Source organism: Lytechinus pictus, chromosome 13, assembly GCF_037042905.1.
Source record: "Lytechinus pictus isolate F3 Inbred chromosome 13, Lp3.0, whole genome shotgun sequence".
Taxonomy (NCBI): Eukaryota; Metazoa; Echinodermata; class Echinoidea; order Temnopleuroida; family Toxopneustidae; genus Lytechinus; species Lytechinus pictus.
The window spans coordinates 3,479,214-3,551,302 of record NC_087257.1 but is presented as its reverse complement, the minus strand read 5'-3'; the positions used below and the strand labels follow the sequence as shown (position 1 = coordinate 3,551,302).

At 35.2% G+C, this 72,089-nt stretch overlaps 2 protein-coding genes across 2 annotated transcripts; one reads left to right on the top strand and one right to left on the bottom strand.

The window, feature by feature from the left end:
- Positions 1 to 19,259: 19,259 nt before the first annotated feature.
- LOC129274407 (adenylate cyclase type 5-like) lies at positions 19,260 to 50,382 on the bottom strand. The gene is made up of 14 exons (XM_064108888.1): positions 50,300 to 50,382; positions 49,696 to 49,854; positions 35,564 to 35,705; positions 33,824 to 34,017; positions 31,799 to 31,955; positions 30,911 to 31,008; positions 30,286 to 30,370; positions 28,313 to 28,429; positions 26,107 to 26,271; positions 25,190 to 25,365; positions 24,572 to 24,704; positions 23,199 to 23,462; positions 21,774 to 21,978; positions 19,260 to 21,184 (listed from the first exon to the last, which is right to left on the bottom strand). The coding sequence occupies exons 1-14, from the start codon at positions 50,380 to 50,382 to the stop codon at positions 20,931 to 20,933; spliced, it is 2,232 nt and encodes a 743-aa protein (XP_063964958.1). The 3' UTR covers positions 19,260 to 20,930.
- Positions 50,383 to 62,390: 12,008 nt separating this feature from the next.
- LOC135156427 (uncharacterized) lies at positions 62,391 to 64,367 on the top strand. The gene is made up of 3 exons (XM_064108887.1): positions 62,391 to 62,415; positions 63,207 to 63,664; positions 64,131 to 64,367. Exons 1-3 carry the CDS (start codon positions 62,391 to 62,393, stop codon positions 64,365 to 64,367), a joined length of 720 nt encoding a protein of 239 aa, XP_063964957.1.
- The last annotated feature ends 7,722 nt before the right edge of the window (positions 64,368 to 72,089 follow it).

Here is a 72,089-nt window from a genome sequence, read left to right as displayed (position 1 = left end):
TTCTTCACTGCTTATAAAACGATGATCGATATGTGTTAAATTTTAAACAAATTAAACAGTTGTACCAATTAAGAGCTTCACAACAGCGATATTATCGCTAGATATCTCACAACTCGCGTGGATAATGCATAGACTTACTACTGTGCCATTTTACATATTCGCATAACCCGATAGGTTAGTGGCAAATTCATAGTCATTTGAATTGCTTTTAAGCTGGGAAAAGCCAAGTTTTGTCACGAAATTCAACTATCATCCATTTGTTGCTTGTAATATGAAGCTTTACATTCCTCAAAGGAAAAAAGCATGATAAAAATGCTTCATTAAATGATTATGGATCTGGAAGGAACTTCATGTTGAAATAAATTTTAATTGCCAAGATGAAAATCTCATTGTCTGAGGTTTACCAGACAACAATATATAATACACGCAAAATTGTTCCAACTAGTAGTTCATCCGTGCAAGGCGCCTAAATGAATAGCTCATTACTATATTCTTATATTAAAAGAGGTAGCTAGTACATTTTCACCAGACTTTGTAAATAGGCTACATGCCCAAGCCTGAACATTCTTTTGCTGATAGACCTTCCCATTCATTCATGTTGTCCTTGACAACCTACATTGAAGATTTGTCAGACCATGGACCTATATACATGTACATGTATTCTTGTTATCTATTCATTGAACAAAGAAGATTTTAATTAAAAAGATTGAACAAGGAAGATTTAAACAGATCGGATTTCTAACTTGACAAAGCACCTAATTATCCTTTCCAACGCAAGCCGTTGATACTAAAGAGTATTCCAAATTCCCGAAGTGTACAACAAGTTGGATTAAGTAACCTTTAAACCTTTCAAAAGTTTAGAATGTATGCAGACATGCATTCCGACAATTTTGGTATTGGTAAAAACACTGGACAGAGATCCATTGTTTAATCAAAGTTGAAATTTCTTCCACCCTGTACTCATCTTGTACAAGACTATCAACCATGAACCATCAACGTTGTGCCATGCAAAATTATACAATATGCTACCAAGAAGACTTAACTATATTTAAAGTAACTTTATATAATACATGGATTCCCAAGAGAACTTTTCATGAATGTTAACAATCAGTCATCTGATATAAAATATTGTATAAGCCATTATGATCCCTAGAGGATGCTGCTTTGATTTGTACATTTGTATCGCTGAAATTGAGTTTTTTCATTACTAACTCCTCGATCACGAGGGAAATACACCCAAAAAAAATGAAATTGTGTTGATAAATAGTTTGAAAAAAAAAAAATGAATAACAATAAAACTGGGATTTCTGGAAGCGAGCTCTCGAGGTCTGTTTTACAGGGGAAAGTTAAAAACACCCGACTTGGCACATCTAGGACCTAACCTGGTTGGTTCTTTTACTATTTACATCATTCAATCAGACGACTATGTTATGTCATGTATAAAAAATTGGAGATCGAAGTGTCATCATTTTGGACTTGTATCTCAAATTAATTTCTGACAATTATCAACATTAAGATTCATTACTTATTGTGCCAGTCAATTATGCTTATACTCAAACCGGATACTCCACAACCTATATGATTGATCTCAATCACTGCTAATATCGTTAGCATGTTTATAGGTGTCGCGATCATGTTTTGTAAGGTATCTGACCTGCTAACTACCAACATAAATGTTTAGGAATCAATTTCTTGCACGGCACCTATGCCCTAGAACAATAATTTTTTTAAACACGTTTGTTTTTCACAAACAAATGAATACCAATATCATTAACTATTCAAATTGATACGTATGTTTGATTAGAAGAATAAACTCCAATTTTGCAAGCTGTGCTGTAAACTACACCCTCGACCACCACTATGCTGATAATCAAGTATTATTGAATTAAGGCAATTTACTGCCTACAAATCCTTGTTGAACTCCTTGTCTCAATTACAATATTTGACAGCAATATAACTCTTATCAATTGTAATGATAAAATTCATTAGTCGAACAAAATTTGAAAACATGAAATTTCATTTAATCTAAACCATGGTTATCAAGTTTATAAATCTTTCAGGAAGCTTTTCTTTTCAAGTATTCTTACATCTAAATTCATTACAGCCTTTTATGGACTTCCAATTCGGGAGAATATCCTTTTACTTGGCACACCAAATTACAAGGAAGTTTGATTCAATTTCATTGTACCAAATTGTTGAATGTTAATCTTTTTGGGGCAATCATAAATTATATCTTCTTATTTTGACGTCAATAATTCTGCTCTTCTCTGCTGACAGCAATTACGTCCAGCGTGCTCAAACGCTGAATGAACCATCCAAATTTCACTTTCAAGAGTTGTCATGAAAGTTATTTTGTACGATGAGAAAATTATTTGAACATCACTACTTTGTTCTCTTCAATTATGAATTCTTCTTTGTTGATTGCTTTTTCTAAACTACTCTTCTCAGGTTAAAGGTGCACAAACATGACAAAGATTACTGTCTAGTATTCACCCATTGGAACCCCCCTAAAAATATTTAGTAACCTTGTCTCAGATCAAAAACTGAATTAGTTTTTACATTTTATACCATCTGACCATGATGCCTCAGTAATTGTTCCGCGTTTCATCAATAATTAACTACCTCCTTCACCACTAAACTTTTGATTTGATCATAGAGAAATATCTTGACTTTTGATATCTGAAGCAAGATATTATTTTCATCCTTATATAGTACGATGAATCTTCCAACATGAGTTATTCTTATCTTAAACGTCGATTATTATATATGGCTCTTCCAGTGAGGCCATTTTCGCCTCTACTGCTGATGTAGAAAACCTTAAAATGATATAAAAATTATTTGAAAATATTTCACATTTATATCAATGGATTATAGAAGTATGATATGTACTTGATTGATCGGAGATAATTTGCAAGATGAATCGATGAGGAATATTTCACTGATCGCCTTCATTGAGAAACAATTTATTAATAATTATATAAATATAATCATTGGCTGATTCAGTGTTCCTTAATTACATTTTCATAATGTCAATTCATTCTGAAGTGTTATAAATATTTCTAGTTTGGCAAGTGGCAACATCGTATGACCACGTTGAGGTAATATGATCTTTATGAGATCATTAGGGGAGATAACTTTCAAATTGTTTGAAATTGACTTCTGATATGTGGCTTTGAACATGCTATCCTCTGAAGACTTATACGAATGTTACGTAATAGAATTCGTAAATTATACAAATAGTATGAAGTATAATTAGAATTCTATTAGTAATAATGAAGTATAAGTCGAGGAGGATCCCACCCTGCATGACTGCATCAAAACAATTTTATTCCCTCCCGATTATTTAGAAGTCAATTTTGAAATGCAGAACTTATTTTGTGGGAATATAGCGCCATCTATCTAGAAATAATCTATTCCGAGGCACATTGTTAGTATTATTATCCCCGACTTAAGCACGAGCTGCCTCTTAGCGCTCAGTGCAATCAAGGAGTTGATCCTGTCGGTACCCATTCTCCTCACCTGGGTTGAGTGCAGCACATGGTGGGTATATTTATTGCAGAAGGAAAACATATCATGCCTGAAATTTGAACCCATGTCCGTCTGATTGAAAGACGAGAGTCGTAACCACTAGACCACGGCGCCCCATTCAAACACATACAACAAATTTGTACAAACCAAATGATTATTTGGTGTGTACATTTTGAAAAATTACTTGAGTGGATTGGAAAGCAATCCTGTTTTTAGTTCTTTACAAGATCTTTGTGTTTTTGTATGATCTTAGCCGTCTTTGAAAAGATGGTTCCTATTCATTGGTGTGGAATTTTGATTGCTTTGAATCCCATTGTGTGAATTTCACTGCCTAACACCTGGGAAATGCTATCCTCCTCGACTTATACTTCATTATTACTAATAGAATTCTAATTATACTTCATACTATTTGTATAATTTACGAATTATGTGTCCAACCAATTTGGGGCTGTATTTTACCCAATGAGGGAAGCATATTGTCCAGTATGGTTAAAAAAAATAAGCAGCAATTACTTTAAATTTTTCATCACACTGGATAAATAAAAATGCTCAAAACAAATGCCCAATGTTGGTTGGACACATCATTACCTCCATGGAGCACTTTTACCCAGTAATGTTTAGAGTGTCGTACATGTCGTGTTTGCATAATGCTTTGCGGTTCCATGAATTTGCAAAATAAAAGTGAAATGGACTGAATTAATTCGTCAAATCTAAGTTGTCAATAACTGTATTTTATAAAAGCAAACAAAATATTAAGTAGCTCTTGTAAGGCTGCTTTACAGAAATTTTGTAGACTTTGCTTTTAATAACAACAACAAAAACAACAAAAATAATAATAGTAATAATAAACTAGATTTTAATTCGTCATGCGGACGAATTAGGTGGTCTGTCGTATAGATAGATAAACAGGAAAAAAATATTTAAACAGATATTAGATTGAAAAATAGATAGACAAACAGATTTACATAATCAAACAGATACATACAAGAAAGATAATTATATTAGATGGATGGAGTGATGGATGGAGAGATAAATTATAGGTGGTTATATTAATAAAACATAGACATATATAGATAGATATAGAGAGACAGACATATAGATAGAGAGACAGACATATAGATAGATAGAGAGACAGACTTATAGATAGAGAGATAGATTGATAGATATATAGATATATAGATAGATAGAGAGATGATTGGTGGTTATATTAATAAAACATATATAAACATATAGATAGAAAGAGAGACAGACAGATAGATAGATAGACAGATAGATAGACAGACATATATATAGATAGAGAGACAGACATATCATGAAGCTATTACGAGCTATCTCGTAATAGCTTCATGCTGCGTGGTCCTATCGCGTTATGTAAGCGGGCTCTAACTTTCGCCTGGCGGCTCGCCAATTGATGTTAGATATCGTTCCTTCGCCCGAAGGAAGCGATAACAAAGGATTAAGAGAGAAATTGGAAGATGGTTCTCCTTCTCGTGATAGCTTCATGGATAGATAGACAGACATATAGATAGACAAACATATAGATAGACAGAGAGACAGAAATATAGATAGATAGAGAGACAGACATATAGATAGATATATAGATAGATAGATAGATAGATAGATAGATAGACATATAGATAGATAGATAGAGAGACAGACAGACAGATAGATAGATATATAGATAGATAGATAGATAGATAGAGACAGGCAGATGGATGGATAGATAGACATATCTAAACAGATAGATACATATATATTAGACAGAGAGAGAGAGAGAGAGATAAACAGACAGATAGATATACAATGTAGGTAGATAGACAGACAGACATATGGATAGATAGAGAGAGAGGGACGTATTCAAACAGAAAGATATATATTAGACAGAGAGATAGATATGTCATGTAGGTAGATAGACAGACAGATAAATAGATATGATATAAAAAAGTAATTATAATCTGTTTTATTTTGCAATATTTTAGCTATTATTTGTTAGAATTCTTATAATTGATCGTGGGCAAGATAGCTAAAAAAAAAAAAAAAAAAAAAAAAATCATGTTCACCCGCGGACTCGAACCCCTGCCTGCATGATGGAATGAGAAGTAAGTCTGACGCCTAACCGATTGAGCTAGAATATTTCCCATAGACTTAACACGTAAGCAAAACACCAGAATCTCAAATCCAATCTTGCAAGTGAATTACGGGCATGATCCCGACATCTGATCGGAAAATGAAGGAAACGCAACCGAAAGCTTAGAATCTCAGCTACAACATACTAAAAGCTCAGGGATAACTAGCAACAAAAATTGGAGATATGGCTTACGAAATAGAAGAATGTAGAATCTAGTTTTGAGAAAAAGTCATGTCCCATAGAGATTACACGCAAAATGAGTAAAAATGACATGCCATTATTATTTGCAATTTTTGAGGATGATTTGTCTATCAAAATGAAAAATAAAGGCAATAACTCAGAAAGAGTAAGAACTAAGCTACAACATATCAAAAATTGGGTGAAAATTGACCAATATTCACGGAGTTAGAGCAAGATTTGCATAATTATAATGACGTCATAATAGGCAAAATGGATTTTTTGAATTCCGACGCCATTTTGATGACGTCATAATATACTTGAGGGTCAAATGAGACATGAAATTATATCTCTAGTTCATACTCTATCAAAATATGAAAAAAAAATTGGGGGTCCCCATGCGTTCTGAAGAGCTACAGCGGATTTTCTATAGGCATGTTTTTGCCCATATATGGCCTATAGTGAGAGCTCGCGCGCACACGTGCTGCAAACTTTAACGGGTGTTAATTTCCTTATTAATGGTCGTAGAAGGTTGATCAAGGTATCAAATTGCTCAAAATTATATGATCAATGCAATGAAATAAAAAAAACGGTGTTTCTGAGTTGCATTGAGGCGTTACGCGCGGAAACGCGCGCGCATACGTTTGCGCGCGCAATTTTTTGAAATGCTTAAAATGACCTAAAACGTACTCTGTTTTGGTCAAAAAGTGATTTTTAGCATTTTAAAATTTTGACGCGCGCGTACGCGCGCGTCGTGACCTTCAGGTGACCTTTGATGACATGACCTGATGACCCTTGATCTGAAGTTTATGTCATGTAAATTTGATTGATTTTTGATAATTGATAATGGAGATATGATTGATAATGTGATTTTACAAAATGGCGTCTAGATGACGTCATGATGACGTCATGACATTAAGATTCTTGCAGAATTGAGGTCTTATTGATGTTGATATGTGGTGATATTTTGATGATTATTGAATATGAACTTTCTGAGATTTGCTGTCCACAAGAAATGGAGGAAATAAAAATAAGAAACTAGATTTTAATTCGTCATGCGGACGAATTAGGTGGTCTGTCGTATAGATAGATAAACAGGAAAAAAATATTTAAACAGATATTAGATTTAAAAATAGATAGACAAACAGATTTACATAATCAAACAGATACATACAAGAAAGATAATTATATTAGATGGATGGAGTGATGGATGGAGAGATAAATTATAGGTGGTTATATTAATAAAACATAGACATATATAGATAGATATAGAGAGACAGACATATAGATAGAGAGACAGACATATAGATAGATAGAGAGACAGACTTATAGATAGAGAGATAGATTGATAGATATATAGATATATAGATAGATAGAGAGATGATTGGTGGTTATATTAATAAAACATATATAAACATATAGATAGAAAGAGAGACAGACAGATAGATAGATAGACAGATAGATAGACAGACATATATATAGATAGAGAGACAGACATATCATGAAGCTATTACGAGCTATCTCGTAATAGCTTCATGCTGCGTGGTCCTATCGCGTTATGTAAGCGGGCTCTAACTTTCGCCTGGCGGCTCGCCAATTGATGTTAGATATCGTTCCTTCGCCCGAAGGAAGCGATAACAAAGGATTAAGAGAGAAATTGGAAGATGGTTCTCCTTCTCGTGATAGCTTCATGGATAGATAGACAGACATATAGATAGACAAACATATAGATAGACAGAGAGACAGAAATATAGATAGATAGAGAGACAGACATATAGATAGATATATAGATAGATAGATAGATAGATAGATAGATAGACATATAGATAGATACAGAGACAGACATATAGATTGATAGAGATCGAGACAGAGATAGATAGAGAGACAGACATATAGATGAATAGAGAGACAGACATATAGATAGATAGATAGATAGATAGACAGATAGATAGATAGATAGAGAGACAGACAGACAGATAGATAGATAGATATATAGATAGATAGATAGATAGATAGAGACAGGCAGATGGATGGATAGATAGATAGACATATCTAAACAGATAGATACATATATATTAGACAGAGAGAGAGTGAGAGAGATAAACAGACAGATAGATATACAATGTAGGTAGATAGACAGACAGACATATGGATAGATAGAGAGAGAGGGACGTATTCAAACAGAAAGATATATATTAGACAGAGAGATAGATATGTCATGTAGGTAGATAGACAGACAGATAAATAGATATGATATAAAAAAGTAATTATAATCTGTTTTATTTTGCAATATTTTAGCTATTATTTGTTAGAATTCTTATAATTGATCGTGGGCAAGATAGCTAAAAAAAAAAAAAAAAAAAAAAAAAATCATGTTCACCCGCGGACTCGAACCCCTGCCTGCATGATGGAATGAGAAGTAAGTCTGACGCCTAACCGATTGAGCTAGAATATTTCCCATAGACTTAACACGTAAGCAAAACACCAGAATCTCAAATCCAATCTTGCAAGTGAATTACGGGCATGATCCCGACATCTGATCGGAAAATGAAGGAAACGCAACCGAAAGCTTAGAATCTCAGCTACAACATACTAAAAGCTCAGGGATAACTAGCAACAAAAATTGGAGATATGGCTTACGAAATAGAAGAATGTAGAATCTAGTTTTGAGAAAAAGTCATGTCCCATAGAAATTACACGCAAAATGAGTAAAAATGACATGCCATTATTATTTGCAATTTTTGAGGATGATCTGTTTATCAAAATGAAAAATAAAGGCAATAACTCAGAAAGAGTAAGAACTAAGCTACAACATATCAAAAATTGGGTGAAAATAGACCGATATTCACGGAGTTAGAGCAAGATTTGCATAATTATAATGACGTCATAATAGGCAAAATGGATTTTTTGACTTCCGACGCCATTTTGATGACGTCATAATATAATTGAGGGTCAAATGAGACATGAAATTATATCTCTAGTTCATACTCTATCAAAATATGAAAAAAAAATTGGGGGTCCCCACGCGTTCTGAAGAGCTACAGCGGATTTTCTATAGGCATGTTTTTGCCCATATATGGCCTATAGTGAGAGCTCGCGCGCACACGTGCTGCAAACTTTAACGGGTGTTAATTTCCTTATTAATGGTCGTAGAAGGTTGATCAAGGTATCAAATTGCTCAAAATTATATGATCCATGCAATGAAATAAAAAAACCGGTGTTTCTGAGTTGCATTCAAGGCGTTACGCGCGGAAACGCGCGCGCATACGTTTGCGCGCGCAATTTTTTGAAATGCTTAAAATGACCTAAAACGTACTCTGTTTTGGTCAAAAAGTGATTTTTAGCATTTTAAAATTTTGACGCGCGCGTACGCGCGCGTCGTGACCTTCAGGTGACCTTTGATGACATGAACTGATGACCCTTGATCTGAAGTTTATGTCATGTGAATTTGATTTATTTTTGATAATTGATAATGGAGATATGATTGATAATGTGATTTTACAAAATGGCGTCTAGATGACGTCATGATGACGTCATGACATTAAGATTCTTGCAGAATTGAGGTCTTATTGATGTTGATATGTGGTGATATTTTGATGATTATTGAATATGAACTTTCTGAGATTTGCTGTCCACAAGAAATGGAGGAAATAAAAATAAGAAATAAAAATAATAAAGAAAGAAAATTCGGACAAACATAAGAGGTGATCTGTCATAGACAGACCACCTAATAAAGAAAGAAAATTCGGACAAACATAAGAGGTGATCTGTCATAGACAGACCACCTAATAACGGAATTAAGTTCTTGAATAACGTGTATCACATTATGATAGTGCGATAATAATAATAAGAATATTGATAAAAATGATAATAATAATAATACCAATGATAATAATAGTAATACTAAATAACGGCAGTTCTTGAATAGCGTGTATCATATTGTGATAATGCGCTTCCAATGGAATTCATTAGTATACCTTGCTTCAGTCCCGCAGCCTTTTACAGCGCGGTGGTATTTCAAGGAATAAATCCCTGCCAGTTACCAAATTATCTCCCTTTGGTTGAGTGCAGCACAGTGTGGACTAAATTCTTGCTGAAGGCTGGGATTCGAACTCACAACCGTCTGTTTCAAAGTCAGAAGATTAATCGCTCCATTGCTTTAAGTATAAAACAAACAAACAAACAAATCACACTCACCATGCCATCTGACTGTGTTTACGTACTATGACAGAATGAGAATCAAACTCTTTTCACCTATATTTAAAGAGGCTAAAATTACGACACCTATATAGTCCAGGATAGAATGGGCATAACCTTGTTTTTTCATATATACAATATTTTTTTATGGTTTCTTGTCAATTCGAGGGTGCTGATTACGAATATGAATGATGCCACTCGTGTAACCTTGAGCATTTTCTGCAAATTGGCAAAATCCAATATGGCGCCAAAATATGCATATTACCACTGAAAATCATAAAATTGCCAGCAAATTTGCTATAAAATGTATGTAATTGTGTTGCAGGAGTGAAATACTCTCTGAAAAAAACATTTTTTGACAAAATATTTACATCTTGATATTCAAAATGGCCGCCACAGACCTCTGTATACCATATTATGTACAATATGCAAAAGGAAAATTAATTTTTCAAAAAAATGATCACAAACTGCAAGTAACTGTGATCTATGGACGAAGTAATACATGAATCATCAATGCTAACATGATATATCATTTATTATGTCATGTATGGGAAAATTGTTGTATTTGATATTCAAAATAGCTGCCACTGGCCCAAATAGTACTTTCTATGGCAAAGGGGCCAACAAAAATCGCAAAAGTGAGCAGTAAAATGCATATTATTAAGAGAAACGAGTTGAATACTGAATAAAAACACAATTGCTAAGGAAATATATTATCTAATATGTCATGTATGTGATAAATGCTGTATTTTGATTTTCAAAATGGCCGCCAAAGGCCCTAACAGTATTATGTACAATGAGAAAGAGGACAAAGAAATCACAAGAGTAAGCACTAAAATACATTTATTTGTGATGAATAAATGGGATACTGTCTAAAAAAACACATTTTTTTACGAAATATATCATTCAGGTTTAAAGTTTGTGTTTTACTGTATTTTGACTTTCAAAATGGCCGCCAAAGGCCCTAACAGTATTGTGTAGAGAAAGAGGACAAAGAAATCACAAGAGTAAGCACTAAAATACATTTATTTGTGATGAATAAATGGGATACTGTCTAAAAAAACACAATTTTTTACGAAATATATCATTCAGGTTTAAAGTTTGTGTTTTACTGCATTTTGACTTTCAAAATGGCCGCCATAGACATTGATTGTATTATGTACAATGCGAACTAGAAAATAAATTTTCAGAAGAGTGAGCACCATAAATGCACGTAATTGTGATCTATGAGTAAAATATTGTCCGAAAGCATAATTTCTAACAAGATATATCAGTTCTTCTGCCAGGTAGGTGATAAATACTGTATTTTGAAAGTCAAAATGGCCTTTACAGGCCCCAACAGTATTATGTACAATGTATGGGGACAAATTAACAGATTTTGGCTTTGCTTGACTAAATGGTGTTGTATGAGTGAAATATTGTCTAAAAAGATTATTACTAACATAATATATCATATCATCTAAAATTTAGCTGATAAATGTTTTATTTCAACATTCAAATGGCCGCCAAATGCCCTTTTGTGAAAATTATCTGTCCTCATTCAAATTGTACATAATACAATAAGGGCCCATGGCGGCCATTTTCCATTTCAGAATGCAGCATTTATCACCTTAAATGCACCAGATATGATATACCTCGTTAGGAACCATGGTTTTAGGCAATATTTCACTCTTATATCACAATTATAATGTGCAATACTTATTGTCTAGCAAAGCCAAATTCTGTCAAAATTATATGTCCCAAAGTACAATGTACATAATACTTTTGGGACCTATGGCAGCCATTTTGAATTTCAAAGTACGACATTTATTACCTCCATGACCAATATGTGATTTATTCATTAGAAATCATGTTTAAGACAATATTTTTACTCATACATCACAGTTACATGCATTTTATGATTCTCACTCTTGTAAAAAGTAGATTCCCTATACGCATGTAACATAATTTAGTTAGGGCTTGTATCAGCTATTTTGAATGTAAAAATACAACATTTATCACATAAATTGCATTTATATTTCGTTCAAAATTATGTTTTTAGCCAGTATTCCACTCACTTATCTTAATACTAGTAATATGCATTTTGTACTCACTCTTGTGATTTTCTTTTGTCCCCATTAACATTGTACATAATAGGCGTACTGTCAGGGCATTTGGTGGCTTTTTGAATATTAAAATGCTTCATTTATTACATACATGACATAAAAAATGATACATTTCGTTAGCAATCATGTATTCATCCATTATTTCACTAAAAATCACAATTACTTGCATTTAGTGCTCATTTTTGTGAAATTTAGTTTTCCCCATTCATATTGCACATAATATAGAATACAGGGGTCTATGGCGGCCATTTTGAATATCTAGAAAATATTTTTTGTCAAAAATCGTTTTTTCAGAGAGTATTTCACTCCTGCAACACAAATACATACATTTTATAACCAATGTGCGGGCAATTTTATGATTTTCATGGGTAATTAGCATAATTTGGCGGCCATATTGGATTTTGCCAATTTGCGGAAAATGCTCAAGGTTACACGAGTGGCATCGTTCAGATTCGTAATCAGCACCCTCGAATTGACAAGAATCCATCAAAAATATTGTCTATATGAAAAAACAAGGTTTGGTCAAATGTCTATGGGGCCTATCCTAGACTAATAGCAGTTAATGCAAGAGTGTGAATTGAAATTCGTATTGTCTCTTGCTAAGAATATCGCATTTATTATTATTTATAAGGAAAAAAAAACCACTTAGGATTATAAAGCCATCCGCTTTGTCCTTTTTTGTTCCATTTAAAAATTCACAAATAGCCTTTGAAGTTTGATATGTCTTTAAAACGCGGTCGTAATCTTCACTTGTCAATTTCGCCATGAATAATCAATTTCTCAATAAAGGTGACGCCAAATAAAGAGAGATATTGTAACTTCATCCTTTTTGTCTACTTCTTTCCCTCTTTCTTCTTACGGTTTTTGAATAGACTGCGACCTTGTATACTTCACTCCTTTGGTGTGTGCTGATCACGATCGCTTTCTCGTATGAGGCGCCGTTTGTACCAAAATTATATAGAACAATTATTTGTTATATAATCATTATTTAACAAATAATAACAATTATATATATATAATTTATATATAAATAATTACTATTTTATAATTTAACAATGTTCATTATTTATATATTATTACAAGCCACGCTTCATTATTTATAAATAATAGCAATTCGACACTCCATTATTTATAAATAATGATTATTTGTTTTCCATTATTTATAAATGATGATTATTTGTTTTTCATTATTTATAAATAATGATTATTTGTTTTTCATTATTTATAAATAATGAAGCGTGGCTTGTAATTATATATAAATAATGAAAATTGTTAAATTATAAAACAGTAATTATTTATAAATAAAATATAAATTATATATATATGATTGTTATTATTTGTTAAATAATGATTATATAACAAATAATTGTTCTATATAAATTTGGTACAAACGGCGCCTCATATTCTCGTTCTAAATAATACGCATGTTCATGTTCATGGCCGTATACAGAGGGGAAAGTTGTCCCCAGAATTTTGTTTCCGATTTTTTTTACAAAATTCAATAAAATTGTACACGAAATCCTCCAAATTTTACTTTACAAAATGCAAAAGCGCCCTAATTACAGACTCGCTCACTTCGCTCGTGACACACATTTCACACACACCCATAAACGATTGCTATATAGATACACACTCCGCTGTACTTCGATACAAACCCTAGGTGAAAATATACACTCACAATCTCTCCTTTGCTTATCCCTCTTCTCTCGACCCTCTCTCCGCATCTCATTTCTTTTTTCTTGCACTTTTCTCCATCACCATCATAATCTCTCCTTAAATCATACACATACTAAGTTTGGTGTGGAATGTTAGGTATTCCCCATTCTACCTTTATATATTCTTCTCTCATTTTTTCCCTATTGTTCTATCTCCCCTTAAAATTGTAAACTTGTATTAATACCAAGGGTGCTGGATTAACCAAGATTTGTTTAGAATAAATAAAGGTTGATCAGAGTTGAATCTAAAAAGCAGATTTTCAATAATGCTAAGCTATGAAATTATTCCATGCACATCACATAAAAACACTTACTTGTAATATCTTTACCCAATATTTTTTTTCTAAAGTGACAAGTTATTCCATTGTATATTAAATGGATTAACTACAGCATTGGGAATTCAGTCTGTGCATATGCTTGTTGCTATGTTGGGCATATCACATAAAATCTATCAGGATCCAAGTTAAGAATGTAAATGTAAATTTAATGTGACTTATATTAAGCTTATTTTAAACTTATTAAGCTTATATTAAACTTATTATAATAAGTAATTAAAAAAGCTCATGCAAATAAAGATCAATTGCATTAAAAAAACATTTCACAATTAAGAGATCACACAAATTCAAGATATGATCTGGATTGCATGATTGCTAACTTTATTTCCTCTCTTTCAAATGGCATTTGAGAATCATCATAATCACATAGCACACATCATCTTTAATATATATATATATACATACTCATTTGATTTGTTACATATATACAAGTCTAGTATAAAGACAAAACTTTTGATAGTTTACAACCAAAATGACACACACCATCACACACCCATCCACACACACATAGGCCATTAGTCTGAACTCGGGTCTAATTCAAACTCTGGTCTAAGATTGTGGTCTAACTATGGAAAGCCAACTGTGACAAAAATCACAAACAGTAGGGGTTCATAGTATCACCTCACTTGACTATCAAATCATTCTGAACTGCCCTGGAAGGGTAAATAAGAAACATACCATGTAAACAAAATTGTGACATTTTTGGCTTCCCACATTTTGGGGGGATTAGACGCTGGTCTAAGTTAAACCCAAGTTCAGCACACGGGCCATAGGTTCTATATTGCACTACAATTCATTCACAAGATGACTGGGAAAAGTTTCTATTGTTGTATAGGTAAACAGTAAAGATGCTGTTTAAAATTTTATGTACTGTTTTTTAATATGAGCCTCACATCAGTTGTTTAAACAGTTTAAACAGCCATGCTTCATTTATTGAGAATTAATATCAAAAATTAAACTTTGTTGTGTAAGACTTTAAACAGCATTTTACCGTGTACATAATAAAGTACCGTATATCTGGGGAGCATTTCATGACAGGACTTGTCAGACGTTTTATCCGAAAAGTACTGTTTTCTCCGACAGTTACTACGGTAACAGTGCCTGTCGGCCAATCATAATCAAGGAAAGTTATCAGAGCTGACAACTTGTCGGACGAAAATGTTGATGAAATGCTCCCCAGGGTCCTATAACACAAACTTACTGATTAATCATAAAGCTAATTATTACACTTGATATCACTGACCACAATATTCAACCAAGCTTAAAACCAACTGTACAATCAATCACTAAGGATTGTGGTATGGGGTCCTTGTAAGCATTTCAATTTCAAGGATACTACATGTACGTTGCAAGAAACACTACAAATCTATTAAAAAATAGCAAAAGATTCAATTCCATTGCACATAAATTTGTCATCATGTCCTTAAGAATATTCATCATAAATGAATACAAGAATCAAAGTGAACCATACATAAATTTTGCATTGTTGTTTAATGACGCATTGTCATAGAATCCCAACCATTAAGATTCTCATGATCTTACTTTGCGCTGATGACCGAATGTCTATTTAGTTATCAACATAAAACTTGTTCAAACTGGGCTTCCTACGATGAAAACATATCAAATTTTATCCCCAATCCTACTAAATGAGATAATTAGTAAATGAATCATTTTGTTTGGTAAGACTCTGAATAAAGATATTCTGCTTATTCTTTGGATTTTTCTTGTTTGAAGACCAATATCTCAAACATCATGAAATCATTACCCAAGCTAGGGTAACACCAAAACCGAAATCTCCCGAGGAACTTCAGACCGATTCTGCCAGAATACTGCCTGATTCGGATAGTTTCGGTGGATTTGAATGTTCCCGAATCCTTCCTGACTTTTCTCGCATTCGTGGAGGGAGAGCAGAATAGTCCCGAAACCACCCAAGTACGTGTATTCGGATGAATTCACAGCTGATTCGGTTCCGGTGTAACCCTATAGCTCAAGGTGTCAAAAGACAATATTCTCCCAATAACTTGGTGAAAAGGTTGTCCATATTTTCCACCACCTTCACTAGAGTAAAAGGATTACTTTCACTCATTGAATTATTGATGTTAACAAGGACACAAAATATTGTCCACCCACCACGATCTTATATCTTCAAGACAGTGGATTTCCATGGAAACATCACATCGGCTGTAAGGGTACAGCTGCGAACCAGTACTGACCGCACAGAAACGTTGTAAGCGCTAACAATATGCTAACAGAGGCCCTGTTACAATCGGTAATGTAGTAGTGATGCCTATAATGTTACAACAATCCATTACTTACACATTAAAAGAAATGTTTTGACTTCACAATCCAAAAGACGTGACTGGGCTTACTGTTAGCGCTGTGTTAGGTGAACAACGTTTCTGTGCGGCCGGCACTGAACAAGAATATTTCAGTATTTCATAAGATGAAAATCAGCATTTCATAACATGAAAATCAGTATTTCATAAGATGAAAATCAGTATTTTGGTGAAGAAATCAGTATTTTCAATGAAATAACTATAGGACAACACATACAACTGAAACATTAGAAATCAGTATTCTGCATGAAACCATCAGTATTTTTTCTCATTTTCAGTACTAAGTATTGAATATCAGTACTAGTTGGCAGCTCTCTAAGATTAACCCAAAAGGACTGGGGGGGGGGGGCATCATGGCCCCCCTCGACACTTTGTGTGATATTTACGGAGTGCAAAAAGACAGCACCGCAAAATTTAATGACTTTTTTCTTTGAAGTCTTGCGCAACTTCTAGACCAAATTTGCGACGTACGGGTATAGCATCACAACACCATGTGACTTTTTATGAGACAATGTCATAACGAAAATGGCTCAATTCTAGACTTTGTGTACAATGTCTATGGGAGATGAAATTCATGAAAGGGTGAATATTTTTCATTGTTAAATGGTCTGAAATACTTTCCATTGCAAAAAAATGAAGAAGAAAAACAGAAAATACATAAGTAATTCTAAAAACAAAGAAATAAATAAGGACAATTTTGACTTTTGCAATTTTTCTGTATGGAATCCTTTAAATAAGATTACAAAGATGACTTCAAGGGGTAAAATGAAAATTTGAAGTGAAATTGGGTGTTAAATATGCAAATGTTAAAAAAAAAAAAAAGTTGCATATTTCATTCATGATAAATAATAATTATTTTCATTCTTTTTATACTGGCTTGTGGTTTATGTGGTCAAGAATCTGCGGGCCAAATTTCAGCGCAATTGCACGAACGGTGGCCAGGATCAGCAGGGAGGGGGGGAGGTCATGACAGCCCCCTCTCAGTCCTCAATACATCTCAATGGGGGGGGGGGGGGAACGGTCTTACATTCTTCAGGGAGGGGCTTCCCCTGCCCCCTAGACGTATCCCAGTGATTCCCATTGTAGAAAACGGAAAACAAATGAAAAATAGAATTATAATGAAACACTTCCATACTATCATGAATATTCACATACCTGTAAATGTATATGACAAATAATCAAAAATATATACATGGCATCTCTTTCTATATAAATATCCTGAACATCTGAAATGATAGTACTCTGTGATAATATGAATCCTACATGGATAAAAAAAAGAATCATGTGTATTTTCTTTATTTACAAGTTAAATCACTAAAGTCTATCGAAGGAGCAAATGTTGCATTGTTTAATGCTGTTTATTTACATACTTTTTAAGCACTGCCTGTTATATACATATAAATATGTACAACATTTACAATATGTACATGCATATACATGCACCTATATGTGAAAGCGAAGCTTCATTGTATTTCTCATCCTACTAACAGAGTACAATTTTCTGAAAACCCTATAAACAGAACATTAACCCCGAAATAACTATAGAGACATAAAAGATGCTACATAATTCATCTCCAAGATAACGACCATTCATGCTCTTGTTTTGCCTTCCTCCTCCCTCCCTCCCCCTCTCTCTCTCTCTCTCTCTATATATATATATATATCTGCCCCTTTTTCTCTCTCTCTCATGAGTTCACATCAAATTTTCTGTTTACAAAAGTCATAAACATTCATTGTTATACTGTAATTTTCCTCCGGAATTTTGGTTCCAATCCCATAAAAACTTAGAAGTGTGACATTTCCATTCGCAATGTCACAGAGTAAAAAAACCTGTTTTTTATACTACTCTGTTAACTATATGAACCTTACAGAAGTTGTTTAACATTTTTAACGACCATGCTTCATTCATTGAGAACTAAAAACTAAACTCTGTTGTTAAAAGTTTTTTAACGCTTGTTTGAACTGTGTTTACAACTACTGCAAGGTTCATATACTGAACAGCATTGTATAAAATTTCTTAACGACGTTTTTTTTATATCCATGTAATAGACCACTTTTGAACAGAGACAGATGCTGAGTGACTGAGTAGAGAGGTAAACTATTCCAAATTTTGGAAGTGGTTAATATAATATACTTAATCCCTTGTCAACAGCATAATAATCTTGCACTCTATTATCTAGTACCAAGCACATTCTTGCATAATGATATATTTGCTACAAAAATAGATACATACATGTATACTCTATCTCAGAAGCACATACGCTGAGTGAAGACATTCATTAGAAATCATTGCAAATATATTTTTTCTTTGCACATCATTTGGAATTCAATTTACTGTTTTGAGTAATCGCTTTCATCATTGGGCTAGATTCGGTTATCAACACACCAGAACCCACACAAGTGGTGAATCAAAATTGTCCATTATGTAGTCTCATCAATAATTTGTAACAAATTCTAATTCCTTATATCTTCTAATTAATCTCTTATAATTGATCACACAATCTCAGCATACATATAACTCCATCCTTATACAAACAACATTTTGTGAACAAGCAAATAGCAAGTCTGGTGCTTCGTCACACTTTCCTCATTATATGTTTAAAAAGACAACTTTAAAAGTCCAATGGCAAGATTTTCTTTCAATTAAAAAATAAACTTGGTTTTGTTTCTTGTGATAAAAGTACAATTAACCGATCTTCAACTCATGAACACAAGTATATGTAACAAGTATGTCTTCTGAATTTATCTAGATTTATTTAGAAGAAAGGTAATTTATTCATAAGCAATGCTAAGAATGATAATGTGGATAACCAAGGAATGAAAATAAATAGAAATAAAATAATACAACTGTGATCATTTAGAAACCCTGATAGTTTACAAAAAGCAACAAAAAAAAAATCCATGTTACTATCCATTCAATATACCAAATGATAATTAGTTATGAATATAACTATAAATATAAATAAGATGATACGTATGTGATTATGAAGTAACCCTGATATTGAAGGGAACAAGGAAACTTCTTGTTCTTTAATAATTTAACAAGCCAAATAATAATAAGGAATTAAAAAGAATAAAATACCATAACTATGATTATCAGGCCATCCTGATATTATGAAAAGCAGAAATGAAAATCCTGTTGTTTTTAAATAAATAAATATAAAAAGTTTTAAAAGCACACAAGAGGTTTTATATGGAACATATAGCTTGACTAAAGCAACACGTATTCAAGGTATTACCCAGCAATGCTGTTTCACTTGCAGGAGTGAGTTAACACAAAACTTTATAACATATGTTTTACTAGCAAGAGTTGGTACGAATGTACATCTCCTCCTTCCCTTTGACCTTAGCAATGTCCCCAAAGTTGAGAATTGGATTGCCTGGTTGCAAATCAACAAGTATCTCATCATTCCCCCTTTGCTTTTGACCCAAACAATTACTCTCTTTGTGAGTCTGTTTTCCCATTTGGCTAGTTGATCAAAGACTTATGTAAACATTTCCAGTTTCCTGATGACCTTAACGATGCCCCTTGAACTTGAGACTGTACCAATTCTTTGAATCCCCCAGTTGAGAGATTGATGAGAACCTCATCATTTACCCTTTTCCTTTGATCCCAACAATGATACCCCTCTTTGCGAGTCTGTTTTCCCATTTTATAACTTCCCTTGGCTGGCAGAACATGGTAAGCATCTTCAGTTTCCTAATAAACTTAACATAGCCCCTCTAATTTCTATCAGTATATCATCATTTTCCCCTGATGTTTCCCTTCTTGCTGGTTTTGTACCCAATTCTATGCTAGCCTACCAAGATATATGTCAACATCTCTCTTTTGCCTTTAACTTGATCATTCAGTTCTCATCGAGTCTGTACCAAATTCTTTGGGTCCCCCAATTGACCAATCAACAAGCACGGCAGCATCTTCTTTTCCTGTTGACCTTAATGATATCCCTCTTTATGCACTTTGTCAAATGGCAGAGCCTAGTGGAATCCCACACGCATATTTTCATCGGGGACAGAATAATGGGGAAAATTCAGAAAAGCTACCATGCAAAGAGACATAGCATCTTTACACCACGACTCTGGCTAAAAGACATGGCACAAACTTTTTACAAGTGGTCCCACTGCACTTACGGATGCAGAGAGGATGTAAAACGGAAAAGATTCTTGCCATCCATTGGAAAATGCTATGTATCCGTTGTGTACACTTTGCCTACGTGTTTTGTACACTCTATATCCATCGAGCATCCGTCCACTGTGATTTCATTGTTCGCCCATTTTGTCCATTGTCTGGAGGGGATAAAAACGGATGGAGCCACCCTGAAATTCTGCTTGTCCGCTGTATCCGTTATGAATACGTTTTGTGTCCAACGGCCGGTGGGACCAGGCCTTTAGTGAGTCCAAGCCAAATTCTATGAATCCCCCGGTTGGCCGATCAAGAAGTATGTCAGCATCTCGCCTTTGCCTTTGACCTTAACGATGCCCCTCTCTGTAAGCCTGTATCCCATTGGAAGAAGGATGTTCCTCATATCTTGAGTGACCTGAATCTTCTCAGGTATTCCAGTGCTGTCCATGCGGCTGGCCACGTTGACAGTGTTGCCCCATATGTCGTACTGGGGTTTGCGGGCACCGATGACGCCCGATACGACTGGACCCACATTCAGACCTGAAAATAATAATAAGAACATACAAAATTCAAACACATATCGCCCTTGATAAGTGCTTCATACTATTTCATTGGCTCTGGAATACGCTGATCAGGTGCTCAAGCATTCAAGGAATCTGTTCCTACTACTACTGGTTAATCATTTACAACACCTGGGTGGAAAGTGACAGATGTATAAAATTGCCTTCCCAAGACATATTTCAACAACATATAGAGCATGAAATTGTATTCTTGTTTTGTCCTCTGAGATCTGGGGCCCGTAACACAAGTTCCTGCTCTATGTTTTGAATAAAATATTTATAATAATAAATAACAATAATTATTGAAATATTAATTCTGATTGGTCTTTGTCATTTATCAATAAACTACAAAACGGAGTGTGACAGAGCCCGGATTTGAATTGATGTATCGTTGAATTGAATAAAAATGACAGTTTATCTTACCAGGCCTGAAAAGAGGCCAGATATACTAAAGCCACATATGAGCTATACACGATAAAGCCTGAAATGGGAAGATATCAGAGACTGAAACCATGCAAAAGCAAGAAGACTGACATCTCTCATAAGATTAAATCAAAAGGTGAATTTACCTATCCTCATCTTAAAATTATTGAAGGAATGTTCGTTGACGTATTTGAGCTGTTTCATGAGGGAGAAGGCAAAGTCTGCCAGAGCGCTGACGTGGCTGTTGCCATCCTTGTCAAAGGTTTCTTCTGTTAACCCTGAGGCCGCCATGTAGGTGTAGCCAATGGTCTTGATCTTCTCAATCTGGATAAAGTCATTTCGTCCAATGATCTGACAAGATGAAAATAAGTATAAAAAAAAAAGAATTATAAAGTTTTCTATAAATTGTTTATCAAGACAGATTCCCTTAGCTGGTGTTTCGTCAAAGTGTTTGCAAAGTTGCGCACAACTTCATGCATGACTGGAACATTTATCATTTAGAACAAGAAAGGGTCACCAGTCGAGCATAAAGTCATTCATAACTTTCAAACATCTCTATGAAACAGAGAGGGATTTTTTTTTAGTTGTGATTTGACAGGATAGCATGAACTTGCCATTAATTAATAATATTCCAAATGCTGTTCATAGGTGGTGTCATAAACGCTTGTCATTAGTCTGTGCCATTTTCAGGAGGAATCTCGCTATAAATACTATGCGTCTTCTCACTTTCCTGCAGTCTCCATTAAGTTGCCTAAGTTAATTGTGATGATCGGCCGAAGATAATTGTGAAGATTTGGAATGAAAGCCGCTTGCAAGATTCCTGCGAGAAACATCTGGCTCTGACGTTTGAAAAGGTATATGATAAAAAGTTCCATGCTAGAGTGACATTAACCACTTAAAGGAGAATGAAACTCATGGAGCAAGTTGGCTTTTGTGAAAGCAGAAAAATCAAAGAATAAGATCAACAAAAGTTTGAGTAAAATAGGACTAGCAATAGAAGAGTTATGAGCATTTGAATGTCGAGATCACTAATGCTATGGAGATCCTCCCATTGGCAATGCGACCAAGATCTATGATGTCACAGATGAACAACTCTCCCATTTTGGACACTGAAAATATACCCCAAAACATCTCTTTTTGCTCATTATAATCATATGACAAACAATTCATCAATGATATAATGTTGTGAAACCCCTGTACTTGTCCTCTCATAAAGAGAACACCTCACCTTGTGATAGACTCTATAAAAGTGAGAATATAAGTGAAATAAGTACTAAAGTAATGAGGGAGTTGTACGTGTGTGACATCACAGATCTTGGTCGCATTGCCAATAGGAGGATCTACATGGCATAGTGATCTCAATATTCAAATGCTCATAACTTTCTTATTATTCATTCAATCTTCCTCAAACTTTCAACAATATGTTTCTTTGATTTTTCTCTTTGATATGGATACAGCTGGTTTCAAGGGTTTCATTCTCCTTTAACGATTAAATTCTGCAATTCCCATAGGCTTTCATCATAACAGGAACCACCATGTTCCAGTAGGCACTGGGTCAAGATTGGACTTACCTCGTCAAAGTCATGGATAATTTCATTTAGGAGTCTCAAGCACTCGACGCCCTCGTTGTTGGCCTCAAGCTCAACGTAGAACTCTGAGAAGTTTGAGATGGATGCAAACATGACGGCGACAAAGTCATTGTCTCGATGGTAGAGGTCCATGTCCCGGGCGGAATTCTTGAGGAAGTGCTCGGCTACGAAGGACGGCAGGATGTTGTTGAGGAGACGTTTGTTGTAGGCCTGGAGATTGGCCATTTCGTCTTTCTCTTCTGTTGCCTAGGAAACGGGAAGCGTCATGAAATCATTTGAGTTCCATCTCTTTATCATTCAAACAATGAATAAAAAGAATCAGTGATGGTGTCACGACTTGGGACCAGCTTCACAAAGAGTTACTTTGTTATCCAATGGTGACTATTGTAAAATCCTTGATTTTGATCAGCCGTAGAGCATTGTTACTATCATTGTAGATACCATTGGATGGCAAAGTTACAATAGCTGTAAGTCCTGATGAAATAGGGCCCAAAGAGCAATTCATGAAAGAAATAGTTATTGATAAGTTTGTTCTGAGATGATCAATGATGTACGTATCCCAGTAGCTTATAACAAAGAATTATCTATTTCATGAAATGCTCCCCAGATTGGGAGATCTGAGTCATGAGACCACATATGATATTTTAATACTCAATAGTGTGTTAACAAGACTTAGGCTAAGAATATGGCGAAGACTAGCAAATATATTATCAACATCATCACCTTCACCTTCACTATCATCACTATCACCATCGTCGTCGTCATCATTATCATCATCATCATCATCACCAATACCACCACCACCATCATCATCACCATCATCATTATTACCATCATCATCATCATTATCACCATCATCATCTTCACCATCGTCGTCATTATCATCATCATCATCACCATCATCACCATCATTATCATCACCATCATCACCATCATCACCATCATCACCATCATCATTATTACCATCATCATCATCATCATCATTATCACCATCATTATCATCATCATCATCATCATCATCATCACCATCATCACCATCATTACCATCATCATCAACATTACCATCATCATCACCATCATCATTATCACCATCATTATCATCATCATTATCATCACCATCATCATCACCACCATCATCATCATCATCATCATCATCATCATCATCATCATCATCATCATCACCATCATCACCATCATTACCATCATCATCATTACCATCATCATCATCATCATCGCCACCATCATTATTACCATCATCATCATCATAATCATCATCACCATCACCACCATCATCATCATCATCACCATCATCATTATAACCATTTACCACCACCACCATCACCATCATCATTTACCTGCAGCTTCCATAAGAAATCCAGCCTTGCTGTTGATTCCACCTGTCTCCCATGTATCCATAGAGCGACGATATAGACGACCAGTATAACAGGCGTGACTATCGTCAGGGAGATGTAATTAGGCTCTAACATTCTATGAAAAACAATAGAGAATGGTAAAAGTGTGAATAATCCTCAAGTCAACGCTAGTAAAACCCGAATGTCATTGAGGTGTTAAAACCTTGTATTTCTAAATAAAAAAAAGGGTGGACAGCTTGTCACAATCCCAATGGATGAATATCCATTGCATCTAAAACATACTTTCTTATCATTTTTTCCATTTTTCTCAAACTTTCATTGTAATTTTTTGTTATTATTTTTAAAATTATCTTCCATTAATTTTTGGTAGTCTTAGGTTTATATAATTTCTAATTCCGTTAGTTCTATCCAACTCAACTTACTTGTATTTTTCTATGCATCAAGCGCTTAGAAGCAATGCATATTAAGCGCTTTTTAGAATGTATGTTATTATTTATAATTATTGATCTGCTTTTTAACTTTTTTCTGTTAAATACAATTCATCTAGTTTAAAAGTTTTAAAAGATTTCATTCTCCTTTGAAGAAATTGCTTTTACTTACTGGACATAAGCTTGCTGTAGAGTATCATAGTTTGTGAGTAGATTGACTTGAATGGTTTCCATAAGGGAAAGGTATATTGCACCAATTAGAAGAAGGAATATAAGTTTTGTCAGACTGCCAAGTTGCTGGAACACGGCGCAACTCAGCATGATGAGCAAAATGCTAAAGGTAAAGTACTGCAATGAAAAGGAAAGAAAACAAATAAATGTAAATGGTGAAAGTGAATCCACTACCTGGTGTGTGTCACAAAGCTGGGGTAAAAGGGTTTTGTTTAGTTTTTTATATGGAAAAAAGGACTCGGAACAAAGCTATTCTTTTTGGATATGAAAAAGGACTTTTTGAAACCCAAATAATGATTTTTAAATATAAAAAAGTGCACTCTGGAATTGATTATTATTGGTGCTATGTAAAAGGCTACTATTATTATCATCATTATTTAATATTAACATTGTTATTATGATGATTATTTATATTATGATTATCATAATTATTATTATCATAATTATTATTTTTATTATCAATATTATCATTATTATTATTACTACTACTACTACTACAACTACTACTACTACTACAACTACTGCTGCTGCTGCTGCTACTACTACTACTTCTATAATAACTTCTATATACAGTGGAGCGTTGTGGCCCAGTGGATTAGTCTTCGGACTTTGAAACAGAGGGTCGTGGGTTCGAATCCCAGCCATGGCGTAATTTCCTTCGGCAAGAAACTGATCCACAATGTGCTGCACTCAACCCAGGTGAGGTAAATGGGTACCGGTAGGAAGTAATTCCTTAAAAAGCTGTGTGCGCTATGAACGCCTAGCTTAGCCGGGTAATATAGGAGCGCCTTGAGCACCTAACAAGGTGGATATGTGCGCAATACAAATACCCTATATTATTATTATTATTATTATTACCATTGGGAAGTGACACGTAGGCTGATCTGGCCAGCAGTCGGGATGATTTTCTTGCCCTAAGGTGATATTGGAATCAATGACATCGGTGACGTTGACATCATCGGCACTGGGTAAGTCAAGCTTGTATGCGACGCATTCATCAACGGACGTCGTGTCATAAGCAAACTGTAACAGAAGAATAGGTTATCTTTAGCACTGTACACACATTTTGGGGGTGTTTCACAGAGATTTAAGTATGATTTAGAGTCGCACGTAAAAGCGTACTTGCGTGCTGTATAAAAGGCATGACCGCATTGGTCAGATCGTGCCATGAGGAAGCGCACTACTGCATATCAATTAATAAGATCACACGTTACATATCATGTACGCATCAGCATTTAAGTGCGAGTCTATGTCATACTTAACAAATATTTTTGAAACACCCACCTGGATAGATGCTAATAAGAATTGTAGTGTATGGTGCGTTATCAAAAACAAGAAATGTCTTTTGCATGGGAATCCTTTAAGTGGCCTCTCAATACCAATTTTCACACTCCATCATCGACAAAACAGTGGAGGATAAAGGAAAGCTACCATGAAACCCAGCTGAACCGTCTACAAAGAATCCAAAATACAGCGGCAAGGCTTATAACAGGCACTCGCGCACATGACCCAATTTCTCTTTGCGTTGTTTAAGCTCCATTGGTTTCCTAAGGAAAAACGAATACTCTATAATACTCATCCTCTGTTATAAAGCCCAGAATTGCCTCTCCCCACAGTACATATCTGGGGCCCGTTGCAGAAAGAGTTGCGATCAAACGCAACTAAAAAAATCTTGCGTAACTCGATTTCCAGCCAATGAAGCACCTGTATTCGGGACTTGCGCTTGATAGTTTGACTTGCGTTTAAACCCAACTCTTTCTGCAGCAAGCCCCAGAACTAATAGAACCGTATAAACCATGACGAAACCTTAGATCACATCCACACAACATCTTATCACCCGCCCCCTCCACCAATACAAATTCATAGGGTCAAAGAGCCCTTTCCCTGTCTGTCCCTGTTCTCTAGAATTGTCTACCTTTAAATATTAGAACTGCACAATTCTTCTCCATATACATATCTATTCTTGAAACTTACTCATTTTTAAAATAATGTTCATAATGTAGTTAGGTTTTGTGATGTACATGTAAGGCGCTTAGAGAAATTTTGTTAGGCGCTATGTAAGTATTGAATTATTATTATTATTATTATAATGTTCAATATAGTAGGTTTAATGTATAATTTTAGTAATTCAATATATTTTGTAAAGCACATAGAGAGTCTTTTGACTAATATGTGCGATATAAATGTTAGATATTATTATTATTATAGTACCGTTACAACAGGATTTATGCTAAAAGACACAGCACAGGCTTTTGACAAGGTACCAAAGTAAATTAAGTTAGTGAAAATTAAACGACAAGCCCGACCAAAAGAAAAGTTTTGAATAAAAAGAGAAAATTCCAACAAGTACAACACTGACACTTTCATCACAATCGGATGTAAAATAAGAGAGTTATGACATTTTAAAGTTTTGCTTAATTTCATTGAACAGTTATATGCACATCTTGGTCGCAATGCTAAAGAGGAGACTGATGACATCACTCACTCACTATTTCTTTTGTATTTTATTATACGAAAAAAGAAATATTCTAATTTTCTTTTCATTGTCCTTTGAAACAATGGTGTATTTCTTCCTGAACATGTGGAATTACCATTGTTTAACATTTTATGGTTCAGTCAAGTTGGTCCGTATTGTCAAATCTGTAAAACTTGAAATATTGCTGAATTCAAAAAAAGAAAAAAGAAATAGTGAGTGAGGGACATCATCAACTCTGTCATTTGCAAGTGACTAAATTGTGCATATAACTGTTTTATGAAAAATAAGTGAAACTTTAAAATGTCATAACTTTCTTATTTTGCATCCGATTTTGATGAAATTTTCAGCATTATGCTTGCTTGATTATTCTCTATTGAGTCAAATCAACATTTTTTTGGGGTGGACTTGACCTTTAGTAGACAAGCCTATCATTTTACGTCATGCAGTCACAACATCTTACTCCTTCAAGGGGCATGCATGTACACACACTATAACATAGAGGGAAAACATGTGTCAAAATTTTCCATGAAAGCAGAATTTTTACAATCATGTTATTCATTGCTGCTAGTTCATAAAAGAAAATCTTACCATAATTGTAAAGGAAGCAGCAAACATAAGAAAGAGTGTCCAAACAGCTAAGACTGAACTTAATATTCTGCTTTCTAAAACAACCTTGGATACTGTCTGGCAACCACTGGGATTGGCCTAAAAACAAGACGAAAATATATCAAAAATTAAAACTATTGGAATAGTAGATGCACAAGGATATCAAAGACATAATGTAATATGTGCTATACAAGAACTGTTTACTATATTATTAATAAGCCTACTTATATAGAGCTTAAATTAATGGAGAATTGAAATGATTGTCTCACACTGCAAGCAAAAAGGTGCAAACATTTCCTATTGCCTGTACAAATGTTTTCAGAAGGTCCATCAAATGATATCTGAGGATTGTTTACCATTACAGATATTTCTCTTTATATTGGAAAGTGGGAGGACTTTGAAATATATTCAAAACCTTGGTGTTATATTTGATTCCCACATGTCAATGTCGTACCACATCTTTCATATCTGTAGCACAGTCACTTTTTATTCAAGAAACATTCTAGCATCAGAAGGTTCGACCAGTCAGCCTGTCACAATGCTGTTCGTTTATTAGTTCTGTCTCGTATCGATTATTGCAATGAACTTCTTTCTACATGCCCCTCTAACTAATTAATTCGTATTCAACAGCTACAAAATTGAGCAGCACGATTAATTTTACAGGTTTCTGGAGATCATCCTTCCAAGCCTCTCTTAATTCTACTACACTGGCTTACTTTGAAACAGACAATAATGTTCAAATTACTGTTGTTTGTCAACAAAGCACTGAATAAACAGGCTTTCCAGAGAATTTGAATAACTGTTTGATGCTGTATACACCAACTAGAGCACTTAAATCGGCCGGTGACCCTCTTCGTCTCACATATTCATTAACTCGTACATTAGCCGGTGATACATCTTTCACCGTGTCAGCTTCAAATTACTGGAATGATTTGCCTCTAATAGTAAGACATTCTCCAACAACAGAAATTTTCAAAAAGGCATTAAAAACCCATCTCTTTCGTTGTTTATAGTTTCATAGTTTTAGCATTGTATAATTTATTTTAAGTATTTTCATTGTAAGTGCTTTGGGCCTTATTGGAAAAGTATCATTATTATTATTTCTGAAAAATGATGCACAGATACATAGGGCAGTCTATATAAGCCATGTCACATCACCATCTCAAAATCAGACTGATGGGAGAGTGATGCGTTGCAAGTGTGGGTGAGACGAGCTTCAAATTGGAATAAATTCTTCAGGATATTTGCAATTTCGCTGGCAATTTGGTCTCAATTTGGGTCAATTTGAATCATGTATTGATGGATCAGGCCGGGGATATCGAGTGCGATGACTTTTTTCATAAGGGGAACGTTTCGAAAGAAATTCATCCATCAGACACCTGGCCGTATATGTTTCAACTTGTTTCAAATGATGCTTTGTAAGTTTCTCTCCAGATATGCATCATGTTGGAACAGTGTTATGTGAATTGTATAACAGCATGCATGCATCAGACAGTAGCATGGCATACTGGTCTGTGAAAATATCAATACAATTCATTCATTTCACTCGAAAAAAAATAACATATATACAGGTGAATAGGAAATACATAATGACAAGAACAAAACAAAGTAACAAAAATGATAATACAGTAAATAATGTATAAAACAGGCTTCGAGTGTGGACTGGCATTAAAGATTTGTTGGATCTTAAAAGTTCTAGCCCAGTAAAGAAAGAAAAAGAAGAGATACAAAATAGAACATACAAAAAGAAAAGCATAAAAGGAAAAAAACAAACATTAACAAAGTTCAAATGAAGTGTTTGCCTTTCTAGGAAAATGATAGAAAAAAGGTAAAGGACCAGCGTATGTGGAGGGTCACAGAAAATCAACAGGTGAAATTAGTGAGAATTATTAAATATCAAATTAGTGAGATGATGAGTGATATAACATGTATTCAAACATGAAAATTGGACTTACCGTACACTTCTCAGCAAGAACTATGTACAAAGTGAGAGATGAGAAGACAACTATACCAACAAACACACCTAACATAAGGTAGGTCCTGAAAGGGAAAGATAAAGCGAGTTAAGTTATGATATGATCATTTCAAGGTCATATGCCTTATGATTCAAGGCATATGATAGTTACATTTAAAGGCAAAATCCTTATCAAAACATAAACTACAAAGGAAAGACAACTGCATATGCAACATTAAAACATAATTATGATAATGATGCTTTAATACTTCGGGGAGGCAAAAACATGTGGAAGATATATGACCTATGATCCTATGACTGGGGTAATAATAATTAAGCATTTAGAAACCAATGTATGAAGCGCTATATAAATAAATAATAATAATTATTATTATACATGATATCGATATAGGGCAAAAATCACCTTTAAGAATATATTACAGAAGGACAACAGCATATGCAAGATTGTTTGTACATATAATGGTTACTTCGGGAAGGCAATAGGAAGGCAAAATCATTATTAAGGATAAGATAGTTGGTAGAGAATGCCTGGGCAATAGTAAAAGGCAATATGATACTTAGGAAGTCAATGACATATGCAATGGTGTAAGGCATATGATACTTACTTAGGGAAGGCAACAACCTGTGCAAGGCATATGGCGATGAGGATGAGAAGTGCACAAACCATGTAAGAACTGAACATGGGGTCACGAACCTTAGAATACTGCATGATGGGAATATAAAAGATCATTTCATCAGTATACTGCTACACAACTTTGAGATCGCCATTGTAACTGGAAATGATTTTGATGTATGCATATATGTGCTTTAACAGGACATCAATGAAACAGAGCCTTACTGAATCGATCGTTTCTTTTTAATCCTGTATAAATATGTTGAATAAATAAATAACTTGGAACATGTTTCTTTGATGATTGCCGATATATGAGGGGTTGCTTTACAAAGTCTGATTCAAACTTATGCCTAAGGACCAACTTATATGATTGATTTATACACGGTAGCACAGGTCCTCTGTGCATGATCTGACCAATGCGGTGATGCATTATAAACCATATGCAACTATACTTTAAATGTTATATTCAGCCTGACTTAAAACTTTGTGAAATGTCTCTGGAACATCAACAACTGCAATATTGTATTTTACGAAATCAAAATAATGATTTTTAATGACAGAAAAATGTTTGTTTAGATAAAATAAGGTGGCATAAATAGACTATGGGGAAAAAGAATAAGGCCATATGTCATGATAAGCAGTGACTTTATCTGGTACTAAAATTTACTTTCACAAAAGTATTAAAAAAACAACAACACATTGAGAAGGAGCTCTTCATAAATCAGTGGAACATTATACTCTGGAAAGTCACTTTATCATCGTGGTTACCTAATCGCGGTGTAGCATTAGAAACTAAAACTAAAATATTTCTGAAGCTCTTCTTTCAAGTTAGTACACGTTAATCTGTAGTTAAATAACAGTAGGTCATCACTACACGCACCTTTTCTTCCAGATCTTTTTTAAGGAAAGTAAGCGTGAGCCTGCGGACATGTTCTGATCTCAACCTGTCAATACTCCTTGCATCGATGGCACGACCTAAGAATTCATTCACCTCTTCCTCCGGGTCAGTCTTCTCCTGGTTCTTATCAAGACCCAACCTGGGTGAAAAAATGTCATTAATGGCCATTAAAAGAGTGACTTTCATATTTACTAAAACATGCATAAACACCCAGTACATTTACATTGTTTCCCCCCTCTGAAATTATGTAGAGAACCATTGGTTTTCATCATCCTCCAGGGGGGGGGGGGCACTTCCATTATAATAATAATAATAATAATAGCGGTATATTTACCCAGGGTAGCCGCTTCAGTTCCGAAAACTGTTCTCCCAGCGGGCCCTGCTATTATTACCCCGGCTTTAGCTGGGCAAGTCGATACCAGGTGCAACCAAAGAAATGTGTAAAAAGGATCTATTTTTCAAGATTGGGCACGTTACATACCATAAGGGTGTAAAAAACACGAAACTACTGAAAAAGGGTATATATTTTGCTAGGAAAGCTATGTGTTTACGGTCAAATTTACGAAGGTATAAAACAGACTAAAATACTTAATAAAGGATGTACTTTTTGCCCCAACACTACGCAGTTAAGAGTACGATTTAAGCTAGGTGTGGGAGGTGGGGTGGTACTAAACCCAATTTAAGTAAAGGTAAAGCCGACGTCCATGACATAACAATTAAAATATTGCTGTAATTGTTTAGGGGGTCAATCAGGGAATATTTGTCAAGGGTACCGTTTTGTTTCCAATATTAGTTAAGGGTCGGTTTCACACACCAATACTTGTAAAAGGGTGCATTTTCAGAATATGGAAAATACTTGTTTAGGGTGCTTTTCGAAACCCTGTAGTTGCGCCTGGTAGCCACTCGTCAATGGAAGTCACCCCACTGAGAACATTCCCATAGCAACAAGATCGCTTGACGTAAAAGATTTTGAAAACCACTTTCAGGTGATCAAATGGGAACTCTAGCAAAGCGATCTTCCAAACTGGTTTCCTGAACCGGTTTTCAGTAAACTAGTTTTAGAAAGCGTAATGGAAACAGGGTCTAGGATTAGGTAATGTCGGCTTAAACCAACAGACAATAGACGAAGCGGGTGTAGACCGACTGGCATTGAACCTCTAGTGGTATTCCCGACACTGATGAGGTAGAAATATAAGGATAGATAAGGCCTACAGGGCAGCGAGTTAAAGACCGCTAATGCCTTGAGACATGAAACAAGATTAGCCTAGTTGTCTTCACTCTACCCTCATTGTTTCATGGGGGTACAGAGGGAGGGAGGCAATCAAGTTAATTACTTGAGAAAGTGGGACAGGGATGGAGCTAGGGGCTGGTACGTGGTCCGACACCTAGGGTGATGCACGTATCTGCACCTGCTTGAAACGCGGTGAGGAGGCAATATGTAGCGAATGATATGTATGATAATGATTGGAATGTTGAGGTACTATGGAAAATATGGATACATAAAGGTGATATTGATTGAAGTCATCCAGTGGATGAGGAGGCATGAATAAAAATAGAGAGAAGAATAAGATAAAGAAGAAAAATGAATAATAAGGAGATTGAGGAAAAGGACGAAATAAAAAGGGAAGATGAGAAGAAAAGGGAAGAAAAAGAAGACAACTACTGCAAATTCTTACACCTTGAAGTTTCATCTGTTTAATAAACTTTAATGATAAAAACAATTAGAACATGAAATTATTAAAAGACTGAAATGTTTTTTATGTGAATATTGATGCTCTGAGCATTATTTGACTAACAAGAAAATATACAACTTGTTACTGTTACAGAAAAAGTAAAATTTTAAATTAAAATACCTTTTGTGATGCATTTTGCTTTGATTTTCATGATCTTTCACTTTATTTTTTATAATTTAAGATTTTCAGGCAGAAAATTGTGTTTTCAGTGAAATTCATTGAATCTGGCGTTCTTTAATTTCCATATCGTGTAAAAATGGAGATTCTATCTCACCTATTTTCAATGTTTTTGTTCATTCCGGATTTGCCGGTCTTCTCCGAGTAACCCAGCCGCCTCATCTCCTTGGATTCCTTGCCAGGCATGATGGTAGAGAATGGCTTCTCTGCTCCCCAGCTCTGAAGCTGCACCACCGATGAAGACCGCCCTCTATGTTCGCCGTTGGTAGTAATAGGTGATTGGAGAGCGCTCTGTCAATCAAAAAGCAAACGACGCAAACCTCAAGATAACTTACCTTGTGATAGACTACTTGTATGATGAAATTAAAAAATGGAGCTGACTATAGACTCTCCTTATATGGGCATTTTCACGGTAACTGACGTTACACGTCACAATTTTACACACTTTTCATTGTGTGTATGATTATCTCTAAAACAATAAATGATGGGAGTTTTCTTTTAAGCAAACTCCCATCATTTGTTGTTTTAGAGATAATCATACACACAAGGAAAAGTGTGTAAAATTGTGACGTGAAAATGCCCATATGTTCATCAAGTGGACTTGTCAAGAGCAAATGGGAGGAATATCACAGAAATCAAAATCATACAAAGTGAGCTGAAATCGTGTGAAACTTCCTAGCTCTGTTTGGTTATCATTTCTTTCCTTCTCCCCACTCTCTCTTTCTCTGTTTCTTTTCATTTTCTATCCTTTTTTTTCTCTCTCTCTCTTTTGCTATCTCTCCCTTCCTTTTCTTGCTCTCCATTCTTTTGCAATGTTCTGCATGGGGTGTATGTTGATGTAATAGTGTGCTTGTGTATGTATGAGGTATGTTCTTCATTTTTATTAAATTTCAATTTTTTGTTAAAATTTGTCTTTTTGCTATTTTGTACAGGACCCCATACTCACAAGCTATGCTTTTCTTGGGGCCCTTCCGATTTTTTACTTGTAAATTTTGTATGTATTTGCTTTACTTATGTTTTTAATGTAACATAAAAAAAAATAAAAAACACATTTCGGTTATGCTGAGTCCATATTGTGATATAGATTGTAACTTGAGTCGAACTTGGCAGTCTGCTGTATGTGACTCTAGTCGAACAAAGCAGACAAAGAATTAGTCCCCAGAGACCAAATTATAAGTCTAGTTTTTAATGCTTCCACCAGGACAAGCCATGTCAGTAAAAAAAGAGATACCCTTTAATTAAAGTATGCTCAAAATGGGCCTACCACATTACATTTTGTAGTAGTTAGGAACTTTGATAACAAATATTTCTCAAAATAAATGAGGAATATAAAACTTTTAATTACTATGATGGCTTAGGTAATATTTTTTCAAACCTTTATATATAATTTTGATATTCAGTAATTATTTCTGGATTATTAATTTTTCTTTCCAATATACTTAACTGATTATTGTTTCTAGAATCTATTTATAAGCATGTGCTTAATCTATTCACTTACATATCCGATTATCTCTTTACCCATTCATTAACTTGTGCATTTATTTATTTACTTATTAATTTATTTATTTATTGAACAATATACTTGACTGATTATTTGTTTTTACAATCTATTTATAAACATATGCTTAATCTATTCACTTACATATCTGTTTATCTCTTTAAACAATTTTTTAACTTGTTCATTTATTTATTTATTAATCTTTTATTCACTTATTTATTTTACTATGAATTCGCTTGTTGTTAGTCCAATGCTTATATAGTGATACCTTAAGGTTGGCAAAATTGAATTCATCATATATTCAAAATGTGATGAATAGATATGAAAGCTACAACTTACCGGTCTGTTATTTTTAGGTACAATAAGATAAGAATCAATGTTGTGATCCCGGAGATAAGTGTTCCTATCCTGGCCATTTCCAGCTTCGACTTCATAATCACCATTCAAAAACTTCAACGTTGCTTTGGTAATGTGAACACGCCTGTGGAAGATAGAAAGATAAAGGATCTTCATCACTAAAAAGCTTTCCATAATTGCTTTCCAACTTCAACTCTCATAGTAACTAGTCAAGAACTTCAATGTTGCTTTGGTGATGTGAGCACACCTGTAGAAGATGGAAAGATAAATAATAAAATAGCATTCATATAGCGCACGTATCCACCTTGCTAGGTGCTCAAGGCGCTCCTATATAACCCTGGCTAAGCTAGTCTACTAATTTCGTTGCTCACAACTTTTTGAGGAATTATTTCCTGCCGGTACCCTTTTACATTAAAGGATATTCATCACTAAAAACTTTTTATAAACTGCTTTCCAACTCCAACTTTATAGTCACCATTGAAGAATATAACGTTGCTTAGGTGATGTGAACACGCCAAATCCTGTCAGGTACACATTAAACTTACATTGGAAAGAAGGAGTAAGAAGTAAACCGCATCTAAATGGATTGAAGCTAGCAAAGTTACCACATTTTAAAGTTCCCTACTGACTTGCAAAACAGTGATACTAACATCATAAGAGGTGTATGACAAGTGAATGAATGATGCAAGACATTATGTGTATTTTTTATGTATTTTATTCTTTGAAATCATTATTATTCATTGCTTTTCTGATAACTCTTATACCATGTAAATATCATTGATATCACCACGTAAGATGCGTAAATCACATAAGCTCCAATTAATTTCTTGAGATATATATAGAGAGTTGAAGGAGTCTTTCAAAAGTATAAAAAAGAGGAACATTATAATAATAATGATCTAGTGGCTTGCATGCAGACTCTTTTCACATTTTGTATATCTTGAATAGAAAAACAAAATATCTGTCATTTTCAAGAAAGGAAAAGTGAGTATATTACATTAGCCACTTAATTCCCTGTTTCCTTTTTAAGGAAGTAGTTTCAAACTTTTAGATGGTGTCGTTTTGTTCTGCTACGTCAATCTATTTCACATTTTCATTCAAATTGTTTGTATGATTTGCATGAAATCTAGGAAGGGGGTGCTTTTTCAAAGGAAATTGAGTTTTTATAAATCTACATTAACTATTCCAAAGTGACGTAATGAACCACTGCAAAGAAACTCTTTAAAAAAAAGCAGTTTCAGGAATCAGTCCCTCTTCAAACCTAAATCTTTCTAAGCCTGTTCATCAAGAAATGCTTGTAAATGCATGGGAATGCCCGGATCAGCTATGCAGGGAGTCTTATTTCAGACCATCTGCAAAGGCGGTGGGGGTAATGCTACCTTCCCGACTGACTTCAGTTTCAGCGGCGAAGCGTGCTTTCTTGAAAACTCAGGCGGATACCTTTCGAAGCCTTAGCCACGGATGGTCGGCCTTGCCCTTGCTTTTTGACCGATTAAAGATCATGTTGCATTCATGTGTAGTTTTGTTTGGTGTTTCGAAAACTTTTTTTTGAAGAAAAATGAACAGGAAAATTATTCAGTCCATTTTCATAAAGATATGTATAGATACAACATTGGATATCTAAAAAGTACAAAAAATATCCATGCAGGAATGTGCAGCAAAGAGAAGTGTGTATGGGAGCACAGAAAAGTGGACATTGAACCACACAGAGAAAAGGTTGTGAATGGGACTACACACACACACACATACAATCACTTTGTATCAGAAATCAGATTGAAAATAGCCTAATTTCAAATTTGCCCATCGATTCGATCAAGAAGAATTCGATCTGCATGCAGGCAAGAATTCTACTAGGATTTAATTTCTAATCAGACAAGCGAATCCAGCAAAATTTTCTGCCTGATCGGAAAATCCTGCTCGTCTTTAACTTGCAAATGGGCGATTGGGGAGAATACGGAGCGAAAGGCACGCGTCATGCAATAGCTCCTGCCAGCCAGCCTATGGATAAATGTTGAGCAAGATAATTGTTTGGCTGTAATGGAGCTCGCCAATGTGCGAGTTATTCATACCACAGCAGAGCCCTCTTTTAGAGTCGTGGATTCTTCAAACATTAATTGGGAGCATGAAAGAAATATAGCAGGAAGATAGAAAGGTTTATTGGCCTCCAAGGAGCAGAGCCTGATAACCTATGTGAATTTAGAAAGGGTTATTTATTCTCTAGCTTTCTCTCTCCCTAGGTGGTTTCAAACCGCCTCGATCATAAGAATCCCCGTTAAATTATGAGAACTTTTTAATGCTAAAAATACCCATTAAATATTCCTGCATTCACACCGCCCCGAAACATACCCTTCTGGATAAATTCCTGAAGTCAGGAGCATGCGCAGTATGGTCTGATAAGCAGGCAAGGCGCGAGATTCAAAACCATTAGCTTAGCAGCCAGCCACGGCGCCCGCGCCCAACTACACGCTGGGCTAAAAGTTCCCGAAAATTGCTTTCACATTGCCAAAATACCTGCGACCTTGGAAAAATCCCCGTGAAAGTTCTCGTAATTTTGCCAAGTACCTACTATTTAGTGGGTATTTTCTTTCGGGGATATTGCGTGTAATTTGCTTTCACATTGCCAATATAACCTGGTATTTTCTGCTCTGGTAAATTTCCCGATCAGAAAATACCTGGAACTGACGAACTTCGAGGCGGTCTGAAACCACCTCCTCTCTGCTTTTTTTTCCCTTGCACCTGCCCTTGAGAATCTTATCTCTCACATTTTATTTTTTCTCTCTATTTTGGCTTTCCTCCTCTTCCTCTACCCGACCTTGTATAACAGCATGAAATATAGATGTATAGATGATCCATTGTTCAATTAAGCGTGGCTAAAAGTCTATTGGGAACCATGTACAAAAGTTACAATTATTTGTCAATATTAAGCACATCTCTTATGCACTCCTGGGGGTGTTTAACAAAGATGTAAGAGTGACTTAAGAGTCAGGCTTAAATGCAGATGTGCACATGATATTAATATTGATTTATACGCAATATCATGCATCCTCTTGAGACTGTGTACTTACATGTGACTCTTACTCACCATCTTTTTATTTTCCTGAAACATGTTCTTTCTTCTTTTATCTTTGACTCCCTGCTCCTTCCTTCCCTCCTCCCTCCCTTCCTCATTCTTTCTTTCCTTCCTTTCTCCCTTCCTTCCCTTCTTTCTTCCTTCCTCTTTCTTTTTTTCTTTCTTTCTTTCTTTCTTTCTTCCTTCCTTCCTTTCCTTTCTTTCTTCCTTCCTCTTCCTTTCTTCCTTCCTTCCTACCTTCCTTTCTTCCTTCCTCTTTCTTTCGTTCGTTATTACTTTCTTTCTTTCTTTTGTTTGTTCGTTATTTCTTTCTTTCTTTTTTTTTCTTTTTTTTTTCTTCCTTTCTTCTTTCCTTCCTTCCTTTCTTTCTTTCTTTCTTCCTCTTTCTTTCTTTCTTTCTTTTCAAACATTCTCTATCTCTCATGCACTCAAAATGCTGCACCCTCCCTCCATTCCTTCTCCTGGCCACCATTTCCTCATTCCCTCGTCTTATCATCCAGCTGAAATATTTAATCCTATTACCATCTTGCTCCTACGTATAAAAAAATATGTATTTTAATAATAATTGGAATTAAGTCGCACTCTATCCAGAGGATACAATGCACAAATATTACTCTTCCAGCTTAAACTTGAGCTGCCACTCTTTTCATTCTGCTGTTCAGTGCATTCAAGGAATTAATTCTGCTAGGTATCTAGGATAATCTGAAAAATAATCTCTCAATAAAAGAAATAATGATTCATAATATTCATCATAACTTATTGAATACACATTGTATCCAAGCATAAGATACTCAAATGAAATTGAAGTAAAATAAATGAATTGAAGATTATAAAGACAGAATAACCATCGGGAAAGATAGAAAAAAATATGATTAAATACATGCAATAACACTAGTGTGAAGGGGGAGGGGATGCAAAATACCAAAAAACTAAATGAAAAACTACTGTACATTTATATTATTACCCAGTATTGACATAAATGCAAAGTGTTCTGGGCTTATCTTAGTCTGTCATTATGTTCATGTACTTAGTATTTTTTTCCTCTACTTTTGGATCAATGAAGTAATATCAAATCAAATCAGATGATCTAGGCCTCGATACTGTTTGGCACATGAAAAACAAGTAGGGCATGCATGTATGATTGCATCAATCGAATCAACCCATGATCTCTCCTGCGCAACAAACTAAAGCGTAACACATGAAATCAAAATCACTCCCAACCACCGAGACCTGAAAATTACACCTTCCCACCTTGCTTCTCTTACATGTTCCACACCGTTGCCGCAGGGTTCGATACAATTTTCATGTTGATAACTGCACTGGATGACACTGTTATCCCGCTTTTGTTCCTTAAGAGGGTGTGACCTAAACTTTCATGACAATAGTACCAAACACATCAATACACAGGAGCATCATCACATATACAGTGCATACCAAAAAAAGGTTACACTTTGAAAAAGCCCCGGGAATTAAAAAATATACAACATGTGGGTAATTTTTCCACATATATTCTTTGGTTTGGGTCTCATCTATCCAATAAAAGTAAATATTTTGACAAAATGTTAAACTTGAGTGAGCACTGTCCATTTTTGTAAAGCTCGCAGAAATCTTATCTGTTTGTGCAGAAATGCTCGTTTTCACCGTGTCAAAGGGAAAGGGCAAAATCAAACTAACCCTGCGAAACATTTCTCATACATTTCCCTTGCACTTTGAGTCAATAAAATAAAACGGATACATTTTGTAACAATATGCCACCAAAATTAAAATGTTAACACTTAGTGAGCACAATCTTTACCCTATTTGTGCCAGCTGGATCTGAGGACATAACTAAATTTAAACAAAAGCTTATATCAGACATCTCCAACATTTTTTCACTACATTTTTATCACTTAAAGTGGGTTTATATTTCATTTTTCATTTAATACTTGTTTCTCCACACTTTTCCCAAGCTTGACAATGATTAACAAAATGAAAATCAAGCCTAAGCCATTTCATGAAAATCACAGCTCCGTGTAAAGCAAATATCGTCAGGATGGCCTAGGCGTGTGGGGGAGTGGGGTTGGGGCGCAATGGCATTCTTCAAAGTGTTTTAGGCAAGTAAACAAGTTTAAAAAGGTAAAAGATATCTTCAAATCAATTTTACTAGCTAAATTCCATGTGTTCTTCATGATTAACGTCTACTTTTATTCGCATAACTATTTCAAAGTTCTGCGCAAATCATTTTTCACAAACTTTTCAACAGTAAGTGGTGCTCACTCAAGCGGAAATATTTTTTGACATTTATATCTTCATATGCTTTAATGGATCTGTAACAATGTTAAAATGTGGAAAAATCTTCAGGATATTACAAATGTATAATTTTACAGGACTTTTTCTAAGTGTAAACTTTTTTTTGATACGCACTGTATAATCATTCAATTCTCGGTTCAGATCAATGAGGTGCATTGGCGAAACGATTAAAAATGCAAGAATTAATCTTGCTGTCTCCCAAATTTCTTTCTTTTTACCCGTCGCTCCCACGATCTGTTTGTCTCTTACTCTTGGAGTCTCAGGTCTTTTTTTTCCTCTTTCTCTGACAATCTCTTCTACAGCTCTCTCTGTATCTCTCTTTTTGTCTGCCTGTCTCTCCCCCCCCTCTCTCTCTACCCGTCTCTCTCTGTCTCTATATGCCATCATTTCCATTATTACAGATCCCACCAATTTGAGGATGGGGGCTTCAATCACCCCACCTTTTTTGGGGGGGAGGTATAGAATATATACTAAATCGTGAAAATTAACAACTTATTTTGATTGTTCACATGATCACCCTTATTCCCCCCACTTTCAAAAGCATTTTGTGGCCGCCCTAGACCCTCCTCCTCAGATTTTCTACCCCTTCTTCCACTCTGCATTTCTTTAGTATTTGAATTTCATTTCTTAACATCTATTTAAATCTGCTAAGCTAAAAAAAGCAGGTTGACGAAGCAATACTCTGGTCCTCTCAGATGCAAACTGCAATGACACGATCCATGTATTATTCATGTTAACAACCTGCCTGTGGGACTGTGGGAGCCATTCCAATTGAACATTACCAAACATTATGAAGCTCACTTCCCTTGCCTCAGAGCATGTGACCAAAAATTAAAATATATATAGAGAGAGAAAAAGTGATAGAGACACAGAGCCCTGTTTGCTGAAGTCAGGTTTAACTTAGGCCATGGTCCAACTTTGTGCTTAAATCAAAGAAAGCCAACAGTGTAAAATGTATTTTTACATGGTATGTTTACTGTGCTTTCCCAATTTTTTTTAAATGATGACAACTATCTTATTGTGTTCCCAGACAGTTAAGAATGATTTGTGAGTCAAATGAGCTGATATCCTGAACCTCTACTGTTAGAGATTTATATCACAATTGGTTATCCATAGTTAAACCACAACTTCAGACTGGAGTTTAAATTAAATCCGACTTCAGATTACGGGCCAGAGGGAAAAATTACAAAGGGAGAGAGAAAGAGAGATAGAGAGGAAGACAGAGATAAAGTGAGGTAAATAAGGTAGGGGAGGGGGAAATATGTTAAAATGCAAATAAAGGTATCACTACATTCATATCTACTTAAGATTAAGCATTATCGTTAGATGATGCATTATTGAGAATATCACCATCAACCTTATCATCATCATCACTTTAAATCATCAATTGCTGTAATTGTTGTCATCATCTCCATCATCATGATCATTACTAATATCATCATCATCATCATCACCACCATCACCACCACTACCATCATAATCATCATCATAGTCACAACCAAACCAACACAATCATTATCACCTCATCACCATCAACATCATCATGGTCACCGTTATCATGACAACGGCAATAAAAACATCATCATCGACAATAATCATCATCACTTCCACCACAACTAAAGTCATCATCATCAATTCATCATCATCATCACCAATATGAGATTGATTACAATCGTCACCATCGTCATCACCATCATTATCCCCTCTTTCCTCATCATAATCACATTCTATACCATCATGTCATTTGTGATTAGCCAAAATTAGCTAAAAAATCTCACATATCTTAAATAAATAAAACTGCCATGAAACATATCCCCAAATTAAGGTCATACAGGTACCACAAAACAGAAACAAACACAACTGTTCATCGTAGAAGAGTTTGTTATCACTTTGAGTATTATATCGGACAAGTGATATTCATGTACACCTTCCATTTACTATTTGGTAGCACTATACAATACATCACATTTGAGAACCAGGTCTGTTTGATGAATGCCATTAGCTCTATAATGAGACCTAATATATCTTAATTGGGCATTTAAGAACAAGATGAAGAGGATGATTAAAATCTAATTAACCTCAATTACTCAAATGCTATTACCTTACAGGGTTTATGCTCTGTTGTACCCTCTCACTATACATGCTGCACGAAATCTTCTTACGGAATGCATTGTACTGAATTTTTGGTGGCTCATAAGGAAACCACTTTATTTTCATACTTAATTCTAGTGTTACTTTTATGAGATACTAACAATACTAACAACATTTATTTATGAATCATCTAAATTTGTGAGAAATTGAAAAAAACATTGAAAAGACCATCTTCATGCCAAAATGTCAACAATGGTTCACTTTATTGAACAATGAACGACCCATGGACTGTAAGCAAACAAGGGAATAATGCACGTGTATAAATATATGGGTGAAATCCCTTCAACATTAAACTCAAAGAAATACTTTTTTTATAGAAAAAAATGGTACTGCACTAAAACCCAAGGAATACAAAAAAATAATATCTAAATGGTGAATTTTACATTACTGGAAATCTAAATTAGGATTACCACTAAACATTGAAAGGCAAAACATTTTAAATTTCAAACTAAAGTATTTGAAGTAAAACAAGGTTCAACGATATAACTTGAAAATGCTTCACAATTTATTACCCTTTGAATTCAACTTATGTCAATGGAAATTAGCTAATAAAAATTCTTCTATGTTCTGTGAAGCAGAAGAAACTTTCGTTCACATTATCTTAGAATGTAATCTAGTTGCCAATTTAAGTTTAAAATGACAATTCCTATTAACGAAACTACATTGTTCAAAGTCAAGATCGCAACTTTATGTTGGTTAATTTGTTTATAATATTTGCACAATATGCAATATACAAATCCTATGTCATGTATAAGATATAAGGAAGAGCTTTTAATGTATTTTCAATTTGGTATGAGTTCATCAAGAATGAGATACTTTTTTATGTAAAATGGCGATTTCAATCCAAAGTTCATTTAATTCAAGATGTTCAAAGAGCTTTAACCCGATAGAGAAACTTTAATTAACTAAAGATTAAACTTTGATTAATTAGTTGATGATTACTGTCTATGAGTATACCGGTATGTAACTTCTTTTGTAAATCTACACAAAATGTGTCTCGACAAAAATTGTTATGATGAGAAAAGAATATGAAGAATGAAGTACCTCTGAACGAGAAAAGAAGAAAAAAAAAATGGTAGAGAAATTCCTACTTGAAGAAATACTCATTTTTTTATTTTTTGGGGGGAAAAAGTGGTAATGCCATCAAACCTAGGAATTACACAGAATTTCGTATCAAAAATTCAGTGCTACGTTTGTGGTCTTAGTTCAACACCTATGGGTGTTAATAAATACCTTTAACTTGTACATATTTTGATAATATGTTCAAACTCTAGGTGTAGTTTTAACACCTCGGTCTATGGGTGTTAATAAACACCTTTGTTATTTTTACATATTTTGGTGTTATTATTCAAACTCTAGGGTGTAATTAAAACGCCTCAGTCTGTGGGTGTTAATACACACCTTTGGTGTTATGTTTTAACACTAGGGCAACATTTTAACACCTCAGTCTGTGGGTGTTGTGTGCAAACTCTAGGGTGTCATTTTAACACCTCAATCTGTGGTCCTCTCTGGACACCAACTGGAGTCAGTTTGAACACCCTGTGCTTACAGTGGGTCAGGAGTCTGTTATACTGACATTTCAATAGGATGATTGACAATATCGTAAGGTGGTGTTGCTACTAGATCTATTGTAAAACAGGACAGTTGGGAAAACTACTGTAAGCCCTTTTGATCCTGAAAACACACCTAAGTCTAGCTATCTAAACTTTTAGTGAAGGACATAAACAGCACATGAATGGCTTTTAAGCACTTCTGCCAGGTCGATAAAGCCAATGTACTTTGAGTCGAGGTAAATATTAGTCTCAGCATGTTAGCAATCAAGAAACATACCTACTGATGGGAGGGAGAGAGAGAAAGAGAGGTGGAAAACAGAGAGAGTGAAAGGAGATAGAAGGGAACAAGAAAAAGAGAATGAGAGAAGGAAATAGACAGGGGGAGAACATAACGATCACATGATAGAGTGCTTTATAAAACTCAGGGCCAAAAGAGCATTAACTCTTCCTTGAATAATACAAATGAACACACACCAGCTATGAACATATGACATTTAGCGCTAACAAGCCCCCCAACCCCGATTACCTTCAGTAAATATACTACATGCTAGGATGTAATGGAGGAATGTTATGTAACCTAAAAAGGCCAGTTACATTTTAATGTACCTTTCATTTCTCACAAATGATTCTTGAAATCCAGCCCCTACAGATCAAGCAGCAAGTCTCGCCATGACAACAGTGTAATATAACATTGATATACCATGCCAAGGAAGATCAAACGGAGATAATAAGAAGGCATAGCATATAGATATATATATGCAGCTCAATGAAAAATGATGCATTGTGGTTCATGACTCTATTAGTGTATGAGTAGAAGCATACACAATAAAATGGTAATATTATTCATTGAATTTAATTAAATTATAAAAAAATCATCAACCTCATCTGAAAAAAGAAAGAAAAATTACATCATAAGAATACATAGTATACATGTTTATCCTACTTTTATCTCTCAATGCGTTTTCTTACGATAGCTGGCCCTGCATTTATAAATATTTGTACTTGTTTATATTATTTATGTGAATTATGTCTATTATCTATTGTTATATTGTAAATGTCACATTTGTATTTTGATTTCTTTTTTGTATGCTTTTTTATATATATGATTACTGTGAATTTATGTTTTCATTTATCAATCAATGCAGAAACACCTGCTAAAATCAGATGCACCGATATTCAAAATGTGAACAAATTAGCCACTGAAACAGAATGTAGCAATCAATAGGCCTATGGGGGAATGTGTACTGTAGCTCCTGCGATGTCAGTTCCCCCTTTAAAGAAAGAAAAGGAGGCAGGTCCTTGCCCCTCTATCAATACCGCCAGGGGATATTCTAGAAGAGTCACAGACCTGCAACCGTCTGATTCGATCATTAGAAATAAAGGAAATCAAACCCGTTTATAAGCACCCTCCCTAAGAACCCGACTTCCGATAAATTGTGTTTGAGGACCGAGAGGCTTGGCAACCGTCGTCGTGGTTGGGTGTTGGTGATGAGGGAATGTTAGAGAGCGAGTGTGGGAATCGGTAGATAAGCAAGTGATGATATGAGAGGAATGACATATCTAGACTTGATAAGAAAAGGGAACATTGGAAATGTGTAAAATAGGTTTATCAAGTCGTCCAATTCGTCAACTTGTCTACTATCAATTGGTCTACCATCAGTTCATCCACTATCCACATGGTCTAAGTGCCATTTTGTCCTCCCACCTTTTCGTCCAATAACCAGTTGGTCCATATAGTCCATATACCGTTTGGTCTAATGGGAATAAATGTTAATTGGGCAAAACAAAAAAAATTAAATGGATATTAGACCAACTGGTTATGATACGAAATGGTCAAAGACGAACTCGTGGTAAGACGAAGTGATGATTGGACCAAATGGTTATTTGACCAAAAGACGAAATGTTGATGGATGGAATGGCATTAAACTAAATGTAGTTAGACCATGTGATGAGTGGAAGAGTTGGTAATAGACTAATTTGCTATTTACGGTAAAATAAGGTTCCTTGTCAAAAGTCTCTGCTGTGTCTTCTAACAGGAATCATGTGGTCGGGGTTTCATCCCCAGGCCGAGTCATACCAAAGACTTTAAAAAGTGGAACCTTCTGCCTTTTTGCTTGGTGTTCTGCTCTTAAATTTAAGAAGGTTAATAATATGATGTCATGTTATTTTAGTGTAATATAGGAGCACCTTGAGCACCAAACAGGGTGGACATGTGTGCTATATAAATCCTATATTATTTATTATTATTCATTTATCATTTTATGAAAGGCCTGCTGGTCGAGCAGTTTTATAACTGAAGTGGCTACCCTGGGTAACTAAGACATTATAATTATTATAAAGTTATGGTTACTGTTATGACTGATTGTGTATGAGAACACCTTTTGTAAGGTTAGCATTGGAGAAACTACAGTAATTTATCTGGTTCAGGTGGATTTGAACACACACAAAATACAATGATCAGGTATTTTCAGGCCTGAATGTCAGTTATTGCAATTTTTAAGTAATGTTTTGATTGATTGGGTATAAAAGCAATTTTTGTGACAAAGCATTGGAGAAAAACAAAAGGGCGGCAAGTCAGAAACAAGTTGAAGGCAGGCAGGTATTCAGAATACTTTGTCTGGTTAGGGTAGGTATGAACAAACACACAAAAAATGAAGAAAAAATCCAGTATTATGAGGCTTAAGCAAGTTCTTGTAATCTACAGGTATTGTTGTGATTGATTGGCCATGAAGGCACCTTTTGTGAAATATGTATTGGAGAGAGGCAAGGGAGCGGAGGCAACTCAAAAGGCAAGGGGATATTTAGGGTACCTGACAGAATGTAATGGTGAGAGTGACAGGAAAGTAGTGGATTGTGAACAAGAGATGGAGGAGGGGAGGGAGGTCAACAGACCCCCATGGGCAAGAGGAGGGGAAAAAAATCAAACTGGTCTACAGGTCCTCCAATCATGAAATAAAAGAATGGGAGAAAGAGAGGAGGGAATGGGAAAGAAAAATGGAGGGATGAAGAGGAGGAGAAGGAGGAGGAGGTAAAGAACGAGACGAAGAGGGGGAGGGGTAGAAAACCAGGGAGGAGTAGGGAATTGGGGTAAAGAACAGAGGAGTGGAGAAAGAGGGGAGGCAGCAGACAGAATAAAAATAAAGAGAAAGAGAGGGGGAAGAGAAAGAGAGAAGAAGAAAAAGAGAAAGAGAGAAGAAGAAAAAGAGAGAAACGTTAGTCAGACAGAAAAGGAATAAGGAAGAGAGAGGAAAAGAGGAAGGGAGAAATAACGAGAACAAGATGACAGTGCGTGGGAAATGTGGAGTAAAAAAAGGAACAAAGGAGAGATGAGGAGAGTGGCAGAAACAAAAAAGAGAAAGTAAGGGAGGAAAGTGGAGAAAGGGAACTAGAGAGGTCTTTAGAATGCAGAAAAGTGAGACAAGTAAACTGAGGAAGAAGAGACAGAGATAAATGACGAAAACACAATATACTGCGGAATGACACACACGTGATCTAGCCTCCGGACTTTTGAATCTGAAGAGGCACAGTGTCGCTGCAGAAATGCACCGTGCACCCTCCAAAGGAAAGTGTTGCTCTGCGTTTCCGGTGCCCCGTGACCCGCCGTGCTGTGGACGATTGCCCCCTTTCTCATTCGGAGGTGACAATGAAGTGTTTACGTGGGATCACAGGTTGCGATAAGAGAATTCCTGGGCGCAGGCTATCGACCGGGAGGAGACTGCCAGTGATAACTCAATGACAGAATATGCCTTTCCAGACAAACCCAATCGATGTCTACCTTGATGTTGGGTAAAATTCCTTTTAGCCTGGTACTCTAGAAATATCTAAAGACAAACGTTTGCCTCCATGATTGATGACTTGATAAGCTAGTAATTTCAGATTCAACAGTTGTTGCATTAACTGTATGCTTAGAGCACGTCAACACAAGACGACATTCAGTTCAATAGAAAATATTTCATCACAGATATAACATGAATAAATCATCGGCAACCTTGAAATGGGAAATGAAGATGCTTAAATTGCTAGCACAAAACACAATAAAACGTTTACAGAGACTACCAAAAATGCTATAAAAATGCTTGCATGTTATTTAAGCAATATGTATTCAAGCATTTATATCCAGCACGTTGGAGCAGCACTCACACGATGGAAGAAGAAGCATTTACTTGCAAGCAACAAACAGACCTATATCAAGTGAGCAAAATAAGCCACTCATACCACTGTGGCAATGGGCATTATCCTTTTTTTCACACACAACAAGCAACATTTGATCTTCTATGTTGCCGGATTCATATTAATCGTTATTATGCTTAGTTCAGTCCCAAACTGGGAAAGACTCCAAGCTATTTTCTTTCAATCTCAGAGCAGCGTCTCCCTCCACAATTTTGGTTTTCCCAAATCAGTGAAATAATGAAAGAGATACAGAAGAAGAGGGCTTTTAGCAAACAAAACATGCCATATATGGGACTCACCATATAGGGTGAATTTGTGGCTAAAATAGATCTATCTTCAATTTTCTTGAACCAATTGAAGAACACTCTGAATATTCAATTCAAGGTAAAGTAGATATTCTGTGTACATTCCAAACAGGATTTAACCCCTGGGAATAACTTTAATGGCAGTATACTCAACTCAAATTTTGCAAATTAAACAGTTCAGTTAAAAGCAATAAATACAAATCAAGATAGAAATATTAAAAAAAAATGGATTTGGGAAAAGGTAGTTCATGTATGTAGAAAAAATATGAAGTACAGAATGTGTGATGTTATTAAAATGGAGACAACGGGTATGAAATATTTTTATCAGGGGTGCGCAGGATGCTAATCACATATGTAAATGTTCAATGATAAAGTTGTGCAATGTGCATTCCACTAAGTACTTGTAAGGGTTATTGTAGACTAATTATGACAAGTCATATATCAGTTTAAAGCTTAGAATATGCTTTTTAAAGCTAAGGAAAATCTCAAAAGCAAATTTGGGTGACTTATTGTTGGCATTGGAGTTGCTGGTCACAGATGGATAATAGAAATCATAATCATGTTCCATCGACTTACCCAGGCATACCGCCTGCCTCCATGATATTTGCCAGTGTGACATCATTTGACCAGACATCGAACTGCCACTTTCTCATCCCCAGGACTCCGCAGTGCACTTTGCCTGTGTGGATACCAACCCTCATGTTGACATCAACATTGGTGACCTCACGAACCAACCTACGACAGAAATAAAAGAGAAAGAGGCTCATTAGGCGTGGTTAACATTGTGAGTGGTTATGCAATGAAGATGTCTTTGAACCGACAACGAACTGCCACTTCCTCATCTCTAAGACTCTGCAGGTCACCTGGCCTGTTTGGATACCAACTCTCATGTTGACATCAACAATCGTCACCTCACCAACCAATCAATCATAGAGATAAAAAGGAAAGACATAAAGAGACTCATTAGGCATGGCATACATTTTGAATGGCGATGCAATTAAGACTGATAACTAATTGCCACATTCTAATCTCAAGGACACTGCAGTGCACCCTGCTTAAAAGGATGCCAAATCATATGTTGACGTCAACACTGGCCACCCCACAAACCAACTAACTGAAGAGGTAATAAAGGAGACTCATCAAACGTGGTTGATAGTGTGAGTGACTATGCAATTAAGACGTCTTTGAACTGACATCGAACTGCCACTTCCTCATCCCAAAGACGCTGCAATGCACTTTACCTGTGTGGATCCCAACTCTCATGTTGACATTAAAATTGGTCACCAAATGAACCAACCTATGACAGAAATAAAAAAAAGGAGCATCATTATACGTTAACATTGGGAGTGGCTATACAATGAAGATGCCTGACATGAACTGCCACATTCTAATCCCTAGGACTCTGCAGTGGACCTTGCTTGTGTGGATACTAACTCTTATGCTGTTATTAACATTGGTGACCTCACCAATTAACCTATAACAGAGATGAAAATGAAAGACATAAAGAGGCTCATATTTTTAAAGATAGAGTGGCAATGCATGAAGATGTTTCCGAGCTGATAGATAGTACCAAGTAAATCTAAGAAAAAATAATACATTTCATATACATCACTATCCAAACAACAAACAAAAGAAAAGTAACAACACATATTTAATTTGCACTTTAATAATCATTTTCATTATCAGTAATTCAGTATCATCTTGAAGAAGTATGTAAAGGATACACTAAGTCACCTGGATATTGATCACATCGGCGAAGTGTTCTTATGTTTGTGTCTAATAAAAATAATAGACTCCATTACACTTGGGTAGTCATTTCTTGATCAATAACAGATATAAAGGATGAAGAATCTCTCGCTAGACTCGTGACTTTCTCTTCCCAATATGACATGATTTCTTGTCATATGCCTCATTGCTTAAATGTCATGTACACTTGATCTACATTTCAAAAGCACTCCTTTATTACACCATCAAGTATGACTGAAGTTTAAAAATAAAGTCACGTGCCCTCCAGGGCCGCCCCCGTGCATGCAGAACGGTGGCGAGGTGGAATCGATGCCGATCGTTTGATTTTTTTTTTCGGAGGTATGATAAATGAAACATCCAGTTGATACTGACATCCTTTTTATGAGCTCATGTGCAATTGGATTTCTCAAGAGTACTGGCATTAAACATGAGTCATCTATATCTATAATAAAGAATCCATCGTGCTATGTGCAACGATTAACCCGTAAAGATCGAAGGTGACTTGCAAGGCTTGTATCTCTTTCAAGGATTTCTTTGATACATATTGGAGAGGAAGATGTAAGTTTAGCAATGATCAATTACACAATTGATAAACAGTAAGATATAACTTGAGCGATGATGGCGTGATCTTATGTATCTGCTTTCGGACGTTGGAAATAAGTTAATTAATAACTGAAGATCTGTTAAGCTATCAAATTACAGCATGACAAGCACCAAACAGAACACCACAATATGAATTACAGAATGCTAAATGATGTCCTGTAGAAATCATCTTAGAGTTTACAAAAACATAAAAAACATTTAACTTTTTTTTTTTAATGTAAAAAACTTTGACATTTTTATTACAAAAATCCAATTTTGTGATAGATTTTGACATAATATTCAGAAAACAGTATATTTCACCCCACTTTTTTTTCTTTTCTCTTTTTTTCTTGGTTGTGATTTTTTTTTAGGGGGGGTTGGGGCAATTAAACAACAATGCCCCCCAAGTATCCCATCTGCAGCCGCTGGTTCAGATTCTTATCTTTCAACCAGAGGTTCATGGGTTCAAATCCTTGGCATGACCATGACGTTTTTTCCTTTTGCAAAAATATGTACCGATATTGTGCTGCACTCAACCCAGGTGAGGTGAATGCGTACCCAACAGAATTGATTCCTTGAATACACTGCGTAGTGGAAGGCAGCTGGAGATATGCCAGATATTTATAACCGTATGTACACTATAGAAATAAGATTACATCAAGAGAAAGGGTACTATACAAATGCTTATTATTATAATTATCAAAATTGTTATTCTTATCATTGTTATTATTATTATTATCACAAATCTTCAGGTACTAGCTCTTAGTTTTAATATGATTGCATTTACAAGATCAAAAGATCTTTCGTTCTAAACTTGAAGAAGATTGTCAAACACAAGACACCCTATCTTGAGTGGTTTGAAGAAACACTAGCTTAATGTTTCATCCAGAATGACGTACTGAAATGACAATTGGAGCCGTTTTCTCTGCCTTTTTTCTTTAAATGATTCATTTCATTATGAAATGCTGAGGAATGTTATACATGATCTTCATGAATTTGCAGAACAAAAGGAGATTAAGGTAAATGATTCCACTAGCAGAGATGTTAAAAGCATTACTAAAGCCAGAAAATACAGGTCAATGTGCAATGCCGTATCTTTCCGTTCACAATGCACCCGTAACTGAAGTCATCATGACAAAAGAGTGTGAAAGGCTCAAGAGATTCATATTGTATCAGAGTTAAAATGGTGACAAACATATCAACAATAGATGCTTACTTCAATCACAAAACCCATTAACAATACTATCTGGGGCAAGGAGAAGTTAGGAGCTTGGTTTGGAAGATTTCCTTCATTTGGAGAGAGTGATTCAGTCGATTGAGGTAACTCAATTTTTCAGGTTGTTGGTCAGTGGTGAATATCCCTTCCACACTGCCAAATATGGAACCCATCCTTCAAAGAGTGTGGTGCACAACCACTATTTAAAGGGATGGTCCAGGCTGAGAATATTTATATCTAAATAAATAGAGTAAAATTCACAAAGCAAAATGCTGAAAATTTCATTAAAATCGGATAAAAAATAACAAAGTTATCGAATTTTAAAGTTTATCAATATTTTATGAAAACAGTAAATGCACATCATCATGATTATTCATTAGGTGGGCTGATGATGTCACATCCCCACTTTTCTTTTTCTTATTTTATTACACGAAATCATAAATGTTTCATTTTTCATACATATATGTAAATGTTGTGTCTCCATTATGATGAAATAAGTTGCGGCAATAAATAACTAATGCACTTAATCAGTTGTCAATCCAATTGTTTTAGTTCTTGGTAGAAAAATGTTGAATTAACCTAATTTTATATAATAAAAAACAAAAGAACAAGTGGGGATATGACATCATCAGCCCACCTAATGAATATTCATAAATACATGCCTAGAACTGTTTCACTGGAAAGATGCAAATCTTTAAAATTCAATAATTTTGTTATTTGTTATCCGATTTTGATCAAATTTTCAGCATTTTGCTCCGTGAATTTTACGCTATTTATTGAGATATAAATATCTCCAGCCTGGACCATCCCTCTAATGAAGAGCTACAATCGCAAGTATAGGACACACACAACTGCAATGTGGTCATCGAGTTACCTAACCCATGCAAACAGGTGCATGATATAGTATCCGTTCCATGGGAACGTAGAACTTGAGAGAAATCTCGGGAGAAAGCAGCCCTATTCTACCAGAATTTAATTCATTGAGGCCCGACAAAGACGTCCGTTCTCAGATAGGCAACTCTATTTATATCAATTCACCTTCTTTTGACGGTCAGCTGGTCATATATGAGATTAAAATGAATCACTTTCCACCCTTTCCGTCCATCTCTTCAATGTATCTTTCGAAGAAGATCCATTCAAAAACAATTGCACTTAAAGTGTTTGCGAAGAATGGGGAAGAAGCCTTATGTATCAGTGACCCCTTTCATCAAGACGTTATCAATACATATGGTATTCCATCAAAGATGATATAATTTTTCCATATTTCTTATCCAGTTTTGACCTTCTCACCCAGGCTCTTACAAAGATTCTCAGAGTTGCTGAAAACATTGCCTTGGTTTTACATAGAAAATTGTCATTCGTAAAAAAAAAAAGGTTTATTCCATAAGCATTTCTGAGGATTGCACAGATCAAAGATCTCGAAAAGACTTATTATGAATATGTTTCTTTACCTCATATTACTGCATCATTTTTCTTGAAAATCATAATAGGAGCTTGACAATCTCCAAGTTATTATGCATCAGGATTGAGACCCCCCCCTCTCTCTCTATCCCTCTCACTCTCCTCTTTTGACTTTCTCCTTTATCATAGTTTCTTTCCTTTCGTTTTTTATTCCTTTATTTTTTTTCCTTTCTTCCATCTCCCACAAACTCAATTTTAATTATCCTTAATCTAATATCTAATGATAATAAAAATATTTAATATACCATTCCTCCTTTTGCTGTATTTCTCTCTCTCACTCTCTCTCTCTGTCCCCCTTTCTTCTTCCCTGTCTCTTTCTGTGTCTCTCCTCCCCTCCCTTTCCCTCACTCCCTCCATCCCTCTCTCTACAACCCCTCCCTACCCCTCCCTCTCTACACCCCCTCACTCTCCTACCCTCTTATTACCCCCCCCGAATCCCTCCGACAATATTTTGAACCCTTTTCCCCACAATCTCTCATTCATCGCCTCCATATATGTCATTAGCTACTTGACATCAAAACCCCTTTCTATATTGATCAAACACTCAGTCTCTAGGCCTATACATGAAGTTGTCAGCATCATACAGACGAAAGAAACTAGAACATTCTTTTCTCCTATTTAAATAAGTCACCCTAGAGGTTAAGTGCTAGTCTTGTATGCCTGTTCTAGTTTTTTTTGGATGCTGTAATGAACGTCACTAAATACCCTCTCATTGACAACCCATTAACTGGGTTTTATCGATGCCCTGATTCTTCCTTTATCTTATTCATGTATCCTTAAGGAGTTCAAAAAAGAGTAATGGTCCTGCATAATTACAGTGGGAAAAGCTGGAAAGTGGTGGGGAACAGTGATCACATGAATGTTTTAGTACGTGCACATTTTGTATACATTGTAAACATTTGAACTGTGTTGTGTCATCACTCGCTTGGCCTGATTGGCTGCCCATTAGGGGCTAATGCCCTTTTTTGCAGGGTGACTAGTGAACTGAGTTCCTTAACAGAACAGCAAAAAGAAGGGGGCCAGGCCCCCATCACATTGTAGCTCTATATTTTGAGTGATGTGCAATTGTATGCACTAGCATATGTTGTAAATTTACATTGATGTTGATTTAAAAGATAAAATATTCTTCAAACTTAAAATAACTATACAGGTGAGACTTTTCTGTCTAATCACATGCTCAAATTGAGATTGCAAAAGATATTGTACTTCCTGACTGCAATCTTTTAATAGTGAACATTTTTGTAGAATTGAAATTCAATCTTTTTTTTAATGAGCACCCTTAAACAAATGAACATACATGTACTATCCAAAACAAATGATCATTTCCTTCTTCTTTTCCTTTCATCCCGACTCATTTTACTACTCAGGAGTGTTGCTGTTGACCCGCATCCATCCTGGGGCCCATTTCATAAAGCTCGTTACAGTAACAAATTTGCAATATCAGTTTAAAGCTACTAAAATCGTTCAATTTGATTGGCTGATGGTAAACTTGTTATAAAAATTGTGCAATTGATATTACAACATTTTTTTTAATGAATCAGGACCTCGTTCCAGATCCATGACATCACTCTTACAGTGAGTGAAAAACAGTGAAATTAACTCCTTTTCAGAGACCACTCTCCAACTAATCATTATTCACCAACGTCAGTCACTCTTGAGGAGTCAAAAAGGATTGGAAAATCTACAAATTCCCTCTCTTTCTTTGAATAAAACTATTAGAATGTCATTCAATCCTTTATCGCATTCATATTAATATAATCCCTTCCAGCCATTATTCAAACATTTTTCCTGATTAAAGCTCGCAGCCATTCACCCCCCTCCCCCTGTCCCATTCTCTTTACACCTACACCTATTTCTTGCATGAAAACCAGTCAGCCCCCGCACCTATCTAAAACGTTTAACATTCTATATCCTGGCTTGGCTTGGCATTCTTCAGGGGTGTTTGTTTACCACAAAGCCCGGCGTCTTTGCCCCACTTTTCACCATCCCTCAGATGGCTTTCAAGTGCATTATCATTCTCTCAAACCCCGACAAATACCTTACTTGAGTGTGCCTCCTTTTAACCCTGTCCAAGCTGGCTTTTAAACTTAAAGGAGGAGTGAACCGACCAACATGCAATAAATATCTAACTGACTGTGTGTTATGAATAACTAGTCTTGAAAATGTACATTTTGAGATAATCATCAATAACACAGATACTTAATTAGCCTATAACTTTATTCATACAGAGAAACTAAAATGTTTTTGATAGGATAGTTTTTATTTTGCGACTTGGTTTATACATTAATTAGCGTGATATGAATGTATTGAGAAGCAAATCAGTGTGTTATTCAAGTGGGCCTATATTACAAGACTACACAGCATAGAATGCTGCATTATGTGGCCAGATCTGAGGAGTCTAGGACTTGAGGTGGCGCTGTTAATGCTGGTGGTTCGTTTCTGCTTTAAAGGTCCATATCGTCAAAAGAGGTGTCTACCGTACCATGGCAGAAAAACATAGATTATGCAGATATCTTGTATCCTTGCACTTCATTCAAACATGAATTGAGCACCCCTTATTAAAAGCGTGCATATATGACTGGACTCTTTCTAGAGTATGCAATGATTTACGTGTAACCATGTACAAGAAATCTGCACAGTCCTGGTTTAGCGATGCTGTTCCAATGTGAAATTAAATGTGCTATAGAAAAATGCAATAATATTATCATACTCATTATCTTACACTACAGTATCCTAAAGTGATGCAACCGTTCTTCATTCTTTTTTTTTTGTATAATGGTAAGAAGATACTTGTTTTGATTATCTAGCTTGCCCCTAAACATTTGTCCCTCATCTTAACTATCATCAACACCTCTCTCCATCTGTCCCCGTTTATCCCTTCCTCATCCTAATTAAGCCATGAAGATACTGTGCTATCATCACACAAGGGCATTCTTCCTGGGGAGCTCGAAACCAGTTTAAACCCTGTAATGAGCAATTTAATGATCCCTTACATCATCTTGTTTATCTATCTGGTTTATGAGTAGGTAGAATAAATGCCTATCAGTTCTGAAGTACTTGGAAACAATGTCCCCAATAACTTTTTTTCTATCATGCGCTACAAACACTACCTTTGTTTTTTATGTGTATAAAAATGTAATAAATATATAATTGATGATGATGATGTTGATAATAATGATGATGATGAGCACACCCAAACACCAAGATATTATACAGAACATTCATGGAATAGAATTGGGGGTTTTCATTTTTCTGTGACCACATCTCTAACAGCTATCGCACTCATGCTCCGTCTTCATTCATGTAGCTATTTATTCTTTTTTTAATTTTGATATTTTATGGTAGGGTACAAATCCATACTGTCTGGAATAAACTACATTCACGTTTCATACAATCAATATCAAATGTACTATTATAAAGGTCTTTGGATTTTTTTCTTTACTTTTGAGGATAATTCTCGATATCAGGGTCTCTTTTACGTTCTCTACATGATTTCATTACGAGTGCAATATCACGGGGGCTGAGCACATATCACTTGCAAGAGCAATAAGGTAGTGACATGCGAATGGAGAATAAGGTTTAATGGCCTTTTGGCTCTCATCTAATGGTATATGCCACCTGTGGTCTTGATAGGGTTAACATCGATTCCCTTGAATATATCTGTCGGATATAACAGCATCATTGCTCCCCCAAATCTGTCTAAATAAAATTACAGGATGGGAATCCGGTTCGGCAGAAGACAGCCCACTTCACATTCACAAGAAAATGTGAGACAAGTAAATGGTTCTAATAAAAAAAAATCAGGTTTACCTATTGCATTTGGTGCTCCTGGTATCAGTTTTCAATATAAGAAAACAAAATCAGAAGTAATATGATTTCCATGCATTATAAAACCGAGAGACTATTCATGTTAACAATCCTGGGTGCCGTTTCCATAAAGCTGTTTGTAAGTTCAGAGCGACTTTAAGAACGACTGGTGACCCTTTCTTATGCGCAAAATAATCACCAATGAACATTTAATGATGAATATCATTCACCACAGTCCACAAGAAAGGATCACCAGTCATTCTTAAAGTTACTTTTAACTTACAAACAGCTTTATGAAACGGCCCCCTGTGTATAATTATCATTCAATTTTTGCATAAAGCAAATAAGACCATATATAAATATCTGCAGATAGACTAATACATAATTAAATGTATTTATGGACAGCTTTAAAATGCTGTGATATTCACATAAGTTAAGCCTGACAAAACTATATCTCCAGAACCTATGCGCACATAATATTCAATGTGAATTGTCATTAACTACTCCATGGAAGAATGCATCTTATGAGCACTATCTGACTAATGCGGTAATGTATCATTTACCTAACATAACTTTGAATCTTAACTACCGGTACCTAAATTTTGGTGCAACACCTATCTGGGTTATACAGTGTTTCAGTGCCATTTGAAGACAGCATGGTAAAATATACCGCGTTGACACATGACTCGGCTCGAATGTTGAATCCTCAAGCAGGGTCGAATGCTGCGAAGAGGGCAACTGTGATTGCGTTTATACTGAAACAAAATAGGCCAGTTCGACAAGGTACGCGTATCACGAACGGAAGAAGAATAGACGTCACAAATAAATGCCGTGTTTAACTAGGTCATGTGAGTTCGAGACGTTTTTGTTTCCACGTGAAAAAATAGGCGAGTCTTACACGACTCGCAAGTTGAAACCAACGATTTTGGCAGATGAAAAAAGCTCGCGGATCACACTGATCGCATTTACACAGCATAACATTGCCGTGCTGAGCACAGCTCGTGTGTCGAACCCCCGAGCCGAGTCGCTGTGTAAACTCGGTAATAGGTTCATGAGAACTAGGCCAGTGATATTGCCTCTTGCCTATTTACGGTTTGCCTGTCGATCTAGACGGTAGAAAGGACATGGGGCCAAAGAAAAGGTACATGTATGTAAGATGTAGTATGCGAGCATTTTATCTGAACTAAGCTAAGCACAAAGTTGAATGCATGGAATTTTTGTCTATATATTGTAATTTTGAGAAATTAAGAAAAAAAAATCCTCATCCCCAATTTCACGTTAATTTTTTTATCAATGGATAGATAATAAATACCAAAACTTTATTAAAACAGATGAAGCTATGTCAAACTTTAAATTTCTCTTCGATATCCTCGTTTACAAACAAATCTGAATAGACATGGGACTATTATGCATTATGTAGTAAATAAGCATTATTTCTAAACTGAGCCAAGTAGAAGTGCAATGCATGGGACTGTTGGTTTATTGGCCCTGGAAGCATATTGTAAATAAGAATATCAATAAACACTGAATTATTCTCTGATATCCTTGTTTATAAACAACTTTGGATGTGCTGTACACAGGGTAATATGGGGCTAAATCTTATCTTTAAGTCTCATACCAACGGATAATCCAATAAATACCCAGACTTAATTAAAAAACTAAAGCGTATTTCAAAAGAAGAATATAAATGAGCATTAAATCATTCTCGGATATCCTTGTTGACAAACAAATCTATTTATGAACGGGACTAAATCAAAATTGTATGCATTATATTAATGGATAGATACATGTACCAACAAAATACCAATACGGTTATGACCCTGGGAGCTAATATACAGAAGAAAACAAATAAACATTAAATGATTCTCTGATATCCTTGTTTACAAACAACTCTGGGTATACATGGGACTATTGTACATCAGAATGCTATCCACGTCCCACAAACTATTACCCTCAATATAATCCAATCTTATATTCTATTCATAGCTCGCTCTATAAAAGGGCAAGAGGTACTGAATAATGAAGTCTACGCCCTTGCACTTTAAGAGAAGTGCATCTTCTTTTCTAAGAGGCCTTTTGAATTAGTCACGTGACGCCGACAAGAAATATCCAATTTAATGTGAATTGAAAATTGTGCAATCAAATTGTGTATCTTGACGGAATATGTTATTGCAAGGTAATGAATCTAATGGGGCATTGCAAAAAATGTGCAACCAACTGCAAGTCAATTTAAGAGATAAAATATCAGTTGTGGTAACGATCTCAAAATGACTTTGAACAGAATCCAATAAATTTACCACCCAAGTGTTTGTATGTACATAAATAGAAAAATAAGCAGTAAAAATCAATATGCTCTAGTAACAATTAATATAGCATTTGTAAAATTGCATCATAAATTTGCAATTGATGGCAAATATTTCATTGCAACATACCCCTGCAATCTGAGACATTTATTTATCAGACAGGAAAAAATACAAAGAAATATTGAATAAAGAATATGAAAAAAAAAAAGAAACTCATGCATTTGGGAAACATACTGAAAACACTTTAAAAAATCAAGTTCACAAATTTATGAACCCGTTTAAACAGTGAAATAAAAACCCACGGGATCATGATATTCAAAATCAGAGAAAAAATACCTGCATTTGGCCAAGATTCAAGTCTACTTCCGCACACAACTCATGAGAGGGGGGGGGGGTATTGCAAAATTTTCTTTACAGTTTTACACTGACACACTTCACAACCAGTTAATATTCTACACGATTGAAGATTGTGAATATGTCAACTCATATGCACTTAATCCCATCATGTAAACTGGTGAATGCTTGATTTGAAACTAAATTCTTTTATTGAGAAACTCACTTGAGAAACTCTATTCTTTCATCACAGACAAATAAACTAATTCAATTCTAAACATGCAGAAAATATTACACTCCTTTTTGCTTGTGGAATACCTTGAAAGGACATGTTTATAAAATAATGAATAGGGTTAGTGTCACAGTTGGGTTCTTTTAATACATTCATGTGCTGTAAACTTGTCATGATTAATATATCATTCGATAAAAGATCTAGAAATTATTTTTGTTTAAGACCTTGTCGATTTTATTCTGCATTCAGTCGAGTACTTGCTAGGGTTATTGTTCATCAAACCTGCCAAGCTAAATATTTCATGTTAGAGCTTAGGATATGCTTTTTCAAGCTCAATAAAAAAATCCCAACATTAAATTTGAGCAACTTATTGTTGGTTTATTGGGTGGTTGGTTACAAGATATGTTGCATTCCGAGTGAGGAACCAAGATCTCATGGAGTATTTCATCATCCCATGTTTTTTGACAATTTGTCAGATCTGAATCGTTTCCTTGATTTTGATTGGCTGTGAAACACTGGGGGTTTACTGTAACTATGGTAACTGTCAAATGTAATAATAATACTACTAATAATAATAATAGTAATAATGATAATAATAATGATAATAATAGTAATGATAATAATACTCAATTTTTATACTGCACAAATTACAATTGAGTCTCTTAGCACTAACAAAAGGTGGAATGAGTCGGAAAGAAAAGATAAATGAATTTGCTTTGCTGAATAGGCACTATTACTATGGTAACTATCATTATTTATAACACTCATTGTTAACATCCTACAAATCCTTTCACGAAATGCCCCAGTTGATGACATTCAATGTGACTTCACATGGCATATTGCAAGTATGTCTCGATGACAATGAGTTTTATGAAACTGGGTCTTCTTTCAAGACAGCAATCGTTTGTTGAACTTGAAACACTCCTGGTAATCGCTTTACTGCTTCTCATTTTCAGAAAGATTATCAGAGACTGCTCTGAATTACTGTCATCGTCACTCAAAACTCATGGCTATATTCTTGTAATTGAGAGATTATTAGATTTCAAGTGATAAAACACACCACATCAAGCAGTGGGGTTGACTTTAAACGGATTTCTGCACCTGGCCGTTGTGTTTTCATTGTTTTACAAGAACATCCAGACAGAAAACATTCTTTAAATTTAATAGATCAACCATTTCTATCTCATAGGAAATCATATTCTTTTTATAGAAATGACAAATAAAACTGTCAAAACTGAAATGAAATTGAATTTTTAAAATGAATCTCAATCTATGACCAGCAAACCCAATGAATACCTGGCCAAAAAAAATGGTTAATACTTGATATTAACAGACTCATTATCAAACAGGAAAAAATAATTTTTTCACTTATTGTAATGCATATCAAGAGAAAACAATTTCATTTAATGCATATCGAGTTGAGATAATGTACTCTGCATGTGTATACAGCGCGCGACACTGGCACTAGTCCTGACGGTTCAAGACCGATAATACTTGCTGTCAGGCCAGACCAGTAAGATTATATCTATCTGTTATAAAATATATTTTCTTCTCTTTTGTAAATTATAAAAATGGCTCTGACGTCTCAAAAATGGCTCTCATGAATCATGCTGTGAGTATTTTTTTTTTTTTTTGGGGGGGGGGGGGGGTAACAATAAGCAATAAAAGACAGCAAAATAAACTCAAGTCTTCCTTTATATTTTTCTATATTTTCTGGGACCAGTAAATTTTAGGTTCGGTCCAGTAAAAAAATTGAATGTACTGGTCCGACATGATCAGTTCGGATCAGAAGAAAAAGAGGGTTAGTGTGGAGCCCTGGTGTATATCTTAAAATCATAAAAATGCATACATTTGTTTTCATGCGAGATTATTTTCCCTATTTACTCAACCTGTTTCCATCACTTCTATCACACTTATTCTCCCTCTCTGTCCCTCATTTGTTAACTCACTCTCCAAAACTGTTACTATTCTATTTATCCCTCTTTGTCAAGAAATAAGGCAAAAATGCAAAAATAGAGAATTTGCACCATTTCAGCAAGTATCTTTATATAAAAGAGAAATCTTATGAAAGCATGCATTTAGGACGTTCAGTGTACCTAAAATACTACAGGACATCCTAGTTTCTCCTTGAATACAGGTCGCACCTGCAGTTTATTTTTAGAAGGAAGCCCCTAAACGTACAGGAGATGAACTGCTCACACCAAAGATCAACAGCTGATATGAAAAAGGAGGGACCTTATGAACCGTGAAACAACCCTTAAAATACTAAATTACCCAAGTATTGGAAATATGGTATTCCGGTGGATGAATGGAGGATTACAACCTGTAAATGTGAATTTCATTTTCATACTTTGTGATTTCATTTTTATTCAACTGCTTCTTCTTTATATCAATAACTCATGACAAGTAGACACGGGAGCAGCAGATGTTGAAGTAGTAGTTGTAAAAGTAGTAGATGTAGAAGTAGTGGATGTAGAAATAGTAGATGTAGAAGTAGTAAATGTAGAAGTAGTGGATGTAGAAGTTGATGTAGAAGTAGTAGATGTAGAAATAGTGGATATTGAACTAGTAGATGTCAAAGTAGTAGATGTAGCAATATTAGAAGTACAAGTAGAAGATGTAGAAATAGTAGATGTAGAAGTAGTAGATGTAGATGTAGAAGTAGTAGATGTAGAAGTAGTAGATATAGAAGTAGTAGATGTAGAAATAGTAGCTGTACAAGTAGCAGATGTAGGAGTAGTAGATATAGAAGTAGTAGATGTAGAAGTAGTAGATGTAGAAGTAGTAGATTTACAAGTAGTAGATTTACAAGTAGTAGATGTAGCAGTAGTAGATGTAAAAGTAGTAGATGTAGAAGTAGTAGATGTATAAGTAGTAGATGTAGAAATAGTAGCTGTACAAGTAGTAGATGTAGAAATAGTAGATGTATAAATAATAGGTGTGCAAGTAGAATATGTAGGAGTAGTAGATGTAGCAATAGTAGATATAGGAGTAGTAAATGTAGAAGTAGTACATGTGAAAGTAGTGGATGTAGAACTAGTAGATGTCAAAGTAGTAGATGAAGAATTAGTAGATGTAGAAGTAGTAGATGTAGATATAGTAGCTGTACAAGTAGTAGATGTAAAAGTAGTAGATGTAAAAGTAGATGTAAAAGCAGTAGATGTAGGAAGTGGTAGATGTAGTAGTAGAACTAATATATGCACTGGCAGATCCAGGCCCCCCCCCTCCCCTTTTGAAAGTGAAGCTTTTTTTTTTTGCTTGTCAATTTTTTTCTCAGGAAAATGTGCCCCCCCCCCCATTCGAAAAATCCTGGATCCGCCCCTAAATACAGGTAGAAGTAGAAGATGTAAAAGTAGTGGATGTAGAAGATGTAAAAGTAGTGGATGTAGAAGTAGTAGATGTAGAAATAGTAGATGTGGAAATAGTAGATGCAGAAGTAGATGTCGAAGTAGTAGATGTAGAAGTAGTACATGTAGAAGTAGTACATGTGAAAGTAGTGGATGTAGAACTAGTAGATGTCAAAGTAGTAGATGTAGAATTAGTAGATGTAGAAGTAGAAGATGTATAAGTAGTAGATGTAGAAATAGTAGCTGTACAAGTAGTAAATGTAGAAGTAGTACATGTGAAAGTAGTGGATGTAGAACTAGTAGATGTCAAAGTAGTAGATGAAGAATTAGTAGATGTAGAAGTAGTAGATGTAGATATAGTAGCTGTACAAGTAGTAGATGTAGAAATAGTAAATGTATAAATAGTAGGTGTGCAAGTAGTAGATATAGGAGTAGTAGATGTAGCAATAGTAGAAGTACAAGTAGTAGATGTAGAAATAGTAGATATAGAAGTAGTAGATGTAGCAGTAGTAGATGTACAAGTAATATATGTAGCAGTAGTAGGAGTACAAGAAGTAGATGTAAAAGTACTAAATGTAGTTGTAAGTGTATAACTAGTAGATGTAAAAGTAGATGTAGAAGTAGTAGATGTAGAAGTAGTAGATGTAAAAGTAGTAGATGTAAAAGTAGTAGATGTAAAAGTAGATGTAAAAGCAGTAGATGTAGGAAGTGGTAGATGTAAAAGTAGTAGATGTAAAAGTAGATGTAAAAGCAGTAGATGTAGGAAGTGGTAGATGTAGTAGTAGAACTAATATATGCACTGGCAGATCCAGGGCCCCCCTCCCCTTTTGAAAGTGAAGCTTTTTTTTTTGCTTGTCAATTTTTTTCTCAGGAAAATGTGCCCCCCCCCCATTCGAAAAATCCTGGATCCGCCCCTAAATATAGGTAGAAGTAGAAGATGCAGAATTAGTAGATGTTGAAGTAGTAGATAACACAATGCAGTTGTAGAAGTAGTAGATGTAGATATAGTAGATAATATTATTAGAAGTAAAAGCAGTATAGAAGAGGAACTACTACTACAAGTGGTGGTCGTAAAAGTAATAGATATAGCAGATGTAAAATTAGTAGATGTACAAATAAAAAAGCAACAAAGTGCCTTTTCTGGAGTATTCCTGCAAATGTGTTTTGCTGTGTCTTTCCTGTACACCCATTGATTTTTAGGATGAAATGTAAGGATTTCAGATGGAAAGACACTTCCTGTCTTTTTACAGGACATATGCAGCTCTGCATTTTAGTAAGGTACCTAATGGGAAAAGAAAAGAACGTAGGAGGGGTCTACTTACGATATTGCTTCTATCATGTCCAATCCCATCTCCACACAACAGTGTCCATGGTCAGGCCTTGGGTCAGGTAACCCTGAAACGCAGTAGTAGCAGTCACCCAAGATCTTGATTCTTAAACAGTGATTTTCCTGGAGGAATGATACAGTTAGGAAAAGATTATGATTAAGTCTTGCTTGAGAAGTTGGACAATGTAAAGACACATTTGCTATCACTAAGTAAATTTGATTGTATGTTCAATTTGAAAAAAAAGAGGTCACAAAAATGAAGGAACCAGCAGGATATTAACCTGTCATCTACTGTTAGGGTCAGCAGGGCTGAGAACCTATGACCAGTAACGGGCCCGTACCGGTCCATGGCACACCTAATGTACCTGTTGACTTCTGAATTCTGTAAATAAATTCCATTGTGGCTTAGCACAGCAACCATCCACTTCCAGCAAACAATCAGATGTCATAAAGTATTTCTACTCAATCCTTCACCACGATGAACCTCTTCCACATCATATTTCTTAAGCTGTTATACATGTACATAGAAATAATAGGTCAAATAGATACAGTTAAGTCATTGCCTACTAGAACCAGTGGCCCGTGCAAAAAGTATATGTGAATTCATTAATAGTAGTCAGTTCGTTACTGGTAATTGGTTTCGATGGAAATAAAAACTATGGCAAAATTACTTTTTCATATAATATAAGAGAACTACTCACTGTTGCACCTGTCGTAAAACAAGCCAATGCAACAATGTGTGTTTGGAATATTTCTGGAATCAATCACTTTCTACAATATCAGAGTAAATCTAAAGACTCCATAGAATTCAAATATTTGATTTCAAGTTCAAATACAATGATACGCAGGATTAACACACTACAGGTGTGAATTGTTTATCTGCATTTTACAAATGTTGGGTGAAAAGAGTTAACTAGGTTTCAAAGTCCTTTTCATTTTCAGCTGTATTCAGACCAACTGGATCACCACGGTACCAACTAAATCACAAGAAGTTGTTCCCGATAATTATTTTTCGCATTCACACCGGCCTGAAGTAGCCCCTTTCAGGGTAAGTTCTTGCGCAGTATGGTCTGATGAAATGAGCAAGTCCATGGCGCTCGAACCAAACTTCTCGCTGGGTTGAGAAAGTTTTAGTAACTTACTGCCAAAATATCCATGACATGGAAATATCCCTGTTAATGTTCTTGTAATTTCCGCTAGTACCTCCTATTCAGCAGGTATTTTCCTCAGGCAAACTACAAGTATCATGCTTTCACACAGTCAAAAATACCTGCTATTTTCTTATCGAGGTAGATCCAGGTAGATCTCCAAATCAGAGAATACCTGGCGTTCTTTATCAAATCTAGGCGGTCTGAATACGTCTATAGAATATGGCTCTTTTCACACACAGCAAAGTTGAGAACAGGTGTGGCCGTGTTTATATATCAATGTATGATGAGTACACACACATAACAGGTGTATTTGATAGGTGCGTAAATCAAACATTGTATCAAACATGGAAATGCTTCAGCATTTCTTGTCCGTTTCTACCGCATACAAGATATTGATTTCACCATGGAAAGCATTAAGTTATGAGGGAAATTATGAATTTAAAAGCAGTGGGTAGTGAGAGGGGATGACTTCCTGATTGAAATAAAATATTGCTATTGTGGTTGCTATTGTTATACTTATTATGATTATAGCAATCATCATCATCATATTCACCTCCAACACCATGAACAATATCATCATCATCATTATCACCACCACCACCACAACCACCATCATCACCCCTAATCAACATCATCATCGTCGTCGTCATCATCATCATCATCACCACCATCATCAAAATCATCATCATCACCATCATCATCATCATAATCATCATAACCTTCATCATCATCATCATCACCATCATCAACATCATCATCATCGTCGTCATCATCATCATCATCACCATCATCATCATCGTCATCATCATCATCATAATCATCATCGTAATCATCATAATCACCATCAACATCACCATCATCATCATCATCATAACATTGTCATCATCATGAGTCAAATTTTATATCAACTACTCTGAAAGAGGTATGTCATTTTATTTTACCGAGAGCATATTACAAGTTTCCTAAAATTAAAGAGGTGAAAATGAGCAAATTAAAAAGGAAAATCACGTATATCCAACATGAAAAATTACATCTTACAGCAGAAGAGTGATTGCCATCTTTGGGCCATATATACAAGTCTTCCTACACAACGTGACAAATGCGTACTTGATAAGAAAACAACTTGCTAGAGCATGTCTTGAGGATTTGCCTTGACAATGAGAGATTGGTTTTGTGATTTATGTGACATTTATGCATCTCCATACCATCGATAGCCCTCACTCAATAATATTGCCATATAGCGATAGCCCACAAGCATACATTAGAATCTAACTTAAAAAATACCAACAGAAATATGAATATACAAGAGAGAGAGAGGGAGTTTTTTAATAAAGATTTTCAAAAGCATGTGGGTCAATTGTAACTACTATACAGATATCCTGTATGCAATAGCTTTAGAAAAATTGATTACCCTTCCAATGAGACCAAAAACTTCCTTGATCCAATGTCATGCATCATCAAAATCATTTTGAAAAATATTATAAATGAGCTTTCATCTTGATTTTTTTGCTTCCATTTCTCATTTGCTACAAATTTATGTAATATAAGAATGGATCCTCCCCAGATTCTGTGGTTTTCTAAACAAGAAAAGCTATTTATTTTGAATATTACAATTGTCTTCTACACATATTGTCAAGCCCAAATTCAGCATTCACCATTTATAGTATAGAAATACATGTTATCAATTCAAAATTTAAGGTTCCTTGGGCACAAAAAGTTCACACTACAAACGGATCCTTGTAAAAGAGACATCCGATACAAATTCAGTTATCTCTTCATGAAACAAATAAGTTTTTAAGAGCATGTTGCATATTTTACACTTCAGTGTATAGTGTTGCATTTTGGGTGCAAAAGGGGGCATTCACCCTACAAGCTCTGCTTTTTAGTTGGTCTCCTTTCCTTTCGATTTCATGGTTTTATTGTATTATAAAAAAAATGATTTAAATGTTATATTTTGTAAATATGTATATTGAACTAACATTGTAAATGTAAAAAGATTGAAAGAGAAAATAAATCAATTGAACTTGAACCAGTAAATATTAGTGAGTGTGGATACACAACTTTACCCGAGTGATGCAACATACATTGGTCTTTGCTTCAGTTTCAATGCCATTTGATCAAGATTTAGGGGCTCCCATGAATCAATTCATTTTGAATTACATAAAGAGGGTCAACAGGCAAGATAAATGTGCCCTCTTTAATTCAATAGTGGACCATTTGCTAAATGTCTGGGTCATTATGGAAGAACGCTACGCGAAGAAGAACGGGCATTAATGCACACAAGGGATTCTGGGAATAGGAGTGTGCTCCTGGCCAGTAACTTTCAGACGATGATATGAGAGGAAGAGAGAAGATGGAGGGAAGGGTGGATGGATTGAATGAATGAGAGGGGAGAGAGAAACGGAAGGAAATTGAGAAACAGAGGAAAATAAGATGATAGGAAAGAGAAGGATATGTGCTAAGGAAGAGACAGAATGCAAAGAGATATAAAGAACAAGAAAATGAAAAGAAAGAAGAAAGCAGGAAGAGACAGAATAAGAGAGAAAAGAGACAGAATAAGAGAGAAAAGAGACAAAATAAGAGAAAGAAAAGAGCCACAAATAAAAAAAGGAACAGAAAAGTATTAAAAAAAATAGAATGAGGAAAATTGAAAGAGGTGATAAGAAAGAGAGAGAAAAGAAGAAGAAAGATTAGCAAGAAAGAGAAAGATGAACAAAAAACAGATACAGAGCTAATGTTGATTGGGAGGGCTGGTGGAAAGAGAAAAGGACCTATATTATTTTGACAGAGGGAAAGAAATGAGACAAAAAAGAAATGAATATAGAAAAGTAGATATTCTCAAAACATGTACATATATATACATGCAGGACAAATGAAAGGGGGTGAGAGAGAGAGAGGGGGGCAGATAAAATAGAGAGGAGAGAAAGACGAGCTACTAAAACAACCAGAACAAGATTGAATGAGAAAACAAAAATACAATTTTTATGCTTTCAAAACACTGCAAGGGGGCTCTATGGCGCCACACTCTGTAATTTCAGTGTTTTGGGATTGAATCCTCTCCAAGTAACCTTTTATTTCCTACGAGAGAAAACCCTTTCACCTGACCTTTCCAACAAAAATATTGTGGTCAAACCCAAAATTGCCTTCGGAACAACTCCAAAAGCAAACTAAATTGTGACCATTAAAGGACAAGTTCACCCCAACAAAAAGTTTATTTGAATAAAAAGAGAAAAATCCAACAAGCATAACAGTGAAAATTTCATCAAAATCACATGGAAAATAAGCAAGTTATGACATTTCAAAGTTTCGCTTAATTTCACAAAACAGTTTACACATCCTGGTCGGTATGCAAATAAGGAAACTGATGATGTCATCCACTCACTAATTCTTTTGTATTTTATTATATAGAATATGAAATATTCTAATTTTCTCCTTATTGGCATGTGAAACAATGATGTATTCCTCCCTTAACATGTGGTATTAGCATTTTTAAATTCTATATGGTTCAGTGAAGTTGGTCCTTATTGTTAAATCTGTAAAAACACAAAAGAAATAGTAAGTGAGGGACATCATTGATTGTTTAATTTGCATATCACTGAGTTGTGCATATCACTGTTTTGTGAAAATATTCAACAATTTAAAAATGTCATAACTTTATTTTACATCCGATTTTGATGAAATTTTCAGTGCAATGCTAGTTTGATTTTTCTGTATTTATTCAAATCAACATTTTTCTGGGGTGGACTTGACCGTTAATGGGAGATGGCTGCTTTGTTGCTAATTTAAGCATGTATCAGACTGGTTAAAGGGAAAGATCACCATGATGAGAAGTTTGACATAAAAATACCTGACAAATTGATAGAAAATATTGGTGAAGTTTGAGGAAAATCTAGCAAAGATTAAGAAATTATTAGAATTCTGAGTTTATGATATGTGTACGAGCAGCTGCCCCAAACGTCATGTAATAGGAATACACAAATTTCAATGTTTTCATGGTTAATGATGACTAAAAATTTTCTTCTTTTAGGAGCAGGTGTGAAATGTGTCTGTTGATACAATGCAGGCATGATAAATACCAATTTTCAATTTTTGAGAAAATTACATTGCATTGATTTTCTTAAATCCATAATAAACGGGCAGCTGTTCGTATACAATGTCACAAATCAAACAAATTAAATCGTAATAATTTTTCAAAAATCTTTGATTGATTTCCCTCTCACCTTCACCAAGATTCTGTTTAAATTTTGTTTCCAGCTGTTTTTACAATAAACCTATTGTCAGGGTGAACCTCCCCCTTTAGCATATAAGTTGGTTTGAATATTTGAGCGTGTTTGAATATACCACTTTTTGCCCATTCACAAAAGAGTTAAGCTTGTATTTATGTAACAAATACTTACAATGTAATCAATGTTGTCATCATTACCAGGTATAGATCCAGGGTTTATTTTTGACAGGGGGCGTGATTCGTCGCACAAAAATTCGACAAGCACCCCTCCCCCCCCCAAAAAAAAGGTCATCACTCACTAATAAGCAGCAATTGATCTGCAGGTAATTGGTTGCGCCATTTTTCTTTCTTCAAAATTTACGGGGCGCGGCTGTACATTCTACTGCCCATGTATCCGGGCCTGATTACCCATGCTTTCACCCTCTGACCATCCCTTGGCACACAGGGGCTTCAAAACCTAAATAATCCTAGAAGATACCCATTACTTCTGTTTATTTTCATTTTCAACAAAACAAAGTAAAGTGGTCGAAAGTAATTACAATGACATTTGCAAAGTAAAATTTATACAAACAATATAAATTGAGGTATGTACAATATATCATATTTTTTCCATAGGTAAAACAAAACAAAGTATATTTTATAAGCAAATTATCATAAACATTACATAGATCTGAAAAAATGGAGGGATCCACTAAAAAGCAAATGATTGTAGTGCTGGGTCGAGTGCAGCACAATATAGAAGAGTCTTCTGCAAGAGTAAATTAACATCCTGGCTTGGATTTGAATCCATGAACCTCCATAATATTACGGCTAAGGGTGAGCTAAATCACTTCCAACCCAACAACAGTCACTCTCATCGTCCCCCTTCTCCATTCTTTCATTCCCTTCCGTATTTCTCTCCTTTTCCCTGATCCATCTCGTGCAATCAATCTTTCTTTCCAGAGGTTGCATAAACCCAACATTTCTCAGACAATGTCAACTATTTGAAATGAAGACAGATGAGAGAGAATCAATCCCTTCCAGTCAAACCGTCTCCCCTTACCATGCCTGACATGTCAGACAAAATAAGATAAAGTAAAAGGATTGATGAATACCTGAAAGTACATTTTCTGTACACTGAAAAAAATAGTGACAGTGTTAAACTACACCAGTTGTTACAGTAACAGAATAGATCAACATGGAGCATGTAACGGCAGTGTAAATATATAGTGCCATTTTAACGCCTATTTGTGTATTATGT

Excerpts from the sequence above, each read along its gene's own strand:
- LOC129274407 (XM_064108888.1), bottom strand. The coding sequence starts at position 50,382 with ATGAGAGTTGGGATCCACACAGGTAAAGTGCATTGCAGCGTCTTTGGG. Across the intron at positions 28,430-30,285 it reads TTCTTGCTGAGAAGTGTACG|GCCAATCCCAGTGGTTGCCA; the intron begins GTAAGTCCAATT and ends TCTTGTTTTTAG. Across the intron at positions 25,366-26,106 it reads CTACGTGTCACTTCCCAATG|TACTTTACCTTTAGCATTTT; the intron begins GTAATAATAATA and ends TTTTCATTGCAG.
- LOC135156427 (XM_064108887.1), top strand. The coding sequence starts at position 62,391 with ATGGCTCTCATGAATCATGCTGTGA. Across the intron at positions 62,416-63,206 it reads TCTCATGAATCATGCTGTGA|TAGACACGGGAGCAGCAGAT; the intron begins GTATTTTTTTTT and ends ACTCATGACAAG. Across the intron at positions 63,665-64,130 it reads TAGATGTAGAAGTAGTAGAT|GTAGAAGTAGAAGATGTAAA; the intron begins GTATAAGTAGTA and ends CCCTAAATACAG.